We start from the raw sequence: 72,089 nt of genomic DNA on the forward strand, positions 1-72,089 counted from the left end.
GTGTGTAATTACATGTCTCATTCACTCATTCACGCATAAAACCTCAACAATATTTCAACAGTGTTCCATTGTTTCCTGTATTACCAGAGTTACAAAGTTACCAGATTCAGAAGCACAGAAACAAATTACAGAATACGAAAAATACAATTTCCCGTATCAAGACCAGAAAGTACCGATGTGAACACCGAAGTGTTCCTGACCAGAAGTATACCAGTGAGGTGCTAGCAACCCTGGTATACGCTGTTCCACGCAAGATCCCATGTCTCACGATTTATGAACAGCCCAGACCCTCTTCTAATAATCCTTGCCTTATTGCTCGCAGTCACTCCATTGAGACAAGGAGTCCCTCCGGGAAAGTTCCTGGGAGCGCCCAAGAGAGTCCTATTCTCAAGGAGTCCCGCGGGCCCCACTCCTTTAATTCCCTTTCACCACTGACACTGATGCCAACCCCGCGAAACTTTCGTATTCGCCTTGTGGGCAGCGCCGAGGCTTCCACTGCTCGGGAATTCCCTTGCCCCAACCACGTGGAACTTTCATTCCGTCTGACAGGCAGGCTTTCCACAGATTCAGAAAGAAGTGCCTTACCTTTTCAGGGGACGTTGCGAAGAGCTTTATGGGTAGAGAACGGTGGCTCTCCCCGAGAATTCCTTGGTGCCGGCTGGAGTTCGATCAGAGCTCGATCCCATCCAGTCTCACTCGCAAGGTCCCATCTGGGTTGCCAAAACTGTTAGTGGTCGCAATCGCGAATAGAACTTACCTACACACAGCAGATAAGCAGGCACTTCTTTATTCCAGCGCTGGGGAACACGGGGGATAACTCCGCCAAAGACATGTTCAACAACAGGTACAAAGCACAACATATTTATACACTTTTTCAGCAGAGTCATTGTTACATAAGATCAATAAATTCATAAAGTTTAAGTTGAACTTAATAATGACTGGCTTTCTGTTACCTCATCTTATCTATATTCCTATTTTACAGAAATCATTGGTCATCTTTACTGATTGATTTGAATAGAATGGGGGGAGGGCAATGATTAGCATATTCATGTTATTTCCTGTAAATTATTATCATATGCAAATGTCTCTAATGCATGCATGGTTATACTGGACGGGGGTCCTCTGGTGGTCGTCGATAGTCTTCATCACTGTGTCTGCTGATTGAACTCCATCCTTGAGCATGCTCACTCCATCTTTGGTTAATGCTCACCTCACCCTTGGCCAATCTTCCCAACCAAATCAGTTTTCCTCAGGTACCTATTGTTTCAAGTCAAGATCCATAACCAGTACCTATTGTGTTAATTCAGAGTCCATAATGATTGTTATAGTGTTCAAGGCACACAGCATAGTAGTTGCTTAATCCTAAAGGCCTCAGTGTACTTTATATTCTCAGAGCTACTGTAGCTTCATGTTATATCAAAATCATACTTTTAAACTAAAATCAAAATAATATTCTAGGATTCAAACTGTTTTATTAAGGTAACTGCAACAATAGGGTTCCCACCAAATTTATTCCAATTTTTCATGATGCAACCCAAGGAAGAACAGGGGGTAATTTGTTGAGAAGTAGCACTGCCCACTTTGGTACCAAATAAGCCAGGTAAATGGGGGAGATCTCTGCTGTTACTGCTGCATATCTTTTTCAATACAATTTATGTACATTTTCCAAAGAAGTTTGTAGCATATTCTCTCAGGAATATGCCTTTCACAACCACCAAATGGGACCCAAAATTTCTCCTGCCTGCTACTTCACACTGAACCTTTTCCTCAACTTTTTCTTAGTTTTCTGTTTAGAAAAATACCTCTTCTCCCCAAAGTGTTGCACTGTTGAGTCATTTAACACCCAACTAGTAGGAGAAGGGCTGATGGAGTCGCTGATCGAAAAGATCAGTGTACAGTGGAGTCCACACATGACACTACTGCCCATCAAGTATAACAAAGTGATCTGGGAAAGTCTGCTCAAAGCAGTTCCATCTGGGTCACTAAAAACTGTTGTCCCAAAATGGGGAGTTCATCACCCAGTGTGCAGACGCCCAATTCACACACACAATAGAGGTACTTTTACTTATTATGTGAATGTGCATGCACAGGTGTCTGTCCCAATACAGCACATCATGGTCCTGAAAACTACAATTATTTATACATACAATTTTTTCACATTCAATACACTGATACATATCTACTAAGTGATTGGTCATAATCTCTACACTTACCATATAAATTATCATGCATACCTAGTTTGTCCTTTCCGCCTTCTTTTTTGAGTCTGTAGTCAAGGAGTCAGTGGTCGCTATCTTCCTCTGGAGGAATTACCTTTTACCTAGCGTCCTCATAATTTGGCAGACAAAGGCAGGTTGTCACAGCTCATTGTCTCTACTTCCCATTAATCCTACCTAGGCTTCTGCTTTTTGTCTTGTATATACAATAACAGATTGTTTCAAGGTTAATCGTTTGTTTCTACCATTATCCTAACAACTAGTCATTTGGTTCTACAGGGTTGCTAACAAAGCTGACCTCTGACTTTTTAATATTTCTTTTAATAACCTGACAACAAGGAAGGAGAGGAATTGTTGTAATGTTGTCTCCTTTGAAGCTGTATCACTATTTTCAGTGTGGTCTTAAAAATAAAACACTTTTTCAAAATACAAAGGATAATTGCAGGTTGGGAGAACACCATCAAAGGGGAGAAAAGATCAATGTCCATAGAAGCTGTACCTGTCCAGCTGTAGGCTTAAAATTAGCTTTTCAGAGAGGAGAAAAAAAATTGTCTTCTTCTGGGCTATACAAACTAACAAGATCAGGAAACACATTTGGAAGCCTCATCTTGTGCTGTAGAGCCTTTCTTATGAATGTTAAAGCACACTGGATTTGGTTATTTCTGGATACAAGCAGTTCATTGGCAACAGGAAAACAGAATGGTTTGTGAGGCCCAGACAATATCTGGTGAGCCACCACCACAATTAACCCATTAGGAAGCTGCACACAAGACAATGAAAAAATTTCATTCTGCAGAATTTGCAAAGTACACCTATCCAATTCTCTTGCACTATAGTTACAGACAACTGTCAACTAGGAGTGACTTCATGTTCATTGAGCTTTTCTTTCCCTAGATTTAACATAGACAAATGTTTTGTTTTGTTTTGTTTTTTACCTTTATATTTACAATTCTCATTTGAAAACATTGATGTGCCATATTACATGAAGTCAATAACACAAGATGACACTACACATGCATTTTCAAAGTGAACTATGAGGAGCAGAAGATGCCATTTTTAATGTTAATGTCGTTTGTGCACAAAACTCCTAGAGTCCTATGCGGATGTCTACTCCTGTGCCTGGAATGCTTAATTACAATAAGGAAGCCCCTAAAGTGCAAATTGCAAAGGAGACATGAGCATACACAGCTAGATGCTGTCCTTTGCAAGGGAAAAAAAGTGCTTAAAAGAAAAGTTTCACTATGTGTTTCATATTCTATTTAACGTTACTCTTTGACTTTCATAAAGCAGATCTTTATTTGCAGATCAGGCATGGATGACTAGCCAGAATTAGCTAAAAAATAATATGTTCAAATTACACAGTGTCTAAACAAACTTTTTTCTGTATTTGTTTTCAAATATAGCATAATTTTATTTTGATTTAGGTACAAATAAATTGCCATGTCTTTTGTTCCTTACCTGAATTGCGTACCTAAAAGGGACACCATTACTTCTTAATCTGTTGAAAGAATAATAGATGAAATACATCTTAAATTTTCACTGTACCTGTAGGTAGACGAGATTTACTAGTTTACCACATGCATGACTTTTAATAGTCTGAAGTTAAGGACTGGAATTACAAGCTATTTTCCACTTTATGCCTCGAGGTCATTACTTGTAACATTGTAGTAATTCTAAGGCCTCGTAATTAAATCTGCTCTGTAAAGGCTAAAAATACAAACCAATATAATCTGTTAGCATATCTAATGCTATCTTTTTTCATTTTATATTATCTATCTGTCACTTGCTTTGTCAGTGTCAGAATGCATTTAACAATCAGAAAATACTTGGGACCCTTCATTAAAGTATTCATTCTAAGGCCTTGTAATTAAGTGGGCAGGGGAAGTCTAAACACAGCTATCTCTAAAAGTATCAGCCAGAAGTGGAGATGGAACTCCTAAACAGAGTAAATACAGTGAGCAGATAGATAGCTATTCCTAAGAATTAGACACAACAGTGAAGGAAATTCAGCAAAAGGGAATTTCTCTTCCATAGTACCATGATACAGATTTTGAAGACACTATGCAACTTGTGTATTGCTCTCAGTTGACTTTTCAATATACAGCTCAGATGATCTTTTAATGTATTTTAATTTTAAAGCCATTTGGGAGGCTTTTTGCTGCTCATATTAAGTTTCTTCTTTGAAAAGCAATCCACTGTGTCTTTATTTTGGATCTATTCTAGTATTTATTATTTTCTTCAAGTTTCTAGATGCTAATATATTCTCCAGGTAGCATTTAGAACGGTTTCACACCAACTTAAACGCTGAATAAAGAAAGTTGTTCTATCCCTAAATTATTTACTGATCTGAAACTTTCAAAACTTTGATTCAATCTGCGTATGTGTTTGCTCTATTCAGTTATGCTATTCCCATCAGTCTAACTTTTCCTCTTTATTAGGTCACAATGTTTTGGTGGGCATGAAACATCACCATAACATGCCTCTAAGGTTTCTACTTCTTTCAAGGGGGGGCTATGGGTTTATGCTTATTGGATAGAAAATGTGCCCTAATATTCAGCCATAGACAATGCAATAACGATCATTAACAACTTGGCAAGGAACATTTCCACGACCTTGCTTCTCTTAACTATGTCTTAGAGTTCTGGCATCTCAGAGGTACCGTAAACTCATTCTTCTTCCCAAACTGCTTATTCGGTGATTCAAATGTAAATGTAACAGTGACAGGGCTATTGCTTTTGTTCAAGATAATTTTGAATAACTACTCCAACATATTTGGAATATTCCACAAGTCACATACATGGAAATTTCTTATTATTATGGATTTTGCAAAGCTACTAACCTCTCTAGTGTTCTTTATCCATCCATAGAGATTTCGGACTAAAAAGATGGAGTCATTATTAATAAAGATGATGAATATGGTGACAATTTGCTTTTCTTGTAGGATTGCCATGAAAGGAAGTTACCCCTAGCTCTTCTGTCATGCACATAAGCCAGACCTTAGCTTTTGTGAGAGTCTGGCTCTACAGAGAGCTGTCTTTCCAGTGAAAAAGATGGGTAGAAGAAAGAGGATGTTTTGAGAGAATCTTAGACTTTAATTGGTTGCCAAAATTAAATATTTAAATAAGAAGGCAGCAAAACAGATTTTACCCAGATACTGGCCCTTCTCATCTGCTTTTATGCTACAATAATTTCTCCCCTCTTGAGAGTTTTTTCTTTTCAGAGTAGAACTGTTAAGAAAATTAAAAAGTGTTTCAGCCAGTGTGAGTTTGGTTGCAATTATTTCCCCAGAGTGAAATGCTTTTTCATACAGCTGTATAAGCAAGTGCTCTGAGGAACTGAATTAACTTTTCTGTGTAGTCCCGTTTCAGGTATATAATAGGTAAACATGGTAACTTATCTCTGTTCTATACATTTTTTTCAATGTGTTTATCACACACTTGCTAGATGTAAATTTTTTCTCCCAACTACTCTCTAGGAATATAAAAGTCTATATTTTACTTTTGGTTTAGGAGAAGAGAGTACTCATTGGTGTGATTTCTTTTTTCTCGACTTTGGATGGGTTATGTATTTAACAGATATGTTGTCAAATAGTAATGATATCAAAAAGCAGAAGACAAGCATTGAGCCTTTCCTTGAAATGGGAGATAACAGTGATAGTACTGAGGAACATTTAGTATTTTTGCACAAAAGCAAGCAAACACAAATAAGTAAATAAATTAACATTCTGATCTTCCTTGCCTTATTGTAATTTTCTGGTTCACTTGTCATACAGACACCCAATACTTGTTTTTTAGCACATGTATTGCATCTTAAAAAAAAATAAAAATAAAAAAAAAAAATTGTATACCTCTCATTCATTTCAGAGTATTGAACTCCATATGATAATGGCAACTGACCTTCCTATTTTAGTAGATTCATACTGAGAAGTATTTACCCTTAGAATTTTCAGGAACAAACAGTGGTTTGTGACAAACTGTTCTAATGTAATGGAATACAACTGTGAAAGTTGAACATCCATTCAGCAGAAACTTGTTATGATTTATGAAATAAAAGACCACCAGGATGGTTGTATAAATCCATATTCTCAAATATAAGATCTTATATGTACCCATAGAAGAATATTGTTGACTGTAAGCAGACACCTTCCAGTACAGCCTGTACAACAGGGGGATTTCAATAGCAGAAGTTACTTCAGTGACACTGGAAATTGTCTTAAGGTAAAAATTAATTAATTAATGATATTTTCTCTTAAGTTCTCCTGCCTTTGTTTTTAAATAAGTATTCTGGGAGACAGGGATGAAGAAGGAAAATACCAGCTTTTTCCACATCATAAATCTCCTAAAGACCAAAAAAAAAAAGTGTGTAGGAGAACTAAAAAAAAATATGTAAGAAAATGTTCTTACTACTCTCTCTCCAAAAAAATGGCCAGGTAGTACTCATTCTTGCAGAATCATGAGCAGAAGGAGCCCTTAACCCATCACAGACTGGGCGTGTGTTCTCAGAGTTACACACACACAGGGGCTGTTCTAAATATCAATGAGCTTTGGTTTATCCTGGACTGGGTGGAGTATAAGAAACACAGAGCTTCCACAAATTACTTATATTTAAAATAAATGTTCCTTAAAACAGAGAACTGAAGAACAGAGCACTTGGAGGTGGGGATTAGATCGTCCAAACGAAAATTGTCATTATCTTACCCCAAGATCAACGTTATATGCAGTTATCTAAGCACCTTGGGCCATAGAAATGGAAGGTGTAGTCCCTGGTCTCTGCCTTTTTTCTCAGACATGTCAGGACTGGCCCACTTACTGAAACCTAGTTTCTATAGGCAGAGATGATATTTTAACTGACTTTAAAAATACCTTCTCCTTGAGTTTATTTTCAGTATATCTGAACATTAGGGGTATTATTTTTTTTGTCATATGTTTTGTAATTTCACTCAAATATGTGGTTCTTGTGCTGTATTTCACATCATGCAAACATTTTCATTTTATTTTTGACGGTGCAAAAATATTGGAATATTAGCTTATTTGCTTTACTATTCAATCATATGTCATTTAGAAGTTTTATGTAAAGCTATTTCAGGAAAAACATTTGTAGAAAATTTTCTCTTTTATTAGTTTGTACATAATCCATTCTAAAAAATTAAGAATTTATAACAAATACAGTAATTAACAAACTTAAATAGTCCATCTGCCTATGTATTAGCAAAACCAATACCATCATGAAGAGTAAATTATCCCATGAGGAATTAGTATTTCACTTTTAATTTTGTTTTGGTTTTGTTTGGTTTTTGTTTTGTTTTGTTTTGTTCCCATTAAACAGTCCTTTGAAATGGCTAACCCTGACTTTCCACAGCTACATATGACATCTGCAGTATTGCAGTCCACAGTCTGGATCAAATTTCACAGAATTCAACAGAGCATTTACTATTTGCTTAAGGTTTGAAGCATGCCTAAAACATGAGAGAAGCAGACAACACAAGCAATTTGCCTCTTTCCCCAATATTGCTTCCCTTCTTTTTGCTACACAGTTTAGAGCTATGTAACATCTTAGATGACCTGCATAGTGTTTCATCTCAAACTCACTCTGAGCCTCCTCAGCTCAAAACTCAGACATCTATCGTTTTCTTTGGCAACGATATATGACAAAGACTTCACATTATAGAAGTGTTTTATAGAAGCATTAACATACATTTGTCTTGGTTTTGCCAATAAAGGGGTAAATAAGAATTATTTGAATTTTATATCCAAATCCTGATTTTTTTTTTTAATTCATATTCTGCATTACTGAAGACATCTACTTACCATATCTAGCAAAGCCCATTTTGTATTTATTTAACAGTTTAAATCTTCAAAGATGGAAAAATGTGAATATCAGATATTTACTCTCACGGTTTAACTGTCTTTGGGTCTCAACACCTCCATAGTTCAATACATGTCAGACATCAAATTGGATAGTTTGGGGTCTTTCTGTCCTAGTTACATTTATCCAAAGCTTAAGAGGATACCTAGCTCCTCCCTTCCATTTACCATCTGTCTTCTCATTTTTACTTAAACTGACACTTGTATCAAGGCCCATGGATATTAGTGTAATTATTGTCATCCAATTCCCTCTTAACATCTTTACCACCAGATTTATGTTTTTCTTAACCAATACAAAGTAAAATTATTTTCTTACAGATCACAACCACAATTACTCCTACTTCCAATGTTTCACTTATTCACATCTATGAGGTAAGTATATGCTTCTTCTTGAATGTCATCTGTAGGGGGTCCTCAGTGGTCTGGACTTGCCATTCATTGAGCTCTTCTTGGAGTTTAACTGGTCCTTTGATCCGTGTATAATGTGTCTACCCTTTCTTGGCTGTCTGTACAGAAGCCTATGTAGTCAAGAGGACTCGGAAAGGTCCCTTCTTGTCTGGCTGGAGCTTGGTCTCATTCCAAGATTTGATTAGGATCCAATCTCCAGGCTGGAAGATATGAACTGTGAACTCCAATGGTGGAGTTTAGGATAGTAGTCCTTGATGCCTGAGGGAAGATAATGGAGAAGACAACCCAAGATCATCTCATAAGGGGAGATTCCTATGTCCTTATGGGGAGCAGTTAGGATCCTTAATAAGGCTATGGGTAAACACTTAGTCCAAGAGTTTGGTCTCCAATGCCAGCTTGGATAACTGTCTTTATTGTCCGATTCATTCATTCCACTCTCCCAGATGAAGGAGGGTGCCAAGGGGTGTGGAAATCCCAAGATATATCTAAGCTCTTCAATAAGTCCTGTAATACTTTTGAGGTAAAATGTTTTCCCTGATCTGAATCAATGTTTTCTATTAATATCTAGGAATACTGTGTGCCAAAATTATTTTAGCCACTGTCACTGTTGTAGCTGTACTTAAGGGGAAAGCTTCCACCCACTCAGTCAAATGATACAACTTGCAGCATTGTGCTGACCACTGGTTGGGTAGTCTCTCCTTTTCTTTTACTTCATTTTCTATTCCTTCAATTATTGCATACCCATTGTACTTCTTTCCTTGTATTGTTCTCAAGGACCCGTCTATAAATAATCTCAGCCCTGTATGCAAAGGCACATCCCTGAGATCCACTCTTGCCTTGGTTTGGTAATATATTAAGTCTAAACAATCATGTTCCAAGTCAAGAGCCTCTGTCCTTGCCCTTCCATAGGAAGTTCAAACAAGGAGCTGTTGTTAATACGAGGTTGTCTTTTTCAATCAATACTGGAGTGTGGCCTTTGAGACCTGTAACCCTTGCTTTCCCAGAAAATTAAGGAGTTCATCAGTGGTGATTTTTACCTGGGGTTGATCCTTCCCTGATAGTAAAGGGTCATCCGCATACTGTAGTAACATGACTCTTTCAGGTGGCTTAAATTGTTCCAGAGTTTGTTCTAATATCTGCTCAAATAAATGAGGGGATTCTGTAAATTCTTGAGGTAGAACAGTCCACCTGAACTGTTGTTTGTGCCCTGTCTGGGAGTCTTTCCATTCAAAAGCAAATAAATCCCTACTTTCCGGACGCAATGGGCAAGCCCAAAAGTCATCCTTTAAATCTATAACATGGAACCATCAGTGCCCATGTGGCATTTTATTCATCAGAGTATACGGGTTTGGGACCACAGGGTATCTTTTTTTTTTTTTTTTTTTAACTATTTCATTTACTTTTCTTAGGTCTTGTACTAATCAGTAGGAATCATCTGATTTTTGAACTGGCAAAATGGGGGTGTTGAAAGGGCACATACAGGGTTCTATCAGTTCATCCTTAAGCAACCCCTCAGTTACTGGTTGAAAACCTCTTGGCCCTTTGGCTGAACTTGGATATTGTTTCTGTTATACTACTTCATGTTCATCCAATAAAGTAATTTTCAAGGGGGGTTTTTAGCCCTCCCCTTTTACCCTCTGACCCACACAATGGGGTTTATAGCTGCTTCATCCTTCTCTGTCAGAGTGTTCATAGTAATAGTCATACATTCCTTATGAGTGTGGATTTGTAATCCTAATTGAATTACTAAATCCCAGCCTAATAGATTACTGCCTGCCTCCAGAACATATAACAGTTGTCCCCAAACTTTCCTATTTTTAATTCTTAAACTGGTAGTTTTAAATACAGAAACTGTAAATCCCTCCCCTTTTATGCCGGCCACTGATGCCCATTGGTCCAATAGCTCCAACTACAAGGGAATATAATTTAAAGAATTTCTACTTGCCTCAGTATCGACTAAAAAGATCACTTCCTCCTCCTGGGGTACCACCCTCAAATTTATCAAGGGCTCTTGGTGGGATCTATAAATGAAGAGCCCCTATCTTCTCTATTCCATATATTCAAAGCTCATGATTAGAATTACTTTTTCTTCCTTCTTTAACTCTGGGCATTATCTCTCATTAAGATAGGAGTTAGCATTATTTGCCCTTGAGATGCTACTGCCCAGCTACCTTAAGCATGTTTTGCAGCCTGTTTCAGGGATTTCTCACTCAAAGGCAAACAATTCCTGGCCCTCCAAACTCAAGGAGATGCAAAAGATGGCATCCTTTAAATTAATCACTGTAAAATACCATAATTTTTCATGTAAGGTAGTTAACAAGGTATGTGGATTTGTTACTACAGTATGTATATCTTCTACTACTCTATTAGTTGCTTTTAAATCCTGTACCAGCCCATAATCCTTCTCATTAACTTTCTTTACAGCCAATATTGGAGTGTTATATTTCGACTGGCGAACGTTAATCATGTTAATAATATGATAATAATAATCATATTGGTGATTAATAACTATTTTAATTGTTCTATTAAAAATAGTAGTAATAATATTATTACTAGTAATCCAAACATGCAAATTTGATTTGATAGATGTTCAAGCCCTTTTTTCACCTCTATTTTAATTGGATATTTTTTCAATCTTACCTGATTCCCTTTTTCAGTCAGATCTTTACTGGTTCTGCTGCCTTGGACTGTCCAGGTATTCCGCTCGCCCACACGATAGGAATGACAGTGTTTTCTACTTCACCTGGAATGTTAGAAACTATATTATCAATAAAGTAAATCACAGCTTCCTTTAATAGTTTTTGAACTAAGTGGTCCTTCTAAGGTGTTAAGTACATAATATGTTGCTTCATTATCAATCTAAATTCTATTTTTCCTTTCCCCAGTTAGGTTGTAACCAGAGGCTCTGCTGGGGCATAGGTCTCCGTTCCCCTCCATGCTTTTCTATATTTATTAGAGGGACCTGTGAATGGTATTTTGCTCTTAATTGAGGGAAATTCTTTTTCCAGTGTCCTACCTGTCCTGATCCAGAAAGGTCTGGTCTAGGGAGATGTGTTGTTATTCCCAGAGTGAGATTAAGACACAGGTGAGGTCAGATACCATAAAAGTTTAATAGTTACATAAACATTTGCATAGATGCAAGGAAGAGGGAGAGAAATCAGGAAAAAAAAGGGAAGTAAGAGTGCAATGGTTACCACCACGGAGCTGTGACGTCCCACCAGTCTGAATCGACTTCACATCAGGTGGGGAATTCCAGTTGATGCTGGTCATCGCAGTTCTTTTATTGAGGTGTTGTTACTCCTCCTGAGAATCGATTAGCACGTTCTGAAAGCTGTTTTATTTAACCTCACCCACCACTCAGCAGTGGTGCGCATACCCAACGCTGTCACTAAGGGGGCTCCCAGAGTGTCCCCAGGTCTGTGTGAATGTGCAAGGATAAGGGTATTCTGTTGCATAATCAGGAAACATGTGGTTTTGTGGTTGGAAAGTTGCTGAGGCGTAATATTCCAGCAATGTTGAGACAGATATCTGTTCAGGCAAGATATTCCAGCAATGTTGAGACAGACATCCATTAAGGCAAGCACAGTCTCTACATAGTCCTTTACACCATACTCCTATTTCCTCCCATAGCACATTCTCTACCCTTGTTACCTCCATGCAACCCCCTCTGGGGAGTTTGAACTAAAGCAATGGTCCGATAATGATAAACCTCCTAAACCACATAGTAAATGGATCTTTTATCACTACCAGACCATAATTCCCCACAGCCTGTCTGAAAGGTGCAATTACCATTTTGTTGTTTTTTGTTTTTTTTTTTTTTGTTTTGTTTTGTTTTGTTTTGTTTTGTTTTGTTTCGTTTTGCTTTGTTTTTTTGTTTTTTTGTTTTTTTTTTCAGCTTCCCTTCATTCATCCGGTTACTGGGATAAACCCATCTGCTTCCTTGAACTCAGCTTCCCCCTCCATTATTTGCTCCAAATCCTGTTTCTCAACACTACCTGCAGCTCCTGCTGCACTATCCACAACTTCATTCACAACTTCCCTCCTTCTGAGGGCTATCATTAAATCCAAGTCCTCCTCTGGACTTTCCATATAGTTAATGTTGCAAAATGCAATCCAGGGGGGATTTTTTTCAAGATTCCCCTTTGGAGGCAGTAGTACCCATGCTGCTGACCTCAGTTCAAGTCCTGACCTAAGCAGTCATCAGTCGTCTCATATTTTGGCCAAAAAAATCTTATTTCCTAAAACAGGCTCCTTTGTGCACACAAAAACACAATATTCCCTTTGTACCTGGAACATTCCTTCATCATAACAACATCCACCCCAAAACAATGTTTGGAGGAATGTTTTCAGGGACTCTCCATTCCCTGAATTTTCGCTAGGCCTAGTATTTTTGTTCCCCATTTTTCCTCCCAAGACTCTGGCTGCTTTCCTTGCAGAAGAGCAGAACTACTGATGTGGACTCCACACTCAGCCCATACTAAGGTACAGCTCACTCGCTCCCACCCACCAGAATCTCCCTGACCACCAAGGCAGTACTTAGCAGTCCTGTTTTCTTACCTTGGTCCGTGCACAGAGTTGCCCAGCCTAATAACGCTTTCCAGGGTTCCCTTATAATTTTTTTTTTTTTTTATCCTTCTTCCTTAGTGGTTCACAAGGCTTGTCTATATTACTGGTCTTAGGATCTCAGCTGGTCCCCATGGAGTCACTGTTGATGATTCATGAGACTGTCAAAATCAATAGGGTGCACCTTCTCACCCTCAGCAGCGGAGAGCCCCAGACAATGACATTGATCCTGGATGAGGCCCTGGACTGAGAGAAATACTCAGGTGTCAGTGATCAACAGCTCATACAGGATGTGTTGTGAAGCAACATATTTTATTACGTTCTTGCAAGACCGGGCCCCCCACCAAGTGGATGCGCCTAACAGCCATGGTGCAATGGTTTATATCCCTTCCTCCTAGCCGAAAATTCCCTCCCCTGATTCCTCACTGGCTGAATACTACAGGGTGTACAGACTTCCCAAACCACCTACCAACACGCCCCTTCATGTACATGTTCATACATCGCATATTTATGGAAAGGGACTTTGGCTCTCTCCAGAAGTTAATATGCATGAGCTCATCATGTAAGTGTACTAAGATGAAAAGGTTGAAAGTTCAGATTCCCCAAGACTTTTGGTATCTCCATCCACCTAAAACTAGTTCCAAGTACTAGGTCATCACAGTTGACAAAAAGACCACTTATCTTCTAGTCGCAGTCTGGGAACTGAAGTGGTTGTGAATCACTCCAGTTATTCTTATCAGGCTTATTATGCAAAACATACATTCTTTTCCTTACAGTTTCTTTATCGGTGGGATAGCAGTGTTATATTCAGACTGACATTCCCATAACAAACAGTATTGCATAAATATATTGATTAACAGTTCTAGTCCCAGTCTAGTCTCTAATTTCGTTGGATACTGATTTTACCTTACTAGTTGTGATCCTAATTTTTATTTCACCTTTACTGGAGTAATGTTCTTTGCTCATCCAGATTTCTTGGAGGCCCATATCAGGGGTATTTCAGCATCCAACCTTTCTTCTGGGATCCTGGTGTCTTCCTGCTTCTTTTTCAGTCAATAGACACAACTGAGCTTTCCATGCTGTCTCCTCAGGTACGTGTAGCTAAATATACTCATCAAAAGATGTTGGGTGTTCTTTCAATTTACAATATCAGTCATATCCCAGCAATGGGAGGAGGCACTCTGGCATATATAGAAATTTATGAGTTAATGTATTACCTCCAATTATACATTCCATAGCTTTTAATAACAACCTTAAAGCTCTCTCTCCCATGACCCTAACAATTGGCATATGCATTTTACCTAAAGGTCCCTTGCAATTAGTTGCTACCGAAAGGGTTGCTCCACTGTCTACTAGAAAATCAATAGTTTCGTTCCCTAGCTTTACAGGAACCAGGGAATAGGCTGCAGAGATTTTTATATTCTCCACCTAGTCCCCTTCATTCAATATCAAATGCCCCTAACTTAATCAAAGTAACATCTGATTCTGGCCTCCCCTTTTCCTGAGTTTTCAGCAAATAATTTTTTTATCTGTGGGTATTCCTGTTTCCTGTGTCTTTCTTTCCTGCAAAAAGCACACTGATTATGACCCACAGGTCATTCACCTCTATTTGGGCCCCTTCCTCCACCTCTATTGGGACTCCCAGTGATAGTCACTGCTAACAGCAAAGCTTCTAATTTTATTCCTTTATGCTTCTTCTTGAGTCTTTCCCTCTTTTCTCTCTTATCTCTGTTATTGCAAATGTTGCATGCTATTTCTATCAATTGTAATACTGACATTCCTCCCACTTTTGCAATGTGTGCAGTACATTGACTGTCAGTTAATCAGCATACAAGCTGTTAGCTATGATGTACACACTAATGTTCTCACTTCCCACTCCAGAGCTGGAAGTGGGCTGGTCTTCATCTTCACTATCGCTACTATCCTGTTATTTCTTTTTTTCCTCCTTTCATTCTACATTTACTGAATTCCTTTTTGGGATAAACATCTGCACATCCTCAGCCTCCCCACCATACTCAACACATTTCTTTTTACACTCTTTTCCAATTTCACAACTTTTACAACATCTCCTTTACTTTCCCTTTCCATTAACACTTTCTGCTAATACATACCTTCCACCAACGTCATGCACCAACAATTTATATTTTTACCAAGATTCATGTTCACATCTTAAAACCAAAAATAAAACCTACACAACTTCATCCCATTTATCCATCCTTCTACACAACAACATCAACTGTAAAATAATATTATAATTAAAGATCCCATATTCCAACCACTTTTTGTCATTGACAAGTTATACATCGACCACCATTGTCTACAATATCTTAGTTCTTTTTCTTTTGTTAGGGAATCCCTTCAAAATTTATTCCAATGCATAAGGATATATCCTAAAGGGGTACAAGCGGGTATCTCAGTGAAGGAGACTGAACACATACTGAAAATATTTCCTAGGAAAAACTTCTTTAACTACACCTTCATACACTCGATTTTTAAGAAGAGAGCCCCTCTCCCAGTCTATGTGTAGAGGAAAGATAAGCTGCAGCTGTGGTCCCTTAATGGAAAGATTTATGCAGAGCAATGAAAATCAAAACCAGAAATTCCTACTTACCATTTCTCCCTTGTATCATTTTGTCACTGAAATCTGGAATGAAAATACCTTAAACCTGGGTTTAACATTAAGAGCAGGCATTAATTTATTCGACCAGTTCTTTATGCACCGAGTGGTCCATCCATCAAATCCATGAGTCTCCAATTTAGAGACAAAGATGTCATGTGAGACAATGTCAAAAGGTTTGTACAAGTCCAGGTAGATGACGTGAGTTTCTCTTTTATCCACCAACACTGTAACCCCATTGTAGAAGGCCACAGAATTTGTCAGTGAACTCAAGTTGGCTGTCAAAAATCCACTCCTTATTTTCCACATGCCTTAGTATAGTTTCCAGGAGGAACTGCTCCATGATCTGATCACAGAGATGAGATTGACTGGCCTGTAGTTCCCCAGGTCTTCTTTTTTTCCCTTTCTAAAAATGGGGATTACGTTTCCCCTTTTCCAAACAGCAGAGACTTCATTGGACTGCCACAACTTCCCAAATATGATGGATAGTGGCTTAGCCACTTCATTTGTCAGTTTCCTTAGGACCTGTGGAGGCATGTCATCAGGTCCCATAGACTTGTGCACCTTCAGGTTCCTTAGATGGTCTCAAACCTGATCTTCTCCTACAATGGGTGGCTGTCATTCTCTCAGACCCTGCCTTTGCCTTCTGCGACTTGGGCAGTGTGGCTGGAGCACTTGCCGGTGAAGACTGAGTCAAGAAAATTGTTGAGTACCTCAGCCTTCTTCATCATCCATGTAACCAGGTCTCCTGTTTCCTTCCAGGGATGGCCCACATTTTCCCTAGTCCTCTTTTTATCACTGACATACCTATAGAAGCTTTTCTTGCTGCTGTCAATATCCCTGGCTAGATTTAATTCTATCAGCTGGTGCTTTAGCTTTCCTAACCTGATCCCTGGTGGCTCGGACAATTTCTCTGAATATGTCTTCACATGTATGTGTCATTAATTTGTACATGTTAATGTATATGTCTTTGTTGATTCTTCTACTTACCAAATAAAACCTTAAACCCCCCCACTTTCAGATCTCTTTTGTATCTTTTAGACATTGCCTCTAAGCATTCTTTCCCTGTTATTATATTTTAAAATTAGAGTCTGAAAAATGCTTACAAACGTGCGGCGCTATCATTTTACATCCCAGAGAAAATGATAAAGGCCAATTTCAATTTATAAGCAGAATTTCTTATTTCAAAAAGAGGTCTGAGGAAATAAGAGGACGGAATGACACAAGTTTAAATATATTTGACTATATATTTAAAAAAAATTGAATGTAGTAGGATCTAAAATATTGTTTTCATGCTTGTAATGTTGGATTATTAAAAGAAATGTTGAAAGGATAGAGGCTGGTTTTGTAAGGGATTCCATAGAACCACATGACCAGCTGTTGAGATAATGGTAGAAAAAAATGCTTAACCTTGAAACAATTCACTATTGTATATTTATGACAAAAAGCAGGAGCCTAGGCAGGATTAATGGGAAGTAGAGACAGTGAGCTGTGATGACCTGCCTATTCTGTCAAATGATGAGGAGACTAGGTGAAAGTTAATTCAGGTGGGGGTACAAAGTGACCACTGACTCATTGACCACCAACTCAAGATGGAGAAGGCAAACTAGGCATGTGTGCTAATTTACATGCTAAGCGTAGAGACTGTGACCAATCACTTAGTAAATATGTATCAGTGTACTGGATACGCATAAATTGTGTGTACAAACAATTGTAGCTTTCAAGACCACGGTGCACTGCCTTGGGACAGGTGCCCGTGCATGTACATTCATGTAATAAAGGAAAATACCTCCATCCTGTGTGTGAATTGCTCATTTGCACACCAGGTGACGAACCCCCAATTTTGGGACAAGATTTGTTCTTACAAATATTCCCTTCATCCTTTTTCTGCCTATTGTAGGAATATGTACTCCCCTGTAACCATTGTATACTGTTGACAGAATTCTTTTATGAACGTAAGTCTACTGGAACTATTGAACTGAGTTGTTGCGTTTTGATGGGGGTTGGTTTTTTTTTGTTTTTTTTTTTTTTTTTTTTTTTCCCCAAAAAACTTGTCAGAAGGACACTGAAACTGATTTGGGAATTTGTTGGAAGGACACTGAAACTGACTTGAGGATATGTTTACCAAGATCCTGAAGTTTCATGATGATTAACACGACACAGATAAAAGATTATTGTTGTGTGCCTGTGTCAACCCTGGGAAAGAGGATCCAGGACCTGGGAATCCAACCACGCCTCAGCTAGCAGCTGATATCGGCAGTATCTTTGGGGCTGCTTCAAATATTGGAGGGTGGTTACTTTCTAATTACACTATTCATGATTCTAGTTCAAAGATAAAAATCTTATGATTCAGAAGGCTCCAGCCCTGCTCAAGACCTGTACTAATCCTGCCAGGATGCCCGAGGCTGTAATTAACACCTTATTTTCCCACACTGAAACCTTACTCTTTAAAGTACTCAATCAATAGGAAATACCAGGGTTAAGTATGCCTGTTTAGTCATAATGTATTTCCCTTTATATGCAGAGTCTTTAACTACAGACTGCTTTATTTCAGATGGTAACTTTATTTGGAGCAAAGAAAAGATTAAACGAGAAAGTTAATGAGCAGCTAAATACTGACTTAGCCTCACTGTTTAAATGAGTGATGCCATGTTTTCTGTGGTAAATTTTCAGTGGGCTCATCTGCCATCATGATTCACAGATATTTGTTTTCTCTTAGACACGTGAAAAGGGACATTGCCCCCCTTCCCAATTTTAAGATTAGAAATTGAGAGAGAGAAATTAAGATCAGAAGTACCTGCTAGATTTGGATGATTTGGTTTGAGCCAGTCAGGACTTGACATCACAAAATTGTCCCACATTTGAGTCATTACTTCTAGTGTTTTTATCACGTCAACACTTCAGAAATTCATGTTACAACGTCCTGGGTCAAACATTAATAAAAAAGTAACCCACAGCTACTGACAGCATGAGCAAAATGTCATGGATATGATTTGCTTAAACTGATAATTTTTTGCCTCTTGAGAACTTTTTACTGCACAAATTTCCATTTCTAAAAAAGGAAAACATAGTAGTCTTTAAGACATGATCCTGTGTTTGAGAGAGTGGTGGAGTTTTTTGGTAGAAGGGGAGGGGGCTATAGGGGCGGCCCCCTGTGAGAAGCTTCTCAAAGGTCCCCCAGCTCCAAGTCAGCTCCACCTCTGCACCAAAACTGAGCCAATCGGCTGCGCCTCTGCGATAACGTATTTAAGAAGGGACCTGGTGAGGAGGAGCCGAACTTGTGAGGAGGAGTTACGGCAACTGTGTGAACACCAAGGTCAGTGGAGGAACGGAGGAAGAAAGGAGGGGAGAGGTGTGCCGGAGCAGAGACCCCCCTGTATCCTGTGGTGAGGTGACAGGGCGGCCCTCCCTGCCACCCATTAAGATCTACAGTGGAGCAGACACTGATTTATGGCCTGTGTTTTTCACCTGGATGATCAAGGTGCTGTGCCCGAAGAAGACCGGGGTCTTGTGGGAAAAGGTAAACCCCACTGTTGTAATTCAGTGCTGAGAGGATTGCAGCATGTGGGGGTGTCCCATGCCGGAGCAGCTCAGGAAGGACTGCAGCCTGTGGGAGGGACTCCAGTTGGAGAAATTTGGTGACCCATGACGGAGCAGTGTGGTGCCGGGGGCAGCCTGGTCTCTCCTTCTAGCAGCGAGATAGAGCTGATTAGGAAGGACGTGCTCAACTTGGCGTCTCGTAATTTGCATAATCTGTAAGCAAACTGTTACACCCCTGGGGCTAAGGACGATTGCTTCCTGGAGGGCTGGTTTCGTAACTAGAGATAAGCATGTGCTATAGAAACAGGATGTAGGAGTAGAAGTTGTTAAGAAGAAGAATGCTGTGAGCTAGCAGAAAATTAACTGCAGAAAATGTCAAGCTGACCTTAGACGTTAGCCAATCATGAGCTCAATTTTTGTAATATGTATTAGGTGATTAACCATTGTGCCAATCAGCTTAAAACACATGTCTCTCTTTGTCTGTTTGGAATATAAAATCGGTTGTTGTGTTCAATAAAGTAGATCCTGACTTGCATCGAGCTGGGTCTCCGTCTCTCAATCGCGGCAAATTGGTGACCCCGACGTGATTCGGGATTAAGAACCACCTATCTGCGTGGCATGCTGCGAGTCCCACAGAACTTTGAATGAGCTGCTGAAAGGAAGCAGGAGACGGCATTAAGAATCCCTCCGGAGTTGTGAGGTGAGCTGTGGGAGACATGGGAAGTCAGGTGTCTTCCCCAGAGAGGGACGTGTATGAACTTATGAAAGCCCTTCTTGAAAAGATATGAAAAGAATCTCTCTGGGCAAGATCTTAAGGTTATGCTCAAGTGGGTACAAGTGAAAATCCCCACTGTAACTGCTTCCAGTATATTAACGACTGAGCTTTGGGATGACGTGGGGAGTTAAGCTGTGGGACGCGGCTACAACAGGGAATGCTGAAGCACAGCGCATGCTCCCGTGGTGGAGGACTATCTTTGAAACTCTGAAGGCTCAGGAGACCGTTAAGAATAAAGATACTAAAGACAGGAAAGGTCTCCCGGTCGATAAGAAGACCTCGGAGCCTCTTGAGGTGGGTGCCGCCAAGTACCCCCCAGAGGATGATCCTTTTGATCCAGGACCAGTGGACCCAGAGGAGGAGCCAGATCTCTACCCTCCCGATCCCCAGGACGTATGGGCAAATATTAAACGACAAGCTCTGAAAGAGGGGGACTTGCAACTTGCGAAAAAAATAGTCGCTCCTGTTATCTATCAGGGGAGGGGGGCTCAATGGGAGGCATTATCCTTCCCTGTGGTGAAGGAGTTGCGCCGTACTGTTACCGAGCATGGCCTCTCTTCCCCATATTTCGCGAGTTTGTTATCTTCTGTCTTAGATACTTATGTCATGACTCCGCATGATCTCAAATCTCTCGCACAGTTGCTGTTAACCCCCACACAGTATTCGCTATGGGAGTCGCAATGGGGGAGGGGACTCCAAACGCTTTTACTAACCTATGTGGGCCATAATAATCCTGCTCTTGCTGCATTGACTATTGAGCATCTTACGGGTACTGGCCAGCACACGGACCCGGTGGCTCAGGCGAGGGATATTCCGCGGGAAGCGCTTGACGCCACGCGGAATGAAGCAAAGAAGGCTCTGCTTAAAATACCTGACTCTCAAAAGCCACAAAAGGCTTTTACTACCATTACTCAGGAACCTCGGGAGCCTTATATGCAATTTATTGACAGATTAAAACAAGCCTTAGAGCGCCAGATAGATAATGTGGAAAGCGCGGGAAATTCTGTTGTTAAAGTTAGCGGTGGAAAATGCCAATGCAGATTGTAAGAAGTTATTGAAATCTCTTCCGAACCCTAATCCCTCTCTCGTGGAAATGGTGGAAGCCTGTAATAGAATTGGCACCGTAGATCATAAATTTGAAGCGATGGCCGCTGCTTTTGCTGCCATGCGTGGCACAGCTGGCCCCGGGGTTTGTTATGGCTGTGGCAAACCTGGCCATTTGAAAAAGAATTGTATGGCTGCTACATCTGGAGCCAAGCCCCAGGCACCGGGGATTTGCCCTAGGTGCAGGAAGGGGCGCCATTATGCTAACCAATGTCGCTCTAAGTATGACTCCCAGGGGACAACCGATACAGGGAAACCAATCGCGGAGCGCGGGACAGCGGCGCGTGCAGACACAAGTTCCGCAGTTAACACCTCCGCTGCCGCAGAGGGATACGACAGTGCCTCAAGCCTTCACCCAGCCACAGCCGGGAGCACCGGGCTGGACCTGGCAACCAGCCACACAGTAACGGTACTTGACTCCTCGGTTCATTTATTGTCAACAAATATTACGGGGCCTCTGCCCCCAAATACACAAGCGTTATTACTGGGGAGGTCTTCTACGACCCTGTCGGGACTCTTTGTATTACCAGGGGTTATTGATTCTGATAGTACCAATGAAATTAAAATTATGGCATGGACCCCGTTCCCTCCCTGCACTATACCTAAGGGCAGTCGTATAGCGCAGTTGATTTTAATACCTAAAGGAACGGAATCCCCCATTGTTGCCCAACCTCAACAAAGGCAAGGGGGGCTTTGGGTCAACTGGCGACCCGCAAATTTTGTGGGTACAGTCTATTTCACAAAAACGGCCCGTATATCAATGTACTCTTATCCGCGGGGAACAGCGGGTGATATTGAATGGGATCATTGACACAGGGGCCGATGTTACGGTGATCTCCCAGGCTAAATGGCCCCCACAATGGCCTCTGGCCAATGTTTCTCAGACCTTAGCAGGGATTGGAGGTGCTGGAAATAGTCACCAGAGCCTAGAGCTCATTCAGATACTGGGCCCGGAGGGGCATGTAGCCTCTGTTAAGCCCTTTGTGCTACCTGTGCCTATGATCTTATGGGGACGTGATGTACTGTCACAATGGGGAATGGCTATTCAAACGCATTTTTAGGAGGGGCCATTGAGGTGCGCGACACCCTGAAATTAACCTGGAAAACTAATACCCCTGTCTGGGTGGATCAATGGCCCCTGCCGCTAGAAAAGCTTCGCGCCCTGGAAGAATTAGTTGATGAACAGTTATCCAAAAGACATGTTGTGCCCTCTGTAAGCCCCTGGAATTCACCTGTTTTTGTGATTAAAAAACAAACTGGCAAGTGGCGCTTGCTCCATGACCTCAGAAAAATTAATGACGCTATGGAAGACATGGGAGCCCTGCAACCAGGGCTCCCTTCTCCCACAATGATCCCCCGGGACTGGTCTCTGACAGTCATTGACCTCAAGGACTGCTTTTTTAATATCCCTTTGCATCCAGAAGATTCTCCTAAATTTGCTTTTTCAGTTCCAAGCGTCAACATGCAAGCTCCATTGCAGAGATATCAGTGGGTTGTGCTACCACAAGGAATGAAAAACAGTCCCACAATATGCCAATGGTATGTAGCCAAGGTCCTTAGCCCTGTTAGAACAAAGATGCCCTGCGTTTTATTGTACCATTATATGGATGATATTCTAGTGGCAGCACAACATCACGAAGTCATGGAGGAAGCTGTAGCCCTTGTCATAACTGCTGTTAATTCAGCAGGTCTTTGTGTTGCGCCGGAAAAGGTTCAGAAAATACCACCATGGAAATATCTAGGCTGGCGCATACGGGCTCAAACTATAGTCCCACAGCCTTTACTAATTCAAGCAGATGTGAGGACTTTGCATGATGTGCAGAAGTTGTTGGGAACAATTAATTGGGTCCGACCTTTGCTAGGAATTTCCAATGCAGATTTAAGTCCTTTATTCGACCTGCTTAAAGGGAGCACAGACTTATGTTCCCCTCGCGCTCTTAACCCTGCAGCTGTTGATTCCTTACAAAAAGTTGCTACAGCTATTACCTTAAGACAGGCACATCGATATGCCCCTGAGTTACCTTTCCTTTTAATCATTTTGAATCCTGCTCGACAGCCTCATGCCTTGATATTTCAATGGGACTTGCAGGAGTCTGACCCGTTGCTTATCATTGAATGGGTATTTTTACCGAATCAACCCACGAAAACCATCTCAACACAGCATGAAATGTTTGCATCCTTGATTGTCCGTGCCAGGCGGCGCTTGTTAATGTTGTCTGGAATGGACTTCACTTGTATTTATTTGCCTATGGTCAGTGATTATTTGCAGTGGCTTCACCAACAATCGGAAGCCTTCAGTATAGCGATAGCTGGTTATACAGGCCAACTCACTTCTCACCCACCTTCTCATAAATTGTTTAATGCTAATTTCCAGCTTGTACCTAGACCAAAGAGGAGTGACCAGCCTTTACAAGCTCTTACTGTTTTTACAGATGGATCTGGGAAGTCCCATAAATCTGTTATCCTCTGGTGGGACGACCAGCGCAAACAATGGGAATCGGATATAAAGACAGTGCCGGGTTCCCCCCAAATCGTGGAACTGACTGCCGTCGTCCGAGCCTTTAGAAAATGGTCTACACCGCTTAATATCATCACTGATTCAGCTTATGTTGCAGGGATTGTTGAACGAGCTGAGGCGTCTGTGTTACGAAATGTCTCACATTTTGCATTATTTGCTTTGTTACAGGAGCTTATTTTTCTTTTAGATTCTCGCATTCATTCCTATTTCATTATGCATGTCAGATCTCACACTTCCTTACCTGGCTTTATAGCGGAAGGGAACCGGCAAGCTGACCTGCTTACATTACCGGTACAGGTACTGCCAGACCGCATAGCACAAGCAAAACTCAGCCACGCTTTATTTCACCAAAATGCTGGTGGGCTTAAGCGGCAATTTGGCCTTACTACTCAGCAGGCAACCAGTATAGTTGCTGTGTGTCCCGATTGTCAAAGGCACTCATTTCCTACAATAGCAGGAGGAGTTAATCCTAGAGGATTGCAAAGTTTGCAACTTTGGCAAACCGACGTCACTCATTTTTCGGAGTTTGGTCACTTAAAATATATTCACTCCTCTATTGATACCTTTTCTGGGGCATTATTTGCCTCTTGTCATACTGGCGAAAAGGCACGTGATGTTCAACGACATCTGCTGCGTGCTTTTGCCACTTTAGGCATACCTTCTCAAATTAAAACTGACAATGGCCCTGCATATATTTCAACTGCAATTAAAAAGTTTTTGAGTTCTTGGGGGATCAACCACATTACGGGTATCCCTCATTCCCCCACGGGCCAATCCTTAATTGAACGCTCTCATCAGTCTCTAAAACGCTTATTGCAACAACAAAAAGGGGGAATAGGGACCGTTACCCCCGAGGAACGCCTTCAGAAAGCTTTATATGTTTTTAATTTTCTGAATTGTTCTTTGATAGACAGTAATCCTCCCATAGTCCGTCATTTTAATACGAATGCTTCGCTCGAACTGCAAATCAAGCCGCCCGTGCTGATCCGAGATCCAGAAACAGGTACAGTCATGGGACCTTATCCCCTTATTACATGGGGTAGAGGTTATGCTTGTGTTTCTACAGAGAAAGGGTCTAGATGGATTCCCGCGAAGAGCGTACGACCTTTTCGTGAACCCCTGCCACAACCAACTGGAGAGGGACCGGAGTGCTCCAATCAGAATTTTGGACAGCAGACAGAAGAACTGCCCGGAAACATCACAACTGAAGAAGGAATTACATGAATAAGTATCGAGAACTGTCCATTGCAGAAATTACCTAAGGTTAATGTGTGGGTAACGCTGGCGAACCTTACCGGACAGGATACTTTGTGTCTGGCCACAGCCTCCCCTAGCAACCCCTTTTCCACATGCCTTGTGGGATTGCCCCTGGAGTATTGGCCAATACCTGAGAGCCTCCAGGCACAGTTTCTACCCGGGAATGCCTCTAAGAATGTAACAGAATGCTGGGACATGTGGACTCCCTATCTTCCGCTTGCTGCTTTGGAACCCCAAGAAATCGAACTTTTAGGGTCTATAAAGATGGACTTTTGTGTGAAATTCAATTATACAGGAAAAAACCAGTCCAAAGCATGGGATGTCTCTCCTATTCATCCCGTTTTTCGAAATGCTAGTAGTTGGTGCAACTATACGGCATCAAATTTGTCTCGATCTACTAACGCCCCCCTTTTGTTACCCCCAGGAATATTTTTTATTTGTGGGGACAGAGCTTGGCCTATTATTCCTTCTCACATAAGGGGAGGCCCCTGTAGTCTTGGGCGCCTCTCGGTACTCACTCCTAACACCTCCTCAATCTTACAACACCGTCTCACTCATAGGATAAGACGTAGTGTTCATGCCTATACCCCCGGCAGTGTGGGGAACGATGAAGCCCATGGGAGGAATTCATGTCAGAGAAAGTTTGTGGAGGACTGTCTCCTGTGAGAGGGGGACCACGATGGAGCAGGGGGAACAAGTTCCAGAAGTTCCCCCCACCGAAGATGGATGAAGTGGCAGTACTGACTGCACCCCCCATTCCCTGCCCCTGCGCCACTGAGGGGAGGAGGTAGAGATATCGGGAGCAGAGCTGAGCCCGGGAAGAAGGGAGGGGTGGGGAGAAGGTGTTCTCAAAATGTGGCAATGCTTCTCACTGTACTACTCTGTTAAGTGTTGTTTGTGTCTGTAATAAATGTATGTTGTTTTTTTCTTCCCCTAACGAGTCCACCTTTTGCTTGTGCCCATAAAGGTTTATTCTTTTCCCCATCCCAGTCCTATCTTGAACCCCCAGCCTGGCTCCCTGTCCGTCCTTATTGCTGGAAGAGAAGGGAGAGAGAGTGGCTGTGTGGTTGTTGGCTGCTGACCAGGCTCAAACTACGACAAACATATGTTGGATCATTTCCAAATCAGGTTTCTCTTGTGAACTGAATGAACTGGGATTCTATTATTCTGTAACCTATACATTGTAATATAGCCTATAATACAATTACCCTACAGGTGTACCTCCTGTTCAGCTATATGCAACAGCAAACTGATAAAACAGCCTACCATTTTGCATATAGAGCTTTAATGATCCTTTTCAGATGAGTATTTTTATTACTGATTTGTGAGAATCTACTGAGCAAACCTCTGTTGATCCAGTAATGTCTTGTGGAGGAGTGGAAATCTAACTGAAGGTTTTTTCTTTTATGTTTGGTCTGGCAACAGTAACTACTTTTATAGTTCCAGGGTGGACATATTCTAAACATGGACTGTCTGTTATCTTCATTGGGTTGAAGAAACAGACTTTAAGATAGCTTGAATATCTCATTATCCTGTAGTCATACTTGGAGCTGCATTGTAAATGTGATGAAAGATGGCTGATACAAATCCTTCTGTTTAGCAAATACATTTTTAATGTTAGCATCAACTCAAAATAGAATGTGACACATTCTGTTCCTCCAGATCCTGTGAATGAACCCATAGAGGACATGAAAATGTCTTTCATCTTACCCCACACCACCTAGATATTCTGTTAATATTTGCTCTGATAATATTAACAAAAGGTATTCTCAGTTTTATATTTTGGCTTTGATCCCTTGGTAAGTTCTCTGTCAAGATGAAAGAAAGCCTGCTTTGTAGTATTGTTAGCGGTTGCAATCGCGAATAGAACTTACCTACACAAAGCAGATAAGCAGGCACTTCTTTATTCCAGTGCTGGGGAACACGGGGCATTGCTCCACCAGAGACATATTCACCAACAGGTACAAAGCACAACATATTTATACACTTTTTCAGCAGAGTCATTGTTACAGAAGATCAATAAAATTCATAAAGTTTAGTTTGACCTTAATAATGATTGGCTTTCAGTTACCTCACCTTACCTGTATTCCTGTTCTACAGAAATCATTGGTCATCTTTACTGATTGATTTGAATAGAATGAGGGGAGGGTAATGATTAGCATATTCATGTTATTTCCTGGAAATCATTATCATATGCAAATATGTCTAACGAATGTGTGGTTATGTTGGATGGGGGTCCTGTGGTGGTCACTGATAGTCTTCCTCACTGATTGAACTTCCTTCGCTGATTGAACTCCATCGTTGCACATGCTCATTTCATCTTTGGCTGATCTTCCAAACCAAACCCAGTATCTTCTGGTACCTATTGTTTTGACTCAAGATCCATACCCAGTGCCCATTGTTTTAATTCAGAGTCCATAATGATTCATACAGTGTTCAAGGCACACACCATACTAGCTACCTATTCCTAAGGGCCTTGGTGTGCTTTATATTCTCATAATTGCTATAACTCCATTTTAAAATCAAAATCATATTCTAAACTAAAATCAAAATAATATTCTAGGATTCAAGCTATTTTATTAAGGTAACTGCAACAGTATCTCAGTTAGTGATAGCCTTGGCTGCAGTGATCACAATACTGTGGAGTTTGGGATCCTGCTGTGCATGTTGAAGGCTAGGACTAATGTCACTGAAATCAGAAATGAAAACTTCTTAGTGTCAGGTTTAGCATTAATGAGCAGGCATTACTATGTTCAGCTGGGGACAAGAGGGAACAATTCCACCCAACACGTCCACCATACGTTACAACAGCCAAAGCTTATATCACTCTGTTACATACATATTCATCAAATTTCCTAGAACTCATTATCATATTTACACAGTTATTACATATGTGATTTGAGTCTCTGAGGGGCTTCCATGGGGGTTATTGGTGATCTCTAGCAGTCTCTGGTGGTCTTTGGAGAGAAATCTTTCCTGAACTTTCTCTGAACTTTTGAATCTTTCTTCTTTATATGGTAAGGACTTGGCCTTGCTTCGGTTTATGTCTGCACTTTCTTATCTCTTGCCCAGCTTCAGTTAGTTCATTGTTTTCCAGAAGGTCTTAATCTTCAAGGGGCTTCTGATGAGGAGTTTCTCTCAATTTATGCATTTTCCAGGAGGTGGTTATCACATTTGTCTAGCTCAAAAACCTTTGTGCAACAGACAACATGTTGTAGGTGTTTAACTGATTGCTTAAGTTCTTATGCTACCTTTTTTTTTTTTTTTTTCCTTCACCCATTTTCCAGCACTAAGAGAAAGGTTTTAAATTTTAGATGAACAAACTATAGCTACCTCAGGGCTCAGCTGAGACTGGTAATGTGGGAAGCTTCCATGGATTATAAAGGAGCCAGTGAGTTCTGAGAGTTTATCAAGAATGCTGTCCTGGAAGCACAAAAACAGTTCATCCCTTTTAAAGGCAAGGGAAGTGGGCAGAGAAGGACACCTCCTTGGCTTAACTCTAATCTTCCAAGTCTGCTGAAAATCAAAACAAAAGCATACCAGAGATGGAAAAGCAGTTGAAAAATACAAGGGCATTGCTAGGACTTGCAGAGTTGCAGTTAGAAAATTAAAAACTTGGTTCAAATTGAAATCAGCCAGAGATGTCAAAAATGACAAGAAATGGTTCTTCAGGTAGGTAAACAACAAGCAGAAATAGAAGGAAAATATTGGCCTGCTCTTAAGTATGAGAGTTGAATTAATTGCCAACAATGCTGAAAAGGCAGTGGTTATCATCACTTTCTTCACTTCTGTCTTCACCAGCACTGATCAGCCCCAGGCTTTTGGAACATAAATCCAGGTTGATGCAAACACAGACCCACCATCAGTGAAGGAAGAGACACTGTGAGAACTATCACAGGAGCTTGACCCCTACAAATCAATGGGCTCTGATGTTATCCACCCAAGGGTGTTAAAAGAGCTAGCTGATGTTGTGAGGCTGCCGCCCATAATCTTTGAGAAGTCATGGAGATGAGGTACATCTCATAAGACTGGAAGAAGGCTAATGTCACCTCCATCTACAAGAAAAACTTAAAGGAGGATCTAGGAAATATAGGCCTATCAGTCTTACTTCAAACCCTGGGAAGGTTATGGAATGAATCCTCCTGAGGACTATCACAAGTCAAATGAAGCACATGATTGGGAAAAGCTGGCACAGATTCATGAAGGGCAAATCATGCTTGACAAACCTGATCGCCTTTTATGACAAAGTAACATGTTCAGATGATGTAGGGCAAGCAGTGACCATTGTCTATCTGGATTTCTCCAAGGATTTTGATAACAGTTCCCCACAGTCTCTTCCTAGAGAAACTGATACATTACAGTCTAGAGAAGTGGTCTGTGTGGTGGGTGAGGAACTGGCTGACAGGCCGCATCCAGAGGGTGGTGGTAAATTGTTCTTTTTCAAATTGACAAACTGTCGCAAGTGGGGTCTCCCAGGGATTGATATTGAGCCCAGTGCTGTTTAATATCTTCATAAGTGATCTGGATGATGGGATCAAGTGTACCCTGATGAAGTTTGTTGACAATACCAAACTGAGTGGGGAAGTGGACACATCAGAAGGAAGAGCCACCCTGCAGAAAGACATAGGTAGGCTGGAAGAGTGGATTGACAAGAACCTTGGGAAATTCAACAAGGACCAGTGTAAGGTCTGGCGCCTGGGAAAATATAATCCCGGAGTGCATCACCGACTGGGATTTACCTGGCTGGAGAGCAGCTCTGCGGAAAGGGACCTGAGGGTCTTGGTAGACAAGAAGATCAATATGAATGAACATTGAACAGTGTGTTGCAGCAGCAAAGAAGTCCAACAGGATACTGGGTTGTGTCAACAAGGGCATCTCCAGCAGAGATAAAGAAGTCATTATCCCACTTTACTCAGCGCTTGTCAGGCTATACTTGGAATACTGTGTTCAGTTTTGGTCCCTGCTATACAAAAAAGATGTGGACAGTCTGGAGAGGGTCAAAAAGAGGGCCACAAACATGATCAAAGCCTGTCATATGAGGAAAGGCTGAGAGAATTGGGTTTGTTCAGCCTTGAGAAGAGAAGGCTTAGAGGAGACCTTATCACCATGTTCCAGTACTTAAAGAGTGGCTACAAAGAAGATGAAGACTCCCTTTACAAGGAGTCATGTGGGAAAAACAAGGGGTAATGGGTGTAAGTCACTCTTGGAGAGATTCTGACTTGACACAAGAGGAAAATTTTCCACTATAAGAAAAATCAGCCACCAGAATAATCTCCTCAGGGAAGTGGTGTATTGCCCAACATTGGACACTTCTAAGATTCAGCTGGACAGGGTGCTAGGCCATCTTTTCTAGACTGTGCTTTTGCCAAGAAAAGTTGGACCAGGTGATCCTTGAGGTCCTTTCCAACCTGATATTATATGATTTTATGATTTTATGATTCTATGAATAGCAGCTATGTTTTCTGAATTATCTTTGCAGTCTTTAAAAGGCACATAACTTTGCACAGCTTTGCTGATTTACCAGAGAATAAGAAGTCATATTCAAAATACCGACTGGGGTTATAGGCTGGGCCAAAGGTCTTTCCAGGCTATCATGATTAAAAGGCCAACAGTTTGTTTTGTTCTGGGAGGATCTTTTTAATGTCTAACTATTGCATCTTCCTTCTAGTCCATAGATAAGTTTTATTCATCTAAGAATATTAAATAAAATTTTATATATTTAAAAGAAAATTTTGCGGTTCATATTTGAATCCTGCTTTGACCCCTATCACTCCTAGATTAATGAATACTTCCCTTGTAAGAATCTACTTGAATATACTGATAATGACAGTCTAAAATGAAGTATCTTTTATGTAAGACACTAATACAGATGACCCATTTGTGAAGTACATGCCACATACAGAGTCACTTACAATGAGTTGGAAGGAAAGCTAAGCTATTTAAGAAGATTGTAAAAGATTTTTTTTCCCCTCATACATCTTCTAAAACTCTATCAAGAATGACATTGTTATTACAGAAGATACCATATTAAGAAGCCTCAATTAATTCCTATCCATTGGATCCATTGTCTCCACAGTTTTATCATTTGTCAAACTGACAACTGTGAAATACCTTCATGGATTTTGACTTTCAGCCTGTGCTAAATGAATATAAGCTTGATTGCATCTTCAGTGAAAGCAGTAATGCAAGATTGCAGTCTCAGAAGTTGAATCTTTTGGGTACTGGGTTCAATGGTCCTTTGGTGGCCAAAGGTGCACAGCAAAGTCCCATATAGTTGCTTGATCCATGAAATGTCTGTCAGCAAACCAAAGAAAAGAGGTATTTTGCTATATTTATCAAATATAGTGCACAAGACAGACTTTCCTGTGTTATAAATACATAGTATAGCTTCAGGAAGCAGACCACACATTATAATATCCCTCACCTCTAGTATTACCTCATCTGTGAGTGGCCATGGGCTAGACATAAGAAAACCAGGAAATTTTGGACAAATAACAGCAGCTTCTTATATCATATACCAAGTGTACCTTTGAGAGCCAAGGAAATTGACAAAGAAATACTTGTTTTGTTTTAATAATTTTTTATACTCCTAACTTGTATACAGAAGCACTCTTGAGAGAGGAGGCAAAGAGAAAATAGAGCAAGCATGTTGGGAATATGGCAAACAAATTAATAAGAGTAGTAAAAACCATGACTACATTTATGATCTGGATTAGATTGCTCTGTGCTCCCACTGCACTGATTATCCATGCTGTGTGAGTCCTGAACCAACTCTAGCCCAACAGATTGAGGAGTCAGGGTTTGTTCTCTAAGTTGAAGCACAAAGCCTGTGTAGCCACAGATGTTATTTGTCAAGGCTCTTGTCTGAGACTTGATTAGATTGTAGTCCTTAACCTCTTGCAAATTGGTGGTGCTAAATAAGCCACTCGGTTCCTCTCTCATAGCAAGCATATACCTTTTTGTATATAAGTTCTAATATTATCTTTGCTTGGTTAGAAGTTCTAGGCATTGATGTGGTTTATGTTTTATTAAATACATGTTGGCCTGCTCTTCACTGTAGGAAAAACTAATGCACATATTTGGCACACCTGATTTAAACAGCTGATGTTTTCCTGGTGCCTTGACACTAATAGGAGTGTGACAGACACATTTTATTATTTAAATAATGAGAAAGTCCTTGGTCAATGAATATGAAGTAAAATGAGGATAAAAATGTACAACATGATTTCGTGAAACACCTATCTTTGCAAGGTAACTAAGTGCAAACTGCTTTTTATGGATTATAGTGTAATATTTGTGCTGCACAGTCTTGTAAATTAGATTTTGCATGCAACAAAATAGCTCCATTTTGTTTTGTGAAAGGAAGCAGGACTGTAGCCACTACACTTCTGCATGGCCTGGGACCAGGTGCTTGGTAGAGTAAACACTAGAGAGCTAGATCTCTGTCTTCAGCGGGGAACAGGTAAGTCCTCTTTCCCACTCTGCAAGCAGAAAGCACTGATAATTGTCCAGCTACTTCAAGAGGGATGAGTTTAAAGATAAAGAACAGGACTAAGTTTAAAGATGCAGGTTACCTGAAGGTTACAGCAATTCTGGTACAGTTGTGAGTGTGCTAGGTGGATTCCAGACCACTTTGTGTTCTTGTGTTGTATAACACATATGCTACAGAGAACAATACTTCAGGGAAATATACACAGATAATTTTTATTTTAAAGTACGCTGATGAGCTTCCAACCGAGGATCCTGTCTTTGACCTAAGAGTGCATTTACATTTAATAACCCCAAGACAATTCACACAGGTACTGGAGTAAGTGTTTCTCTCCCTTGAAGCAACTATTAACCTTGGCTAAACTGAAGGATGAGCTATAATTTTCAGTCAATTCAATTTTCCCAAGTTCAGTTGTATATTATATGTTGTTTCACTGGGGCATAATATCATGATATTATCACTCATGAGGTGATGAACTTCTTTAGCACTCCCAAGAGTCAATGGAAATTCAGGTGGTTACTCCAACTTTTAGACAGATATTGTCCCTTGTTGCCTGAAGTCACAGAAATAAAGCTGTATATTATATAACTGATTTGCTTCAGTTTACAGAAGATCATAGTTCAATTGTGGATGGTTAAAATGTCATGTGTATTTGATGCAAGTCTGTAAATAGACTAGTAACCTTTGAGATTAAATGCATCATATCAGAAATCATTTAATTGTTTCTCCAAATTTAAGATGGAGCTACCCTTTGACTTTATTAGTTAGCAAACTGTGCATGACTTACTTGGCATGTTGTAATAAAAATCACAAGCATATTGACTGTTCAGGAACAGAACTGTCAACCTGTCAGGAAAATTGAAATTAAGACATTCTTTGTACTGAAAAAAAGGATAATCTGCAAGCAGTTTTGCTGCTGTAATTGAGCTTCAATCTGAATTCTATTTTTCAATTGTTATGGACCTAAAAATAGAGAAAATAATGCACCTGAATGAAAAAAGTTTTTCTGATTTTTGTCTCCTTTCTTATGGGTTGATTCAGTAAGTGTGGTGGAGTCCATGCATCAATGTATTCTGGAGGCAACCCATCTGAAAAGAAGCTTGGCAGGAAAGGACCTGGGTGTCCTGCTGGACACCAGGTTAAACATGAGCCAGAAATGCGCCCTTGTGGCAAAGGCAGCAAATAGTGTCCTTGGCTACATTAAACAAAGGATTGCAAGAAGGTGAAGGTAGGTGATCTTTTCTCTCTGCTTGGGACTGGTGAGGCCCTGGGGTCCCCAGTGCAAGAGAGACATGAACATATTAGAGAGATTTCAATAGAAGGCCACAAGGATGATTAAGGAACTGGAACACCTCACATATGAAGAAAGGCTGAGAGAACTGGGACTGTTCAGCCTGGAGAAAAGAAAGCTCAGTGCGGTCTTATCATTATATGTAAATATCTGCAGAGAGGAGCCAGGATCTCTTCAGTGGTGTCCACTGAGAGGACCAGAGTCAATAGGCACAAATTGAAACACAGGAGCTTCCATCTAAACACAAGGATTGTGTTTAGACACAATGCCATCACTCTGAATGTCCCCCTTTCCTCCTTCTTTGCCCCGCTTTTTATGCTGAGCATGATGTCATATGGTATGGAATATCCCTTTGATCGGTTGGGGTCAGCTGTCCTAGCTGTGTCCCAACTTCTTGTGCAAACCCAGCCTACTCATTGGTGGGGTGGTGTGAGAAGCAGAAAAGGCCCTGACACTGTATAAACAATACTCAGCAATAACTACAACATCTCTGAATTAGCAACACTTTTTTTCAGCACAGATCCAGAACATAGCCCCATAGTAGCTACTATGAAGAAAACTAACTGTACCCCAGCCAAAACTAGCACAAGGTCTGCAACCAGCATGTTCAGAGAAATATTTGTATATACAAAGAAGGTCAAACATGTGAGCAAACTACACACAGAGTACCTGCAAAACTAAGCAGTGGTTTTGATATGTTATCTGATGAATACAAGGTTCAAATATAACCCCAATATTATAACTTTCCATTTAGCTGACTGTAAGGAAAAAAAGTATTGAACCACTAACCCTAGGACAAAAATCGTTTTTTATTGTTTTATTTAGATCTTTGTGAAGAGACATTGGTGGTCAGGTTTTTTAAACAAACACATGTGTTTGTCCTGAACGGTTTATAGAGCTTGAGAAAATCCCATAATCTTTGTAATGGGCTCCTTGGGCATTTGTCTGACAGGTGTAAGAAACTAGCAACCACTGAACATTCTCTACACTTGACATCATCTGTTAATGGCAATTCTCTGAAGCTTATCTGCTGAGATGCCATCCACTGCAGGAAACATGAAATGTAATAATTCCTGATGGAATCTTAAATAAAGCCTTTAATAATGAAGCTTCAGTTAGGTCAGTTATTACTGAATATCACAACAGCTTTAATAAAAATTAATTTTGTAATTCAGTCTTATTACTATGGGCAGCTGGTTTCCAAAAAGTGATTTAGTGTTTATGGAGTATTCCATGAGCCTGGAATCCAAAAGGTTAAAGTCTGCCTGCTATGTCAGTACCTGTCAGGGGTGATTCTGTTGGAACTGCCATGACTGAGCTGCTTTTAGCCTTTGCATTTTATGTAGCCACAGTCTTTCCCTTGCATATTCCCTTGTGTGTGATTGGCGCTAAAACAACTGAACATTTTATTGTGAAGGTCCTCACATAGGGCTATTTCCTAGAAATATATCTTCTCACATTTCCAGCACTACCAGTGTGACAGCACAGGATACTGCACTCCCTGAGGTATTAATTCAACTTTGGGATGCAGACAGTGGGGATGAAGCTACAATGTTTCTGAAGAAGAGATGGGTGAAAAGGCAAAACAGAAGAACTGAGACAAGTAGGAACTTGCTTGTCTTCTGCAGGTCATGCCTGATTCCTTCAAGGCAATGAGAAATGCAAAGCAACACTCTACCTTGTGGGGGACAGGACTGCAGATTGATCTTTCCCATTAGCTTCTAAAGTCAAAGGAGAGGAAAGTACAAGTTCAATTTAAACCTATTTGTGCAAAGTTAGGGAATTTATTAGAACCTAAATCTCCTATCAGTAATATTTTTAAGAGTATTTTGGCAGAAGAGTAAGGACTTGAAGGGATCCTATATGTACTGCATGTACAGGAACCAAAGCTATTGATTAACAGCCTTATGTTATCTTTTGTCTGAAAAACACTACACCTGTGTCCTGGGGTGGCAGGCACTCTAGAGTGGACTTGCACAGACTTTCTATGTCAGATTGTCTTTTTTTCTTAGTGGAGCAGAGAAATCCTAATGTAAGAATATTTTTTTTTTTTCAATTTAAGAAATGTCATTAAAAACAGTCTATGAAGTTAGATAAACTTCATGCTTTTAACAGGTAGACATGTTTTGATTGTTACTTTGTCCATCTGCTTAATGTTTGCGGTTCTTTAACAGCCCTCAAATCCCACCAAGAGTTAGTATTAAAAATCTCCCATTATTAGATTATTGGGTGATTAATAATCACCCATTATTAGATTGGTTTGTACTCTTATGCAGAATGATATCACAGGGTTTCAGCTTTTTAGCTGGAATACACTGAATATTTGGTTCTGCTTTTTTTTTTTTTTCACTGAGTGTGCACAGAACAATTTCTAAGTATAGAATTAACTCATAAAGTGCTTGATGAAAATGAAAGGTAGTGATATTTTCTCTATATTTATTATAGATTCTTTTTTTAATTATTATTTTTTGTTGTAGCATTGATGACCGCTATTGTAGGGATTAACCCTACACCGGCAAAGTGATGACATACAACACTTAATGCATTAGGCTTTTTTTTTTTTTTTTCATTTCCAACTTGTAGGTCTATGTTAAACCTTGGAGACTATCATCAGAAAATGGCAGTGCAGTCATAAAATGGCTCAGCGACTTGGGTTTTTAAATGAACCTGTAAACTTTTGGAGGAGGGGGTGCATAATTTTGAGGATATGACTCAATATTATTGTTGATCTGAAAGGGGACTTGCTCCTTCCTCTCTTTCTTCTCTTGGTTCCATGTTGTTTTCCCCACAGGTGTGGTGCTTGTTGGACAGCTTGATGTGACATTTAAGCTTGTGAATTCAATATTTTTACATTGGGTGAGCAAGCTGAATCAGTTCAGCTACAGTTCTGATAAAAATCAGAGAAAATAGGATGAAGGGAAGAAGAAAGTAGCAAGAATTCTCATCCCAGCAGCAGCAAGAAAATAGGTCAGCACCCAGTTATTTCATTACGCTGTACCTGAGATAATCCATCACTGACTGCAAGGTATGGTTCACATTTTATGGTACACATATTGTATTATGAACCATGGGTCAGAACCTGGTATGTAAACAATGCCATAGTCTTTAAAATGGCAAGGTTCAGTCTCCAGCAATCTTGATCCAGGTTTTCCAAACATACTACTCTCACAGAACGTTGCAGGTCACTCTCACAAATGGAAAAGACTACCATTAGATTTGTCTACTTCAAGTACATAAGTTCTCAGGTCCCTATAGGGTCTTTTTCCTGTGAACACTTCCTACTATTTATAAACAGCTTTAATGTAGTTCCCCTGCTGGTTTACTCTGGAATAGCACCTGATTCTTAAGCATGGCATTAGTCATCCATCAATGTGCCATCTCAAGGACCTCAAAAGGACTTCATAGAGTTTTAAGTTATATGTTAGTAAATAGTTAAAATTAGTTGTTGATGTGTGTATTAAGCTGTGTGACAACACAAAATAAATCAAACATATTCCTCTAGTAAGAGGGGCTGGTTGAAGAGTTTTTCCAGGTGGTTTTTTCTTGGAATACAGTACCAGGAAATTCCACTCACTCAATTAACTGATTAAATGTTTGATAGTTTTAATTAGCTGCAGAACAACCAATAACACATTCAGTTTCTTTATAATGGTGTGTTAATATTTTTTCTGTAATTGCAAATTCTTAGCAATACTACAGTAAGACATGTACATCAGTTATCTGTTTTACTGTGGACAGCTAGGTAATAAATGCAATTTGAATGCAGATATCTCAGCCTATTAATTTTGTGTCAGAGTTCATGGCTCTGTATTCAAAAGTCTAAAGCTACTTTAAATAGCCGAAGTGGACTCTATTTTTTTTGATTGTTTGGGTTTTTATTTGGCTGGAGAGGGTGATAGCTGAAGTAGCTAAGATTACAAAAAAGTTTATTTTCTTTTATTATTTAGTTGAAATGGTTTTCAAACTACTTCAAGGGCAGTTGCAAAAAATAATGAGCCAGTGTTTCTGGGTAGTGACATCAAAGTAAAATGGCCACAAATTGTGTCTTGGACATTAAGAAAAAAATTCAGAGAGGAAAAGCTGTGCTTATGATCAAAAATGCATATGTTGTTTGCTTGATCTCTGTTAAAATCTATAGGTTTGATTTTTTTTTTTTTTTTTCCTTTGGTAAGTCTTAAACCTAAATATCTGAAAACTAATACTTTTAATATACCAAAACAACATTCCTTGGCTGAAATCCATGGTTAAAATATTTACTTATATTGTGTCAGATAGGTATTTTTTGAAGTATAAAGTGCTTTCAATAATTCATAGATTTGCAAATTGTTCTCCTCATCATTCGTTCCTATTCTGGTCCCAAATTTTACATTTTGTAACTGGGAAACAATAAACTACTGTTGACTTCTTCATATATAATACAGATAGATCTGTAATACAGATAGATCTAGGTGCTTTGCATTCATTCCAAGGATTCTTTTTTCTTATTTAGATACATTGTTTCTGTCTAAGGTCACTGACTACTTCATTCTATCACTAAAGATATTTCTACCCTTTTTAATTTTGAATGTTATAATAAATATGCATATTCCAAGTTTGACAATATGGAATTCAGTAGTTACTTTGTCAGAACAGTTGAACATCCCATGGAACCAAATTTTTCCATTTAATACTGTTTTTATAATTAGATCCTTTAAATACTTTTATGTTGTTGGGAGTATTTGCCAATATAATACAATTAGAGATGTGGGCGCATTGTTTAAAACCAGTTAAATTTTTAGTTTAATTTGAGTGCATCCAAGAGAGGTAGAAAAGGAACAAAGCCTCTTGGTTTCCAACCAAAATACTCTAACCACAATATAATAACAAGAAGGCAAATAGTTTTTGTAATATTCACACTTACAAGAGACAAGTTAAATGCCTGCTTTATATAGAAGGAAGTTTCTAAAAACCGAAGTGTCACAATTTGTGTGGGAAGCCTAACACTTGGATTGTCCTTAGACATGTTGCATGAACAGTTTCTTTTAAAAGATAATTCTATTAATGCCTTACCTTTGAGGGGACAGAGAGCAAATTTTCTGAATCACTTCCATGCTTATATTACACACTATCTTTACTGCAAGATATAGTTATCAAAAACAACTTTACCAATTTTATGTATTGATTTCATTGCCATAGCTCTTGTATCATGGCTGAGTTGACTTAATTGACATAAGAAATAGTCAAGCTGGTAGTAAAAGCTTTATGCTCATTTGTCCAAAGCTTTCTTGTATTCTCTGATGGAGTTTCAGAACAAATAGCTGTTGACAACCTATTAATATTTTTCTGTGTCAAAAGAGCAAAAGTTAAACAAAATATGTCATTCAGCATTCTGGCAAGCAGTGTAGTTATGTCAGGAAATCTTCTGTTTGGTGCCATCTGTTTACTTTTCAATTTCAAGGAAATATGGTCTGTTGAAATAAAGAACGACCTGAGTAACCATCATGTTTAAGGAATATGGCAAATGTGAAAGTGTTATAGGAAGGCTCAGAATCCCAATCAAGAATTTGACTGCAACCTAGTTGATGGCTTCATGATATACAGTTCCGAGCTGTTACAAATTTAGTTGCCTCATATAAAATAGCATTCTGGATGGAGAACTGCTTATATTATGTTTGTTTTCATTTTCCTATAAGAGTGATGTGTAGGATTGCTTTCTCTTACCAAATCCATTGTATTGCTTCTAAAGATTTTTAAATTCCAGGAAGAACAATTTCGATAGTTTAAAAAGTATGAAGTAAGTGCAACTTCAAGTTGTTTGCTATAAGTAATCTAAAGTTGTAATTATATAAAAGTTAAGAAGAGGTGGTGTCTATTCAGAAGAACATACAAAGCTATCTCCTTTTTTACATAATATTATGTAAATACAAATCAGGAGAAGTTCTGCATTTAAATGCAGAAGACAAAAAATAGAATCTGAAAATGAGGGAATGATTTATCAGACTACTAATCATGTAAAGTCACTAAATATGCATAAGCACATCACATTACTGTTGTGATGTCAGTGTTGTTACCAGTTGTATTCATGTCTGTGTTGGACAAAGAGGTGCATAGCCTCTGTGCTCTGATATATAAAGAACAAAACTGTAATGGGTTCTGCTGGGTTCTATTAATATTTGTTGCCTCTGAACACTCAGTTATGCAAGGTTAGATGCTATAACAGCATCCATGGATGCATGTATTTGAATAGCTTCTTGCCAGACTAACCAGAGACAACATATTTAAGCAGAAATGTACACTTTGGTGGGTTTAAAAAATGGTAGAAATATTTTATAGTTATTAATCTCCAGTGTGCATCTTGAACTACTGTTTCCTGATCTATAACAAAGAAAATATTCCACAAACATGTTTTTAAAGAGCATGAGTGTTACAATGATACCATTTTTGAAAATGTGGAGGCTTTCCTGCCATTTCTGAATACTAAAATAATTTAATTTTAGGCCATGATCATGATTTATGATCTTGAGAGATAGTTCGTGCTTAAAGAAAATATTGAAGGAAAGAGGAATATGGATAACTTTGTGTGCAGCATCACTGTATTAGTTTCAAATTTTCACATTAAATCTTGCAATATTTCCTTAAAAGAAACAACATACGGCTGTCAAAATGCCTCTGAATGAGTAATAAATCAGTTGGTAAGAAAACACTTGAGAATTTTTAGTCTTGATAGATACATACACCTTGTAGTATTTTTTAGCTATAGACTCCATTAACATTGCAGGCCACCAATACAATACTGACTTCAAAAGAAACTTTAAAATACACATTAATTTAATAACAATTTATAAACATCTGTAAGTTGATATTTAAAAAACTACTATTTTGTTGATGGCAGACCAGAGAGGAGAATCATTGTAGAAACTGAAAAAAATTTAAATGCTTGTGGCCAGTATTTTCCTCAGTGACTTCTTTGACACAAAATGTTCCACAAGGTTTTGATAACTGCTGAGTTAAAGAAAAAACAAACAAACATCAAACAGCCAAAAAACTTCCTCCTAGCAATATACGAATAAGTAACAACAACCAGATTCCTGTGGAAAACACTGAATTAAAATTGGCATCCAAAATGTCTTTACTTAAAGTAAGTAAAAACTCCAGCTGGAAGATGAGACAACTTCCCATTTCAGTTCAGTGCTTTTGTGGGGATAGCTATACAATTTGCTCCTTAAAGAAATACCTCGGCATTTATTTTAATACAAGGAACTGTAAATATACAACAAAATTTTTCATTGTTTCATCTACTGAGTAGAACCATGTCTGTTTAAGCCTTTTTGAACCAGTCTTTAAAAAGTCTTTAAAACCTAATTGGTTCTCAGAACAACACAACATAGAACGAACACACACAATACAAGACAGCAAAAGAATTATAGAAAGGGACACGTTTGTTTTTCTGGAACTGACATATGCTGTTGACAGATTTTGTACAAAACATTATACTAGTTCAGGAGAAAAAAACAAGCAAAGAAACAAACAAACAAAAGAAGAGCAGAATAGATAGGAATAGAAACCTTAAGTAATCAGATGACAAATAACAGCACGACTTGCACGTCCAGTTCTGGAATCTGTTAGGAGTATTATTTTACCATTTCTATGACTCTCTTCTCAGGAATTTTTGCCCTCCTGACAAGATGTTTGAAGCAAAGAATTCCAAGCAGTGTACTACAACCAGGACTGACAGTCACCATGAGGTCTTTGAATGAACAATGTGTGTCAATTTAACATTGACTATGTCTGAAAAATTAAGGTGAACATTTCAACCTCTGATTACCAAAATGTTACAGGTTGAAAATTTCAGAATATTCATCACTTCAACCTTATCTTTAAGGATTTAAGGAAAGATGGTTCACTACTATGATTTTTTTTTTTTAGAAGGCTTTTTTCTATTTCAGTAACTGGAGATGTAGACTTCATTCTTGTTAGGTTAATGAAAGGGTTGAGATAGCCAAACAAAAACTGAGCATTATCTAATATTACTAGTCAATATATTTGCTGCTCTCTTTATTTTGAATTTTATTCATATCCATTTATAAAAAATGTATTATATTCCAATAGATTTTATTTAGTTTTATATTTTGATTAAGTAGTTTTCATTGCTATCAGAGGAAAATATTATTTTTATAGGTCAGGAACAGGGGCAAAAATCTCAAGACTAGAAGCATCCAGTAATTTAAGGTGTCATTTGCAAGGCAACTATCATCTAATTTTTCAGATTATTTAATATTACATAATGCTTTGCATGTTCAAAGCACAAGGAACTGTGAATTAATTATTAAAAATGGAAAACTAAATATGGTATTTTTAAATGAAAAACATTTCTACCCAGACAGGATTTGATACCTGTAATTTTTTTTTTTTCAGACTGAAAATATAAAATTGACAAGTTCCTAAAAATGAAGATTTCTAAATCACTTTTTTTGAAAAGATGATGATCATTTTGCTATAAACTTTCTAAAATGGTGGTAATCTGATGGCTGGATGATGAGTGTTGCTCATCAATCCACTTGGCTGTTTTGTATTAATTTTTTCTGAACTTTCAGTAAGAAGTATTGTCATCTGCTGCCCCGCTGGCCATGTGTAAGGAACTAAAGGAATTAATGCCTCAACCATTCATTAACACAGAAAGTCTCAAGAACAAGATGTGGCCTTTCTGATTAGTCTAAGGAATGTTGCCCAACGAAGTGTGGAGTGTATCAAAAGATGCATGTCCCCACTCCCTTGAGGTTGTATTGTCAAACTCCTTAGATAAGCCTCAAGAGGGGGAAACATGGACTGAGTGAAACCATATGTTTGTGTTAAAAGATTGATAAGGAAAATAAATAACCAGCACCAGATGGACCTAAGCAAAAACTGAGGGAAAAATAAAGGGATGGGGGTGGGGATGATCAGGACCACAGACTCAATTGGACAAGGGGGTTGGTGCACCCCATTCCCCTTCAATGCATGTGCAGGACCCATGCTCCACCTTTTCCTCATGTCTCACGAAAATGAGTTCATGGAACCTCTCTTGGTTTAGTATGCTTATCAGCCAATAAGATGAATTTAAAAGCCAACAGAAAACTACTGTATGTGCACCCACCACCCAAGATTAGCAGACCTGAGATAGCACTGGAACCTGGCGTGGTGATCCGGATACTTTGACAATCTCTTTTTTTTTTTTTTTTTTTTTTCTTTCCTTTCTTTTCTTTCTTCTAGATTTATTAATAAGACACCACATTGCTTATTATCCTTTTCCAAGTTTGAGTTGTTTTTTACCTCAAGTAAAACATTTTAATTAGTCCTTTGCTATTGTTTCACATTAATTTAACCTGAGGAGGAGATCACAGAACCCTTATGACTCCCTGGGATCCCACTCCAGGTCATAACACCATGTCAGCTTTTAAAACCAATTTCCTAGTGTAGATTTTAAATGTGTTTTTAAAGAAGAGTAGACAGGGGTCCTCTGGTGGTCGTCGATAGTCTTCATCACTGTGTCTGCTGATTGAACTCCATCCTTGCGCATGCTCACTCCATCTTTGGTTAATGTTCACCTCTCCCTTGGCCGATCTTCCCAACCAAACCAGTTTTCCTCTGGTACCTATTGTTTCAAGTCAAGATCCATAACCAGTACCTATTGTGTTAATTCAGAGTCCATAATGATTGTTATAGTGTTCAAGGCACACAGCATACTAGTTGCTTAATCCTAAGGGCCTCAGTGTACTTTATATTCTCAGAGCTACTGTAGCTTCATGTTAAGTCAAAATCATACTTTTAAACTAAAATCAAAATAATATCCTAGGATTCAAACTGTTTTATTAAGGTAACTGCAACACCCCCATGGTGATCGGATCAGGGCAAAGGAGGCCTGCAGGAGCACATGGGCAGGCCCTATGGCAGCCGGCTCATGGGAAAGAGGCCCTGCTGTGCCATTGTGCCTAAATCAGGGTAAAGAGACTTTGCTTAAGCAAGAAGTGGTCCAGGCCCCATGGTGCTCCAAGGCCCCCAGGAACCTAAATCAGTACTCAGACCACACAGCTAATCTCCATGGTGCTTCCATCAAGGCCAAGGGGCCCTGCAACAACAGAGGGCCAGGCCCTATGCACTCAGTTGAAGGGAAGGAAGCCCTCAAAAACCAGTGGTGGCAGGCACACCCATCCGATGAACATGTGCCTTCCTGGATTTTCTGTGCCTTTGATCTTCTTCCTTGGGCTTTACTGTAATTGGGGTACACGGCAAATAGGGGCTGATACTGACCACAGATCAGATTTAGCTTTGATATAAATGGAGTCCCCTGGGGGAGCCATTTTCAGCTAGTCCTCCCTGGAGCAGTGTGCTGCAGGTAAGGACTCTCCCCTTGGGTTGGGACACCACCCAAGGAAACTCCTTGAGGTTCCTATGGGTTGGGACTCGGCCCTAAGAAGTTCCTCAAGTTTGAGAGCCCTTATTTTTTGGGGGTGAGTGATTGAGTGTTTTGGGTTATCGTTAAATCCTAGGAGTTTGTGTGGTGATAGTTTTGTTCTCCTCTCATGGACATTTGAATCTGCTGTTTGTATGTTTGTGGAGTGCCAGTTAATAGTGTTGAAAAATAAATTCTTATTGGTTGTTATGTGTTTATTTGAGAGCTTCTGCAACACCCTATGGGACATGAATCAGGGCTCAGAAGCCTTTCAAGAGCACAGGGCCAGGCACCACACTGCTGCAGTCAGAGAAATTAGGTCCTGCAAACCTGTAGTGACAGGGCCTGTGGTGCTTGAATGAGGGGAAGGACCCTGCAAGAGGACAAGGCTAGGCACCATGGTGCCCTGCTCAAGGAAAAGAGGTCCTTCAAAGACAGGGGACCAAGACCCATGGTGGTATGCTGTGGAGAGACATGTGCTCAGAGAGCAGAGATCCCAGCCCCATGATAGTCAAATCAGGGCAAGGAGATTGTGCCAGACCAGGGGGAGAAGCCCCATGGTGTTCTTCTAAGAACAAAGAGAGGAAACAGTGGGCATAGCACAGGGAAAAGGGGAAGAAAGCAGCACGGGTGGGGATAACAATGTTACCTGCATTGCTAGTATCACTGAGACTTTTTCTGTAGCTTTCCTGCCTTTATTCTCTTTGTCTGATCATTAGAGCTAGACTACTAAGGAGAGCCTTCTGATCTTCTTCAGGACTGGAGCATACATCAGCTGATGGCCCAGAACCAGTTTCAGCAGCTACTGGGATGTTCTAGTGCTGCTGCTGGGATAGCCTCTTGTTGGGTGGTGAAGAGGTTTCAGGGCTACTGGCCTTCCACTTCAGGGGCCACCATTTCACCCAAGGGCAATGTTTCCTGCCCTGGATGAAAGTGGAAGGACCTGGCACAGCCTTCTTTGCCTCCTCCTGGGGCTTTTGCTCCCCTGGGATGGGAACAGGGGTAGAGGGGGAGCTGCTGGGATTCCCACCAAGGGTAGCTGTGGAGGTGCTAGGGAGCTCATCCACATTGTATCTAGTAGGGATTCTGAGGGTGGCTGGGCTGGGTGCAGGAGACCACCTTTGGGAGGCAGTGGGGCTGAGGGCAGCCGCAGGGCTGCCTTCTCACCTCCCATCAGTACAGGCATCATCCAGGTCCAGCAGACAGCAGGTCTCCTTGCTGCACTGTCACACAACAGTAATGATGAGCTGCTTCACAAATGTCACTGTGTGGTTATGAGGGAAGAGCCCCAGCAGCTGGACCAGGACCTATTCATCTGGTCCAAAGAGTACCAGGCAAGACATGATCATGTCCTCCATGATGGCTACCTGCAGTTGGTTGTCCTCAGAGATCAGCCCCAGCACCTGGTACACTCAGGGCAGCAGGGGTTGAGGAGAGCTGGGTGGTCCCAGAAAAAGGTTGCCCAGGTGTTGGCCTAAAGGCTTCCCACTGGACTCCTGGACACCTGTCCAGCAGCCCATGGTGGGGATGCTGCAGGGCTGTGGGTGGCCTGGTAGATGATGACTGATGATGCCTTAGGTGATCTGATGACATACTCTTCAAATGTATGCCTTCACCAAGTGCACAATTGAGCTCACCCTCCTCGGGCTTGCTCTCAGCCCACTGCTGGATGGTGGCATCCCAGAAATGTTGGCAGCATGGTATCATGTAGCTGGCCTCCTTCCAGCTATCCAGGCATATGGGACAGCTGTTGTCCAGCTCCGTGGCCATGCCCTCCATGTGCTGTGGTGGGCTGGGGAGAGTTGGTGACGATGAGCTCCTCCTTCTCACTGGAACTGCAGCAGCAATTGTGAAAAAAGGAATAGAGACCATAGTCCTTGTCTGGCCTCAGCAGGGGTGGAGGAAATGTCCAGGTTCCTCAAGAAGAAAACCCTCCTAACTACCCAGAGTGAAGTTTTTCCCCACACAGCTCACCTCTGCTGCTGCAAACATGCCACCTGGGTGTCCTGGCTGTCTGAACCTGTCGGAATGGGGGGAAAACCTGTGATGGGTCTGGAGATGGGCAATGGGAGTTGCAGTCGATAACTCTCTGGGCACGACAACAGCACCAACCAAAAGCTTCACTCAGTGCTCCAGGCCTTGCATACTCACTCAGCTGGACTGCAGGCACAAGCTGCTTGGGTGAAACTCACCACCAAGATATAAGCAGCGAGGGACATGTGGTTATAGTCCATCCTTCAGAGATGTCAGAACCCATCACTCAGCAGTCACAGTCCATTCCTCAGGGATATGACAGTGGGCCATCCTTGCCCACAGCATTTGTGGTGGCAGTGCTGTGGCCCCAGTATATGCATCTGTGGTTACCACAATGCCACTGTCCACTCCATCCCCCATCTCTTGTCCTGAGTTAGGTATCAGTGTTTCATGCCAGTCACTGATGTCTTGGCCATGTCTTCCCAGGGTGCCATCAGGTGTCTGTGACTATGATACAAATCTCCAGGCACATTCAGCAAGAGGGTTCATTTGATAACATCCCATGCCATCCTCGAAGGCTGCAAGACAAAGTCCCACAGACTGGCCTCACTCTCACACTGCTGGCCAGACCTCTGGTCTCCCCTGATTCCTCCCATAAGGGGTCAAAGTCAGCATTTGGCTTTCTCCTGGGGATTTTCTCCTATCTTTCTCCCATCTTTCTCCCCTAGACAGACAGTGAAAAGGTGATCCCCCTCTGCTTAGAACCCACCAGGCCTCACCCGGTCATTATGTTCTGTTTGGGGTCCCAAAGAGGAGAGAGGCTAGACACATCAGAGAGGTTCAGGCCAGGCTACAGAGATGGAGGGACTAGAACACTGACCCTGTGAAGAGGGTCTGTGGGCCTGTGGATGGTTCAGTATAGAGCAGAGAAGGCATTAGGACACCTCACAAGCACACCCCGATGCCTGTGAGGAAGGGACCAAGGGGATGTAGACAGGGTCTTCCCAGAAGGACCTGGCAGGAGGGTGAAAGGCAGTGGCATCTCCTGAAACTCAGAGAAGTTCAGGCTGGAGATAAGGAAGAAAAAAAAAAAAAAAACACTGTGAAGATCAGTAAGCACTGGAATGGGTTTCCCAAAGAGTTTGTGGGATCTGTGGGCCTGGACGTTTTCAAGACCTGAATGGACACAACCCAGAGCATAACTGTCACAAGCCTGTGAAGGAATGCGCTGTGAATTCCCAGAAGAAGAAGCATTGCCAGTGGGATATGTAACAAAGGTTTCCAAAGGTGCAACCTTTGAAGTTGTAATGTCAGAAAACCACTTTATTGTTCATTCTGTTCAGAAACTTTCAAGACAATCTTTAAAAATCTAGAGGGGGATCTAGGGGCTGGTGGTGACTATTTCCTCATCCTGTTTTACTTTCAAAACAGGTTTCTACAGCCAAAAAATCCATGTTTGCAAGACTGCTTTGATCTGACAGGGAAAGTGGTAAAAGCTACAAAAAGACATTTAGATTGAATTCTGCCATCATTTTATAGTTGACTGGTGTTAACTTGATCTTTTCCACAAAACTGAGAAGCAAGCTGAAATAAAACCAATAAATGAACAAAACTCGAATAAGTAAAAACCCCCAGAAGGGTGGGATAGGAATTTAAATGTAGCATGTTTTGGTAGGTATGTTTGTTTAATTTAAGGTGCTAAATTAATTAATTTGGTAAGAGATGAATCCCCTTGCACTCTAGCTGGTCCTCAGAGATTAGAGGGGCTACGGGCAGCTGGACTTATCTCTTAATAAGTATGTCAATTATTGCTGTGACTATAGGCCTGACACCAGATGCACGAACAGCCTATATGCTGTAGGTCCAGTTGCATTCAAGAGAAGCAGTCAGGTAAAATGAATAGCACTGCTTATTCTTATGCAACATCTACAGATTCTTTGTCTATGATAAATGCACAAACTTCAGGTTGGCTATATAGCACTACACACAAAAATGATTGCAATCACACACTCAGTTCCCAGGTAATCACTCGGCATAGCTGAGGGCATAAATCTTACCAAAAGGCTTCCCTTCTGGGGGAGGTGAGGAGCACAAACCTATTGGTCTGTCCCTCTGATTTGTTGTTGGATTATCATCCCTCTGAGCTGGATACAAACTCGGGGTAGTATTTATCCAGATGTGTATGTGTGAGTGGGTGGGACTGTGGTCAATCCACTGTTTCTTGAGTAAAGACACAGCACATTTCTTGGTGCAGCATGCACACAGTTGTTGTGGGAAAAGGGGAAGCATGTGAGATAGTGTCTGCAGAGTTGTTCAAAACATTCTTTGGGAAAAGAGGAAGAGCAGGAGATAAATCCAGATGGTTGTGTCAAAACATTCCCTGAGAGAAGTGGAAGAATGGGACCGTGCGGCCTCCACCTTGCTTTGTATTCCTGCTTGGTGCCATGACAACACAAATCACCAGATCTCCATTCTGTCCTGTGTTTGTTCTGAGCACCATGTGTTAAGGAAATGTGTATCTTGGAGTTTCTTCACTGTTTAGCTTTTCCCACACTTCTAACAATGTTATAAACAGATGTCAAGAGTCCAATACTCTCTGACCAGGTTCCTTTAGACTGTTCCAATCATGGAGGGTGTAATGTTTAAAATCCTTATTTAAAGATAGTTGGTTACATGGGATTTCTGATTTAGCATAGTGATGTAAAGAATATACTGAATAACACAATACAGATATAAGTAACTGACATAGCTCTTGATCCAATACAAAAACCACCTTCTGGTCCCATTTGTGTTGGGGTCAAGTTAGTTTCTTTACAATAGCTGTGGTGAGTCACACCCTGACCATGTCCTCTGGTCCTTCTTCCATGGTGGGGTTAATTGGTGAGTCACAGCAGAAATTAATATTTTTCTCTTCTTTAATTCTTTCTCTACTAAGATAGACAAGCTGTTGCATTTTGAGTTTTAATCAGCAAGAATAGTAGATACTATTAAAAATATCAGAACTCATGAAAAGATAAGAAATCATGACTGTTGTTTAGGAAAGTGATGCAATATTCAAAAGAAAATAAACACATGGAAATGTATACATAATGTGGGGTGAGGTTCTTGAAGTAGAAGTATGATAAAAATACAGTGCAATGTCCTTTACCTAACAACTGGTTTACTGATGACAAATGGATAAGAGTAGCTTTCAGAAAGCTGTGATATTTACTTAGTATTTATAGTATCTCTATCTACCTTCTTCTTTCCTCTAGCTAAATAACCCTTCCTATTCCTATCCAATCTGGGAAATAGTCACCAATTATTTGGCGGACATTATAATGTAAAAATACTTAAGATAAATGCAGCTGGGAAAGAAGTGATGCAGATAACAGGATTTTAAACAATCAAATCTGTAGTTTCGGAAAAAAAAAAAAAAAATTGATCTAATTATTTATTTCTAAGAACACATCCAAAAACTTGATCTTTTATCACAAGAGTAGATTAAAGAACTGCCATAGTAAATAGAACAGAAACAGAACAGAACAGACTAGACTAGGCTAGAATATTTCATTTGGAAGGGACCTACAATGACCACCTAGTCCAACTGCCTAACTGTCGTGGTTTAGGCCTGGTCGGCAGCCAACCACAATGCAGCAGCTCTCTCTCCCTTCCCCTCCGGCAATGAGAAGGGACAGAGAGCCAGGCTTGGGGTTCGAGATAGGACTGGGATGGGGAAAAATCCCCCTTTTATGATCACGAGCAAAAGGCAGACTTGTTAGGGGAAGAAAAAAAAGAACATACGTTTATTACAGACACTAACAACACATAACAGAGTAGGACAGTGAGAAGCATTGCCACATCTTGAGAACACCTTCACCCCACCCCTCCCTTCTTCCCGGGCTCTGTTCTGCTCCCGATATCTCTACCTCCTCCCCCAGTGGCGCAGGGGCAGGGAATGGGGGGTGCAGTCAGCGCTGCCACTTTCTTCATCTTCGGTGAGGGGAGTGTCCGGAACTTGTTTCTCCTGCTCCATCGTGGTCCCCCTCTCACAGGAGACAGTCCTCCACAAACTTTCTCCGACTTGAATTCTTCCCATGGGCCGCCGCGTTCCCCACACTGCTCCGTCATGGGTCACTAACTTCCTCCGACTGGATTCCCTCCCACGGCTGCAGCCCTTCCCGAGCTGCTCCGGCGTGGGACTCCCCCACATGCTGCAATCCTCCCAGCACTGAATTACAGCAGCGGGGCTACCTTTTCCCATGAGACCCCGGCCTTCTTTGGGCACAGAACTTTGACCAGCCGAGCAGGAGCAACAGGCCATAAATCAATGTCTGCTCCACTGTAGATCTTCATGGGTGGCAGGGGGAGTCGCCCTGCCGTCTCACCACAGGATACAGGGGGGTCTCTGCTCCGGCACACCTCCCCCCTCCTTTCTTCCTCTGTTCCTCCACTGACCTTGATGTTCATGCAGCTGCAGAAACTCCTCCTCACAAGTCCGACTGCTCATCACCACATCCCTTCTTAAATACGTTATCGCAGAGGCGCAGCTGATTGGCTCAATTTTCCAAACAGAAGTGGAGCTGGCTTGGAGCTGGGGGAGCTTTGAGAAGCTTCTCACAGGGGGCCGCCCTGATAGCCCCCTCCCCTGCCACCAAAAATCTCTACCACTCACTCAACTCAGGACACTGACAAATTCAGGTCAGTTAAATATGTTATTAAGGGCATTGTCCAAATGCCTCTTAAACACTGACAGTCTTGGGACATTGACAGTCTCTCTAGGAAGCCTATTCAAGTGTTTAACCACACTGTTGGTAAAGAAATGTTGCCTGCTGTCAAGTCTGAACCTCCCCTGATGGACACAGCTTTTAACAATTCACAAGTGTCCTATCACTGGATATCAGAGAGAAGAGATCAGCACCTCCCTCTCTACTTCCTCAAGAAGATGTAGAAAACAATGATGTTACCCTTCATTCTCCTTTTCTCCAAACTAGACAGACGGAGAACCCTTAGCCACTTGTACAGGACATACTTTCCAGCCCTTCTGCCAGCTAGGTTGTCTTCCTCTGTATACATTCAAGTAGCCTTAACAATGCTTTTAAATTTCGGGGCCCAGAACTGAAATTCAGACACTAAGTTCTTAGTTGAAATATCAAGAAAATCAGTACATATAGTAGCCTTCAGTGAAATGTTTGACTTAGGATTTTGTTTCATGAGAAAAGTGGAGCAACATAAATAGCCTGCTACTTGAAGGGGGAGTCTGCTCCCTGTATCTCTATGCTTGATCTGAAGAACTAGAATTTCTTGGATCTTAAATGTTAATACCCACTGATGCCAGTGAGCCCACTGAAAAAGTAGAAAACTAATCTACCCCAAAAAAAGTGTATATTGTTTGTGCTGGATTGGTAAATTGAACTTGTTTACCTTGTGATCGTGGAATAGAGTTCCTGTTTGTTTTAGTAGCTGGAGGAGTGCTGCAGCACCCTGAGACCCCAGGGGCTCCCCAGGTCCCAGTGCCCTCACCTGTGTGCGGGGGTGGGGGGAGCACAGCTGGAGGGCTGGGCCCGGATTGGCGGATAGTCCAGGTCATGTGACATTGTGCTCACTATATAAAGGCAGGAGTGGGCCAGGAGAGGTTGCCACTTTTGGGAGTGTGGCTGTGGGTCCTTTGTGTTCGGGATTGCTAGGCGGGTGTTGGTCTGTTGGTCGGCAGGTGGTGAGCAGCTGTATTGTACATTACCCGCTGATACTGCCATCAACGTATTATTCTGCTACTATTATTAAACTGTTTTTATCTCAACCTGCGAGTCTCCCTTTGCTCCTCCGATTCCCTCCTCGTTCCCAAGTGGGGGGAGGGTGGGTGAGTGACTGTGTGGCATTTAGCTGCTGAGTAGGCTCAAACCACAACAATAGGGCAGATGAAAGTCTTTACAAAATAGAGAAGTGTGGCATGTTATTCCAGTTTCCGAAGTGAAGGAAAGTTTTCCTTTACTTCCCAGAGTCACGTGTACTAAAACAGATGCATTTGGGGTATTAGAAAATGTGATATGTGAAGATACTTAACCAGTCAAAGCTCTGAAATTTAAATTAATTCTAATAACTTTGCAATGTAGTGAAAAAATAAAAAAGCATAAAATCTGTTTTTGTAAGATGAAAAATCTTTTTCCTATCTTACAAGTAAAATAAATACACAGGTTGTATCATGGGATTATTGGTTTAGAAAGGGAATGTATGACAGTGACTTTGATCTGTTCTAATTAGATAAATAACATTCAATGGTCATGCCTTTTTATTTACCTGATCATGTGTTCCTATGAAGATTTCTACATATCCTTGAAGTGGCACTGGGTGTATTTTTTCTGGTCTATTCTTTAATTTCAGATGCCTTGACATTGTTCTGAGCAAGTAACAATCCTAAAATTGGGATGAGAACATTGAAAAGCATAATAAAACCCCTGCATGTACTCTGCAATGTTCTGAGAACATTGAAATATGTTCTACAGTGAAAAACAGAAGAAACTACTAGGCACTCTACTCACCCTACTGTTTAGGAAATAAGTCCAAGTCTTTCAGAGATATGAAAGAAGTCTGACTTCCACTGACTGATGGGAACTATAGATTCCCTCTTCCTCCTTTAAAAATAAGCTAACTAATGAGAGAAGCTCTCTACATTTCCATTGGTAAAGACATATATATGTGAGTTTTGGCTTAATCATCAGTGGTAACTGTGTGTTTAATGAAAACTGTTCAATACCTAATCCTCCTTTCTAGGCCCAATTACATATATAATCCTTTTTATGTTTCCCTTTGCCAAATTTTATTCTACACAAAGTGCTCCTAAGTCAATCTGAGTAAATTTTGAGTGTGTTTTATAAGATGTGATATCAAATGTTTCTCTGTCTATATCAAAGAATGTAATCAGACTTGGCAAGTTTAATCCTTTTGAACATTCTGTATACCTGTTGATTGGAATCTTTTTACCTTTTTTCTTTATGGGGAAAATTTCAGTGAAAGCATGAAGAGTCCTTCTTCATTTGTGTTCCAAAAACAAAGATAGGGAGTTGGTTTATTTCTTGGCTTCAACTGAACTACAACTGTCACAGAAACTCAGTATCCAACAAAAGCAGCATTTGCTTGATTCTAACACATGCTCCTGCATCTGCACTCAGCTTCAGCAGCTCAGAATAACTGGAAATAATATGTTAGTGGGTTATAATGTCAAGGTATGGCTGTAGTCGAAATCTACAGAGACTTTAGCTTATTGCCCAGAAGAACTGAGCTCAAAAGTCTGTATTACCTAGGCAAATGAGACATAAAATGCTGAAATATTCTAGCTACATGTACTTTACAACATTCTGGAGTTCAAAACAACTACTTTAGCTTTTAAGCAAGTATGCTAACTATTGTATATTATTGAAAAAGTTTTTTTTTTATATATTATTTACAATATCTTCAAGTGTTTTGTGGAATACTTAGGCTAAAATGTGTTTCCTCTGAAGAATTCTTCTTTACTATTAAAGATCTTGAGATATAAGCTAAACAACTTAATGTTCTATTTCATTGTTTACTTCATTTACTGGATTTTACTCAAGCAAACCTCTTTTGAGGCTAAGAAAACCAAGTGATGATAGGGGATTTTGATTAACAGAGGGAATGGTTCATCAACTGAAAAAGAACTCATGCTATAACTTCAGCTTCTACTGTTACAGAGTTGTGTGCAGTGAGAACAGAAGAAAGTCCCTGACCTTTCATATGCACAAGAAAAAAAAAAATACAGCTACCAATATAATTTGATCGACTTTACGGGGTAATTTTTTGTACCGCATTATGCGAAAATCAGCTACAGTGATACATTTGGACAATGAATTTATAAACAAGGAAAGCAGAAAAAACTCATTTTACTAATGAACTACAGTACTTAGTTCACCAAAATTAACACTGTCCCTTGTAACTTTTACCTTTATACAAAGATAAACAGTTAGAAATAATCAAATATTTAGACATACAGTACCTAGTTTTCTTTGATGTACTTGAGTTTTTTATATTATAGGCTGCAGAAATATATATGTTCAAATTATCTACTCTTCCTGTTTTCTTGTATGTTAGGAAATTCCCCTTTTGTTCCCCCTGGTGAACTTACTGGTTATCTGCTAGTTAGCAATCGCAATCACAAAGAAAACTCATCTATGTGAAGTAGATAAGCAGGCACTTATTTATTCCAGCGCTGGGGAACATGGGGGATAGCTCCACTAAAGACGTGTTTCCCAGTGGATACAAAACACAACATGTTTATACACCTTTTCTGCAGATTTATGGTTACATAAGTTCTTTTACATCAAAATGCCTAGAATGCTCGCTTCTTAATTTGACCTTTATGATGATGGTTTTATCAATTACATCACCTTATCCATATTCCTATTCTGAAGTAATTGCTGGTTAACTTTACTGATTGTAGTCCTTGATAGTTAAACCAAAGAGGGGAGGGTAGTAATTAACATATTCGTGTTATTTCCTGGAAATCATTATCATATGCAAATGTCTCTAATGCATGAGTGGTTATGTTGGACAGAGGTCCTCTGGTGGTCATCGATAGTCTTTGTCACTGTGCCTGCTGATTGAACTCCATCCTTGTGCATGCTCATTTTATCTTTGGCCAATCTTCCAAACCAAGTCCAGTTTCGTCTGGTATCCATTGTTTTAATTCAGAGTCCATAACTATTTCCATAGTAATTGACGCATATGCAATACTAGTTACTTATTCCTCAGACCTTAACATATCCTCTGTTCTCATAGCTACTATAACTCTATATCACCCATATTACCAAAAATCAAAATAATATTCTAAGATTCAAGTTATTTCATTAGGGTAGCTGTAACTTACTGTCACGGTTTGCGCCTGGTCAGCAGGCAACCACCATGCAGCCACTCTCTCTCCCTTCTCTTCCAGCAATAAGGAGGGACAGGAAGCCAGGCTGGGGGTTCAAGATAGGACTGGGATGGGGAAAAAAATAATCCTTTATGGGCACAAGCAAAAGGTGGACTCGTTAGGGGAAGAAAAAAAAGAACATACATTTATTACAGACACTAACAACACTTAACAGGGTAAGACTGAGAAACATTGTCATATCTTGAGAACACCTTCCCCCCACCCCTCCCTTCTTCCCGGGCTCAGCTCTGCTCCCGGTATCTCTACCTCCTCCCCTCAGTGGCGCAAGGGCAGGGAATGGGGGTGCAGACAGTGCTGCCACTTCCCTCCATCTTCAGTGGGGGGAGCTTCTGGAACTTTTCCCCCCTGCCCCATCGTGGTCCCCCTCTCACAAAAGACAGTCCTCCACAAAATTTCTCAGACATGAGTTCCTCCCATGGGCCGCAGCATTCCCCACACTGCTCCGTCATGGGTCACCAAATTTCTCCAACTGGAGTCCCTCCCACAGGCTGCAGTCCTTCCTGAGCTGCTCCGGCGTGGGACTCCCCCGCATGCTGCAATCCTCTCAGCACTGAATTACAACAGTGGGGTCTACCTTTTCCCACAAGACCCCGGTCTTCTTCGGGCACAGCTCCTTGATCATCCAGGCAAAACAAAACACAGGCCATAAATCAGTGTCTGCTCCACTGTAGATCTTCATGGTTGGCGGGGGGGGGGCCGCCCTGCTGTCTCACCACAGGATACAGGGGGGTCTCTGCTCCAGCACACCGCCCCCCTCCTTTCTTCCTCTGTTCCTCCACTGACCTTGGTGTTCATGCAGCTGCAGCAACTCCTCCTCACAAGTCCCACTGCTCGTCACCATGTCCCTTCTTAAATATGTTATTGCAGAGGTGCAGCTGATTGGATCAGTTTCCAAACAGGTGGAGCTGACTTGGAGCTAGGGGAGCTTCGAGAAGCTTCTCACAGGGGACCACCTCTATAGCCCTCTCCCCTGCTACCAAAAAAACCCCACCACTCACTCAAAGTAGGACACTTACTAATATTATACTTCGAGAGTATGTTGTAGCATACATTAATTCTAGCTACTGACTCAGTTTACTTCTTTAATGAGAACAGGGGCTGAAGGGACTCTGTCATCTATATCAGGTTGTACTTATGGAAACAAAACACTGTGTGTGTAAAAGGACAAATGTAAATTATAATTCAGGTCTGCATTATATCATACTTGTTTCAGTTTTGTTGTCCTGCCTTGACAGTTCACTTGCTGGAAGACATAATGTAACCAAATTAGGGCCCTATGTCAAGTCCCATAGGGGTCTCGTCTTTCACAATGTGGAACATCAAACCGAAAGGGAATTTTAGCACAAAGCAGTTTTTATGAAAGCAGGTATTTTTTATAATGTGAGTTTCGGAGAAATAAGATAGAGGAATTAAAACACAGTGAATTTTCTAACCTGTTAGCTGAAATGGAAATAGACAGATAAAGGATATTTTGAAGGTGGACTTTTACCTTTCATTTGCATTTCTTCAGGTACACATTGTTCCTTGGGTTGCAGGCTTACTTTATGCTCATAGTCACATGGTGGGCTATAAAATGTCCACAATGAATCACTAGTTACTTTTTTTTTTTCTAAAACAATTGCATTGTCTTGGCAGGTCTGTTAGCAGTCGCAATCGCAAAAGAACTTATCTACACAAAGCAGATAAACAGGCACTTCTTTATTCCAGCGCTGGGGAACACAGGGGATAACTCCACCAAAGACGTGTTCAACGACAGATACAAAGCACAACATATTTATACACTTTTTCAACAGAGTTATGGTTACAGAGTCATGGTTACATAGTCATCGTTACATAGTCATGGTTACATAGTCATTTTAACTCAAGATCCATAACCAGTACCCATTGTTTTGATTCAGAGTCCATAACAATTCCTATAGTGATTAAGGCAAACACCATACTAGTTATCTGTTCCTAAGGGCCTCAACATACCTTATATTGTCATAGCTGCTATAACCCCATTTTAAATCAAGGTCATATTTTAAACTAAAATCAAAATAATATTCTAGGATTCAAACTATATTATTAAGGTATTTACAACATTTCCCCCGTTCAAAAGTATTGATAATCATACTCAATACTTTCACATATTCAAATTGTAGTCTCATTGAATGCCAAATTGTCATATGATGGTGGATCCTTCAATGGCTTGTCTTGTTGTCTTGATTCTGCTTGTATATTCATTTGATTAAACTCTGTTTTCCAGGTTAGTTCTCATTTCAAACAATGTTAAGTTAAACCAAACACTATGAACACCAATGTCAAAATGAGTAAAGTTTCAATTAGTGACTTTATCCATGAACTCAGATTAAATCCCATTCCACTAATAATTTTGCCTATCCAATTTTCCGACATATCTTCTCTGATTTTATGTGTTTCCTTTTCTATCTTTCCCAACAAATCCAAATCATGCTCCACATCTTCAGTGACATTCGGAATATGTATACAGAAATTATCTACTTTGCCTTCCAGAACAACACATATGCCATGCTCTTTTAACAATAACATACCTAGTGCCATTTTATTCTGTATGGCCATCCTTGATGTAGCCTGCAGCTGTATATTCATTTATCTAAATCCTCTACGTGTCACATTTACCAATCGTTCAATCTGTCCAGTCAATCAGTATAACCATGCTTTATTTCTATAGGAGGCTATGGGATTTAGGAGGGATTCCAGGGCCCAACCAATTTTTACTCCCATCCCTGGATCTTTCCAAGCATCATCATCATCCAGCTCCAATCTTTTCACTCGTGCCAAATGCAAATTTTCCTGACTTCCTCTAAAGGGAGATTTCTTCCAAATTGGGCATAATGTAGGCAGTCCTAAAGTAATTTATTCAAATTTTCCTTCTATTGGTAGAGGAGATGCCCAGGTACCGTCACTCATTGCCCAGACTAAATGTCTGGGACTTGGGATCATGTACCTTTGGCAGCTACCAAACTTTCCAAAGTCTGGTCACATTTAAGACATTTTTCAATCCTCGACATAAACAATCAAATTTTAAAGCTGCTGCCAAAGGATGTATATGCTGGATTTCTTGGCTTACTGTACTACAATTGTATATCTGCTCACACTGCCACCAAGAGACTACTTCCTCTTTTTCTCTGGTAGTGGTGCTTCCATTCAGTACAGTTGGATCTACTGTGAATTCTAATCCCTCCCATGCAAAACACCATGAGGCCTTTGCCATATATTGAAACTGCAGGAGTATACTCATAGACCATATAGAATCCCATTCCTGTTCTTTCTTATTAAAATTTCATCTCTTACCTGTATTTGTCCGTCTACTCCTACCCACCAGTCATTCACATTATGGATTTGAGTCTGAGTATCATTAGTCACCTGTGCTTGGCCTGACAATGATTTTTCCTTTTTCCACGTTTCCACCATCTCAGACTGCAAGACTAACAGAAATACAAGGTTCAGACAATTATTCATGCTTCAAAGTCAATTTTAAAGTCTCTGGGTTTCCAATCACTCTCCACTTTGTGGATGGTACTTTCTTCACTCTGGTGTAGTGGATCCAAACATCTGATTCAGCAATCTTAATTGTGGTGAATGTGGTTAGGATAACTTGGTAGGGTCCCTTCCACTTCTCTTGTAAGGGTTCCGTTGTCCAGGTCTTTATGTAGACATAGTCTCCAGGTTGAAAGTCATGTACTGGATTTTCCAGAGCCAGGGGTCGATTCCACACTACTGCACTTCAGAGTTTAGCTAAAGTTTTTCCAAGAGAAAGCAAATAATTATATACATCTTGTTTTCCTGTTATATGCATATTTGGATTAGGTTCAGGTGTCTTATATGGTTTTCCATACATCAATTCATAGGGGCTGACTAACATCCCACTTTGGGGCTTTACCCTAATGTGCAACAATGCTAATGGGAGTGCCTGAGGCCACTTCAATTTAGTCTCTTGACATATTTTACTAATTTGTCTTTTTAAAGTCTGATTCATCTTTTCTACTTTTCCACTGGACTGTGGTCTCCAGGAAGCATGCAAATCCCAGGATATCCCTAGGGCTTTGCTTATGTCCTGCACCACAGTGGCTACAAAATGCGGACCTCTATCTGATGATATTCCAATAGGCACTCCAAATCTTGGAATTATCTCTTGTAAAAGCCATTTAACTGTTTCTTTAGCTTGATTTCTGCGACAGGGAAGGGCTTCTGGCCATCCAGAAAAGGTATCAACCCCAACCAGAACATACCAATATCCTTTCCATTTGGGTAATTCTGTAAAATCAATTTGTCAATAGTCACCAGGTTCTACTCCTACTTTCAGTTTGCCCATTTGAACTCTCTTCTGTAACACTGGATTATTCTTTAAACATACATTGCATTTTGCAGCAACTGATTTAGCCACCTCTAACATCCTTACCGATACTATGTGCCTCTTCAGGAATGTCACCAGGGCCTCTACACCCCAATGGCATTCCTGATGTTTTACTTGTAATATTATCCTCATAATTAATGGAGCACAACCACCTGGCGTTCAGAGGTTGTCCACCATCCTTCTAAATTTTTCTTTACATTTAAAAATTGAGCCAATTTCTCATCTTCCTTCGAGTATTCTGGTGATTCCTTTGGGAGAGTTACAGTTCTAGTAGGAATTATTGCCATTTGTAACATTTGTTGTTGAGCTGCTTCCTTGGCAGCTTGATCTGCTAACCTATTCCCTCCTGCTATTTTTGTATTTCCAGATTGACATGCTTTACAGTGCATGATTGCTATTTGGGCCGGTTCTTGAACCGCCAATAACAACTGTAAAATTTCCTTCTGATGCTTAATATTTGCCCCCTGGGAGGACAATAGTCAGTCCTTGTTCTTTCCGTAATGCTCCATGGACACGAACCGCTCCAAAAACATATTTTGAATCTGTCCAGATATTCACTTTCTTTCCCCTACTTAATTCCAATGCTCGTGTTAAGGCAATTAATTCTGCTTTCTGTGCTGATGTAGTGTTGGGCAGTGCATCTGCCTCTACCACAGTACTTTCAGTTGTTACCGCATATCCTGCGTAGCGAGTTCCATTCTGTACAAAGCTGCTGCCATCTGTAAACAGCTCCCATTCAGGACCTTCGAGGGGGACATCCTTCAAATCTTCTTGACTAGAGTATGTATATTCAGTAGTCGTTATACAATCACGTTCAGGTTTTTCTTCCTCCTGTGAAGCCCTCAAAACAACTGCAGGATTTACAAGATTAGTTGTTTTCAGAATCACATCATCTTGCTCCATAAGGATTACCTGATATTTCATCATTCTGCTAGGGGACAGCCAATACCCCCCTTTTTGTTCCAACACTGTAGCAACCATATGCAGAACATAGACCGTGATGGTTCTTCCCAAGGTGAGCTTTCTGGCTTCTTGTATCAATATTACTGTTGCTGGTACTGCCCGCAAGCAGGAAGGACATCCTTTGCTCACCATGTCCAGTTGTTTAGAAAAGTACCCCACAGGTCTCTTCCAGCTTCCCATCCTCTGGGTTAGGACCCCCAGGGAAAGGTGCTGCCTTTCACGAACAAACAACTGGAAATCATTAGTTAAATCAGGTAATCCTAGAGCTGGTGCGTCATTAACGCTTGCTTAAGATTTTGAAAGGCCTCCTGTTGTTGTTGACCCCATATGAAAGGGGGTGGACTTTTGGGCCTCGTATAATGGCTTGGCCAAGAGACCATAATCCATAATCCAAAGACGACACCACCTGGCCATTCCCAAGAAAGCTCTTAATTCATGTACAGTCCGAGGTTCCAGAATAGCACAGATTGCTTCCTTTCGATCAGTCCCCAATCTTCTTTGCCCCTTTGAAATTTCAAAGTCCAAATATATCACAGTTTGGCTTCCTATTTGGGCTTACTTCTTAGACACCTTATACCCATTAAGTCCCCAAAAAATTTAAAAGTTCAATGGTTACCTGTATATAGGCTGCCTTTTCTTCTGTAGCTATTAAGATGTCATCCACATATTGTAAGAGTAGATGTTCTGGTCGCGGAGTCACTGTCTTTTCATTTGTCCATATCTCTAGTTCTTTGGCAAGTTGGCTGCCGAAGATTGTTGAGCTGTTCTTAAATCCTTGGGGTGGTCGTGTCCAGGTTAACTGTACTTTACACCCTGTTTGTGGGTTTTCCCACTCAAAAGGAAACAGTTTACGACTTTCTGGTTCCAGGGGTATGCAAAAGAAAGCATCTTTCAAATCAAGCACTGTAAACCACCGATATTTTTCTTTAAGGGCTGTCAGTAAGGTATATGGATACTACCAGGTGAATGTCTTTTACAATTTGATTTATAGCTCTCAAGTCCTGTACAAATCTATACTCACCTGGGGTCTTTCAGACTGGTAAAATAGGGGTCTTATATTCTGACTCACATTCTTCTAAAATCTTATATTTCAGGAATTTGTCAATTAGCTTTTTAATTCCCTGTTTTGCCTCAGGTTTAATTGGGTATTGTTTGATCCTAACTGGTTTTGCTCCTTCCTTTAATTCAATTATCACTGGTTGTGCCAGTTTGGATTTTCCAGGGACATCAGTTTCCCATACCATGGGGACTACTGCATAACTCACTTCTGGGGGGATTTCTTGTATCTTTTGTTTTTCCTGAATCATCAGAATTTCCCCTGTTTTTGATTCTGGTATTTTTAACAACAATTCTCCATTTTCAAAAACTATCTGGGCATTTAATTTGGATAGCAAATCTCTTCCCATTAAGGGTATAGGACATTCTGGAATGTACAGAAATTCATGAGTTATGATTTTATTTCCAAATTGTAAATTCAACGGTTGTAAGAATGGCTGGTTTTCTTCCTTCCCTGTGGCTCCCACAATATTTACCGTTTTAGATCCTGTCATCCCCTTCTGTGTGTTCAGAACTGAGAACGTTGGTCCAGTGTCCACCAAAAATGTAACCTCCTTCTCTCCCAACTTAATTGTAACCAGAGGCTCAGCTGGGTTCACCTCTGGCCCTGTCGATCTGCATACTCTCCTAGAATCATCACATTAGTTGCTGTTTGCTGACTATTTAATTTCCTTGGACAATCCTTTTTCCAGTGCCCCTCCTTCTTACAAAAGGCACATTGATTTATTCCGAGAGGGGTCCTGTCAGTCAATCTTCCTCTTCCTCCTTGTATTCCTCCCTTTAAAGGACAACTTGAGATCTGTAAAAACAATTGCAAAATTGTAGTGTGTGCCCTTCTCTTAAATCAGCACCCTGGGCTGGTTGCCCAGTCGGATGCCTAGGTCCAGAGTCAGGTCCACGTTCAGAGAAAGGTAGTGGAATGGGAGAGGTATATGGGAACTGCAGGAATTATTGGGGCAGTAGGAGCAATATCTAATTCAGGACCTGTTTCTGTATATCCCCTTCCCTTCAGTGCCAAATGTTTAAAGCACATTTTGGTGGAAGTACATGTGAGGCAACGTTCCTGAACCTTCTTATCCTTTACCATAAGAGACATCACTTGATTAATCAGCCCACATTCTTTCTGCCACTCTGGTTTTTCTTGCAGATAAAAGAACAGATCTACATATAGAACCTCATCCCATTTTTCTTCCCTTTTACAAAATAACATTAATTGCAAAATAGTATTATAACATAAGGTCCCATTCAGGGGCCACATTTCTCCATCTTCTACTTTATAGAATGGCCATTCATGATTACAAAATTCAGTAAGTTGACTTTTGCTTAATTCATCATGCATCTCTTTCCAGTGAGCTAAAAGGCAACCTAAGGGAGTGTTTCTTGGTATAGAACTCTTACTCCCTCTCCCTCCTTTAAACAGGTTTGAAAATTTAAATGCCATAGCAAACCGACAGTATACCTTTTTTTTTTTTTTAAGCAGCTTTTGTTCCATTCTTTCGCTTCACTTATCTCTGGCTGCACCTCTCGTGGGATAATAGAACCACAGATCAAAGTTCCACACTCTCTTCGTGTGTAATTACATGTCTCATTCCCTCATTCACGCATAAAACCTCAACAGTATTTCAACAGTGTTCCACTGTTTCCTGTATTACCAAAGTTACAAAGTTATAAGATTCAGAAGCACAGAGACAAATTACAGAATACGAAAAATACAATTTCCCGAATTAACACCAAAGTGTTCCTGACCAGAGGTATACCAGTGAGGTGCTAGCAACCCCGGTATACGCTGTTCCATGTAAGATCCCATGTCTCACGATTTATGAACAGCCCAGACCCTCTTCTAATAATCCTTGCTTTATTCCTCGTAGTGACTCAATTGAGACAAGGAGTCCCTCCGGGAAAGTTCCTGGGAGCGCCCAAGAGAGTCCTATTCTCAAGGAGTCCCACGGGCCCCGCTCCTTTAATTCCCTTTCACCACTGACACTGATGCCAACCCCGCGAAACTTTCGTATTCGCCTTGTGGGCAGCGCCGAGGCTTCCACTGCTCGGGAATTCCCTTGCCCCAGCCATGCGGAACTTTCACCCTGTCTGACAGGCAGGCTTTCCACAGATTCAGAAAGAAGTGCCTTACCTTTCCAGGGGACTTTGCGAGGAGCTTTATGGGTCAAGAACAATGGCTCTCCCCAAGAATTCCTCGGTGCTGGCTGGAGTTCAATCAGCGCTCGATCCCATCCAGTCTCACTTGCAAGGTCCCATCTGGGTCGCCAAAACTGTTAGCGGTCACAATCGCAAAAGAACTTATCTACACAAAGCAGATAAGCAGGCACTTCTTTATTCCAGCGCTGGGGAACACGGGGGATAACTCCACCAAAGACGTGTTCAATGACAGATACAAAGCACAACATATTTATACACTTTTTCAGCAGAGTTATGGTTACAGAGACATGGTTACATAGTCATCGTTACATAGTCATGGTTACATAGTCATTTTAACTCAAGATCCATAACCAGTACCCATTGTTTTGATTCAGAGTCCATAACAATTCCTATAGTAATTAAGGCAAACACCATACTAGTTATCTGTTCCTAAGGGCCTCAACATACCTTATATTGTCATAGCTGCTATAACTCCATTTTAAATCAAGGTCATATTTTAAACTAAAATCGAAATAATATTCTAGGATTCAAACTATATTATTAAGGTATTTGCAACAGGTCCAGTAAGATATTCTTTACATGACATGATAATGGAGATGTCTGGTTTGCAGCACCCACTCCAGAAAAAACATGAAATTTCAGTATCATCATAAGTTCAAATGGAAAAGCAGATCCGAGGCTAAGCTATTTAAACTTATTACTTGGAATCAAGTTTCAATTCCTTTTGTGATGTAAGTGAAAATAAACAAGAAATGAGTTTACAATATCTTTTTTTCTTTTTCCTGTCCCTCTAATGGAAGCAATTTTTGTTCTTTATGCATATGTTCCTAATCTAGTTTAGTTAACGTTACTAAATTGAATTAGGAAATGCTGAGTTTTATAGAATTAAACTGAAGAAAGAGGATGCAGCAGTTAAGAAAATAAGATTTTACCAGATAATCTGAAATAGTTCAACCTTGACCTTTAAAAAAAAAAAACCTCAGCTAAAACATTCCCCATACGCTCCCGATGTTTTTTTAGTATTTCTGTACAATCAGTCTTAGTGATGATTCAGTCAATTATTGAAATATTACCTTGATATTTGTTTCTTATTAACTAAACAAACAAACAAACAAACAAAAAATAACAAAAAAACACCCTCAGCAGTAAATCTCCTCCTCAAAGCTGGAAATAGAACATTTCTTCTCCTTCTTTTCATCTCTTTCAAAATCTGACTTCTAAGTATTAGCTTTGGAGAAGTAAAGGGTGAGTTTTGGCAATGCTTCCACCAATGCAATAATTCATTGCATTCACCAGTGCAATCATTCATTAGTCATGTCAGGTAAGCAAAATCTACAATAGATTTTTTCAAACTGACAGCTCTTCTGTTGTGGAGTAGAGGTGAGGTAGAGAATTTACATTCAGAATATAAAATTATTTAATGCTTCTCAGTTACAGGGTGAATAACCCCTTTAGCTAGTCTGATACTGATGTGTGTCAGTGTTGTAACTACCTGTAACTGGATTCTCTAGTGTGAGTTTGCTGTGCATTTTGGATGGGACAGTATTGCATAGGTGCCTATTTATGAAAGGGGTTATTCACTTCAAGTTTTTCTGATTTAAGCAAATTACCTGTAACACTAATAGTTAAAGGTGTGGAGATTCTAAAGCAGTGAAAATGCACCTTCAGATTGGTATAAAACATATTGCTACCTGCAAGTCGAAGTGTACACTGACAACTTTGGATCTGATTATGAATTGCAATCCATTGATTCTTGGAGTTTGAGGCATGACTTATGGCATGGAATATTATGAAAATTGTTTTGGCAAAATATAGATTCTAATAATAGATCAAATTCCAAATCACCTCTGGTGACTGCTACCAGGGATGACTGCTGTAGCGCTACCCATGTAATTCCAACTGATATGCCTCCAAGATAAAATAGCACCATTACCTCCATTTGTCACACAGGTTAGTGCTTCTCCTAGTCATATGGAACAACAGATAGCAGGACAAAGGATAACACCTACTCACTTGATTTGACGATTTAACCTTTTAAACTTTCTTCTGGTCAGCCATGTATTTGTCCATTTCAGTAAAAAGCAGCACCCCTCTTATACAGTCCTGTGAAAAACTGAAGTGATCAGCAATATGAGGTCTAAGATCCTTCTGTAAGGTGCTTGGTACTCTCAGCAGTTCAGAGATGTTTGACTGCTTTCCCAGCTGAACCCCAAATGACATCAGTTCCACAAACACTGTCTTTGTGTGATTAACACTCTTCATATTAGCAGTCTCCCTTGCTTCAATATTTTTGCTATGAGTTTGGTTCATGTATTTCAGACTACAAAACTCTTTCCACCAGTGGGAACAGATTGAAGTAGTTTTCCGTTCCTAAAGTAAAGTTGCAGTGCTTGAAGAACAGTAATTCTTTTTTCTAGGAGTGTTTTTAATTAAAGTTACATTACATATTTTGTTCTGGTGATGCATACTGTGAACTCCCTGAAAATTTGTATTTTTGTGCATAAAAAGAACTGGGGGCTGAACATCAGAACATGTTTAAATGAAGGAAAGTGCTGCTAAGTTAGACATTATGGTAGCCAAGATAGCTTCTGTCTGAAGAATAGTTTCCTGATCTGTTGTAATTTATATCTTAGTTCTTGCAGTCTGAAATGGTTGAGCTTGTTGTTGCTTTTTTCCATCAGAAGTACTCTAGTTCAAATAAAAACTAATGCAGAGAAGTGACAGAGCCTGGGAAATGAAGGACAGGCTCAAAAATTACTATGATGCTTCCTATCTCTTATTTGTTCTCAGTTTTGTTGCTGTCTTGCTCTGTGATTTGGGACAAAAATAGTTTCCCCTCTGAGTGTCTTGGCTTTTTCATCTTTAGTGAAGGATTAATAGCTTAATCACTGGCCAACTACTGAGTTGCAGATGGTTGTTTGTTCCTTTACTAGAGTGTACATTTGAAGAACCAGCAAGTGCGTTGTTATGGACAGCTTACTGTGAGTCTATATGCTCTTCTGATGCATTTAAATCCTAGTCAGATACAGTCAAGTATTCTGGTCCACAGATGTGAAGCTGTTTAATATTTTAACTTCGTAAAGAGAGCTTCACTGGTCACTTAATAGTAGGAGCTGAAAATAACATTGACTGTATATTAACTTCATCAGTTTAACCAAGGCAAGGACTGATACTGTGACTGCAGTAATTATGCTTTTACAGACTGCATGTAATTTTGGGGGTGTAGAAGTATTTATTTATAAAGAAATTATTCAGAGATACATGAGTTTGGAAGACTTAAGAGAACGTCTTGATTTTGTAGCTGGATAAGATAATAAAGTTTCTGTCTAGGCTTTATTTATTTGAGTGAAATTTCAGCAATAGTCTTGGCCTTGTCAATTTTTACAATTAATCTCTGCTTTTGTATTTTAAGATGCTTAAAGAAATGATTCACCAAGTGGAGTTCTATATATGTGTGGTTGGTTTTGGTTTTTTATTTTATTTCTAGGAACGATTAATAAAGTTTTGACATTCATTTGACATTGAATTTTCAAAGAGTAACTCAAAGAATTTTAGACCAATTCTGTGCCCTAATATCTTAGAAAAGAAAAAAAATCTCTTTTTTGAAGTTGAAATAAATCTTACATAAAAATGAATGATGAGAATGATTGTAGTCCTCAAGATACAGTAGTGTTCTATTTTTCCCTTTCCTTCTTGTAGAGTTTATGTTGATCATTTCCAGTACAAAATCTTAAGATACCATTCAGTATCATTTTAGAACATGAGCCCTCAAATTTTTATTTGTGATCACTATTCTCAGTGCCATGTGGTAAGATTTTTAAGTCCCTTACCATAATGATTTCTTTTTTTTTCCATTTGTTTATTTGTGTGTTTCTGAATTATTGGTAATTTGAAAATGCATCTGTGCATCACAGGATTAGTTTGCCTCCATCTGGCACTCCCATTTTTGTTTTCTTTTCATTATGCTGCATAAAGTAGTGATAAAGTAATTGCCTTTATCAACTTTCATGCTCATAGTGCAATGTAGTTCCCTATACAGGTATTTTTAATGATACTTTAAATTTTGAGTGAATATTTTTGTGCAACCAATTTGAAGTAGTTGGAAAATATAAATTAAATTGAAGTAATATATCTGAACTTAATCAAATGAAAGTGTAAAAATTCCTTTGATCTCATTCAAATATGAAGACTATAACTATGGTGTTCTACAGATACATACATTTTTTAGTGACACAGAGTATTCTATAAATTCAGTCCGAACCATGTACCTTAGGAAAAGACATTAAGAAGAAAAAAATATGCCAGTAGGAATGCATCAGCAATTTCAAATGCTTAAGGTTACCTTCCAGCCTTATCAATCCCTCCTCTGTTAACAGAGTGGTTTTCTGTGTTTTTCTAACATAACTGTTAAGACAAGCTGTTCAGCTTGTGACAGTGCTATTCAAAATAAAATAGGACAGAAGAGAGATAAACTTTATTGTTGTAAAAATCCTCCAGAGAGGTTTGAAACAGCATTTTGTCTTTTAAATTTTAATCATCACATTAAATTATTATAGAAAACAACTTTGTCTTTTAAGGAGATGCTAAATGAGAGTTTCATTAAGAAGAAGTCAAAAATTGTATAGAATTATTGAATCATCTATGTTGGAAAAGACATTTAAGATCATCGAGTCCAACCATAAACCTATCACTGCCAAGTCCACCACTAAGCAATGTCCCTAACAGACATGTAGATGTGCTGTTAAGGACATGCTGTCTTGACCATTCAGCCAGTTTTTTACCCAGTGGAGTGCACCTGTCTAAGCCATGAGCAGTTTCTCCAGGAGGATGGTGTGGGAAATGGTGTCAAAGGCTTTACGAAAGTCCAGGTAGACAACATCCACAGCCTTTCCCTCATCCACTAAGCAAGTCATCTTGTCATAGAAAGAGGTCATGTTAGTCAACCAGGACCTGTCTTTCATAAACCCACTCTGGCTGGGCCTGATCACCTGGTTGTTTTGTACCCGTCACATGATGACATTGAAGTTGATCTGCCCTATAACCTTCCCTGGCACTGAGGACAGACTGACAAGATTGCAGTTCCCCAGATCCTCCTTCAGGCCCCTCTTGTAGATGGATATTACATTTGCTAACCTTCAGTCAACTGAAAACTCTCTGCTTTGACAGGACTGATGATAAATGGTTGATAGTAGCTTGGTACACACTTCTGCCAGCTCCCTCAATATCCATGGAGAGATTCCATCTGGCTCCACAGACTTGTGTGTGTCTAAGAGGTGTCGGATGTTGCTAACCATTTCCACTTGGATTATGGAGGCTTCATTCTGCTACTTGTACCTGTCTTCCAGCTCAGGGGGCTGGGTACCCAGTAACAATTGGTCTTATTGTTAAAGTTTGAGGCAAACGAGGGATTAAGTACCTCAGCCTTTTCCTGATCCTTTGTCAATACATTTCCCCCTGCATCCAATAAAGGATGAAGATTTTTCCTAGCTCTCCTTTTGTTGTTAATGTATATATAGAAAATTTTTTTGTTGTCTTCTATGGCAGTAGCCAGATCAAGTTCTAGCTGGAATGGGGCTCTTCTAATTTTCTTCCTACATAACCTCATGACATCCTTGTAGTCCTCCTGAGTTGCCTGCCCAAAGATCATAAACTCTTTTTTTTTCCTGAGTTCCAGCCAAATCTCTCCGTTCAGCCAGGCAGGTCTTCTTCCTTGCTGGCTCATCTTTCAGCACATGGGGACAGCTCGCTACTGTGTCTTTAAGATTTCCTTCTTGAAGAATGTCTAGCCTTCCTGGACTCATTTACCCTTCAGGGCTGCCTCTCAAGGGAGTCCATCAACCAGGACCCTAAACAGGCCAAAGTCTGCCCTCTGAAACCCCAAGGTGGCAGTGCTGCTAATCGTACTCCTTACTTCTCCGAGAATTGAAAACTCTATCATTTCATGATCACTGTGCCCAAGACAGCCTCCAACCATCACATCACCCACAAGTCTTTCTCTGTTCACATGCAACTGATCCAGTGGGGTATCTTCCTTACTTGGCTGCTTCATCAACTGTGTCAGGAAGTTATCTTCCACACACTCCAGGAACCTCCTGGACTGTTTTCTCTCTGCTGTATTGTATTTCTAGCAGACATTTGATAAGTATAAGTCCCCCAAGAGAACAAGGGATAGTGATTGTGAGACTTCTCCCAGATGCTTATTGAATATTTCATCCATCTCTTCATCCTGGTTGGGTGATTTATATCAGATGCTCACCATGATATCTGCCTCATTGGTTTTCCCCTGATTCTTACCTATAAACACTCAACCCTATCATCATCGTCATCAAACTCTAGATAGTGAAAACACTCCCTAGCTGTGAGAGACCAAACTACGAACTGTTTGTCTTGAGTTGTTTGTCTCGAAGATTGCCTGCTTGCAAGGACTGCTACAAAACCATGGAGGTACCTGGCCTAGGAAAAGCAGCGACTGCAAGGCCACAGAGATATTGCTGGTAAGAAACATCTTGAGAATGGCTACAAGATACTTGTGAAGAACATCCTGAACTGCAAGTTCATGTAATTGTTATGGAAACCACAGTCCCAAATGGGGATAAAAAAGGCTGTTGAGACAAGCCCTGTGTGATTGTCCTATTGTCCACCGTCGAAGCACTGAGAGACTTGGAACATATAGGAGAGGACCCTCAGGATGACCCTTGGGATGCGAGAAACTTGGACACCTGGAACAGGAGAGACTTGGAAACACAGGATGTGAGAGACTTGGACTTCCAGGACACCCTGGATCCACGGTGGTGACTATCTTTGCAACCCTATCCCAGATGCTTGCCCGATCTCTGCCTCTTCCTTTCATTCTATCCTATTGATACCTCATTTTCTCTTACTTTTGATAATAGAAGCTGTTTATAGTGCATAGCATTTGACCTCATCTTAATCTCGTTCTTGGGATCATATCGAAACCTCCCCCAACATTGGATTGGGACACTAACATACAGGGCTACCCCACCACCTGTTGTTCCTCGTCTATCTGTTCTGAATAGTTCATAGCCATCTATTGCAGCACTCCAGTTTTGTGAGTCATTCCACCATGTTTCCATGTTGGCAGCTATATCATAGTTTCCCAGCTGCACAATGGCTTCCAGCTCCTCTTTGTTGCCCATGCCTCATGCATTGGTGTAGATGCACTTCAGGTGGGCTAATTATCCTGCCACCTTTTTGGAGGGGAGAAACCCTATTTCCTACGTGATCATTCTCAGATGTTTCCATGGCTTCTAACACATCGATAACCCTTAGATCTTTGTTGCTGTGTGGATCTCCATCATCCTATCTCCAATGAAACGTGGAAACAAACTTTACAACTCACAAAGAGTTATAAAGCAAGCATGTTTATTGCAACACTGGGTGCAAAGGGGATCGCTCCTCCTAGCTTGCACACCAACAGCATATTTTGCCAAAAATTTATACAGTGTAAGTATACATATTCATGGGATTATGCAATACAAACATACATATGCATAAGCGAGGCAGGGTTAGTTTTCACAGATGCAGATCTGTCTCTGGTGGTTGTTTACTTCTTCAGAGGTCTTATCTTCCTCTTCCTCTTTTGTCCTTTATATGAAGGTTATTCACGCATGCCCGTCTTCGTACTTGGTGATCTCAGCAGCTTCTTGGTGGGTTCTAACCAGTTTTATGGTCAAGCTAACACCATTATTCTTGTTATCTTTCCCTGTGTCTGACACACAGTCCTTGACGAATACCAGTCCCTGATAAGATTGAGCACCAGTCTCTAGTAAACAAGTTTCAAAAGAACATTCAAGGCTTCAAAATAACATTCAAGGTAAACAGGATTGTTAAGAAATTGCAAAGCAGTTACTTCCCTATATCACCACTGAGATGGTAGATAGAAGGACCTTGCTAGCACACTGACCTTCAAACACTGGTGTGTTGCTCCCTGGCTTATCTTTAGCAAGCCTGGTTTTATCCCTCTTCAAACCTAGTTTAAAGCTCTTTCAATGAAACCTGCTAACTCCTGTGCAAAGGTTGTTTTCCCTCTTTGAGACAGGTGTATCTTGTCTGTTGCCAGCAGGCCTGGTATCGTGTAGACCCATGATCAAAAACCAAAAATTCTGCTGGTGACACCAGGCTGGGAGACAGGTATTGATCTGCTGAGTCTTCCTGTTTCTTCCTTCATCATTTCTTGCAAGTGAAAGGGTACAAGACAGCACTACTTGTGCTCCTGACCAGTTGTCCCAAGGCCCTGTAGGCTCTTTTGATTGCCCTTCGATTTCCTGTTGCAACTTCTGTGATATAGTGTATCACTGCCTCATTTAGTAGAAATGTTCATTAAATGAAGGATAAAATAATTAAATAACTTGCATAATGAGCTACATCAGCATCTCATGTAATATTGAGAACAATTAAAATTCAGATCAATTCAAATCAGAAGAAAGTGTTCCTCCCTCCACTTCTATCAGCAATGATAACTACAATTAGTATTATTAGGGCCAGATTGTGTTTTTCTTGTATGCCTTCTATTCCCATAGCAGTGGCATGAGCACAGTGCCATCAACACACTATGCAGTTCATATAGC

Source organism: Tyto alba, unplaced genomic scaffold, assembly GCF_018691265.1.
Source record: "Tyto alba isolate M040663 unplaced genomic scaffold, T.alba_DEE_v4.0 Super-Scaffold_13, whole genome shotgun sequence".
Lineage (NCBI taxonomy): Eukaryota > Metazoa > Chordata > Aves > Strigiformes > Tytonidae > Tyto > Tyto alba.